This window comes from Cygnus atratus, chromosome 3 (genome assembly GCF_013377495.2).
Source record: "Cygnus atratus isolate AKBS03 ecotype Queensland, Australia chromosome 3, CAtr_DNAZoo_HiC_assembly, whole genome shotgun sequence".
In the NCBI taxonomy this organism is placed as follows: domain Eukaryota; kingdom Metazoa; phylum Chordata; class Aves; order Anseriformes; family Anatidae; genus Cygnus; species Cygnus atratus.
In genome coordinates this window covers 50971871-51043959 of record NC_066364.1, presented here as the reverse complement: position 1 = coordinate 51043959, position 72089 = coordinate 50971871, and the positions used below count along the sequence as shown (strand labels likewise).

At 38.9% G+C, this 72089-nt stretch overlaps 1 protein-coding gene across 2 annotated transcripts; it reads left to right on the top strand.

Moving 5' to 3' along the window:
- The first annotated feature begins 30906 nt into the window (after positions 1 to 30906).
- On the top strand, positions 30907 to 55186 carry HDAC2 (histone deacetylase 2). 2 transcript variants are annotated; one of them, XM_035538797.2, is made up of 14 exons: positions 30907 to 31169; positions 37903 to 38015; positions 38460 to 38577; positions 39561 to 39635; positions 39945 to 40083; positions 43105 to 43246; positions 46834 to 46926; positions 47024 to 47132; positions 48540 to 48680; positions 50480 to 50588; positions 52636 to 52766; positions 53654 to 53809; positions 54538 to 54595; positions 54809 to 55186. In XM_035538797.2, the coding sequence occupies exons 1-14, from the start codon at positions 31118 to 31120 to the stop codon at positions 54837 to 54839; spliced, it is 1467 nt and encodes a 488-aa protein (XP_035394690.1). In that variant the 5' UTR covers positions 30907 to 31117; the 3' UTR covers positions 54840 to 55186. The 2 variants fall into 2 exon arrangements, with proteins under 2 accessions (XP_035394690.1, XP_050565823.1); XM_050709866.1 differs by lacking the exon at positions 30907 to 31169 and adding an exon at positions 31389 to 31411.
- The last annotated feature ends 16903 nt before the right edge of the window (positions 55187 to 72089 follow it).

Sequence of the window (72089 nt, the reverse complement as noted above, 5' to 3'; positions counted from 1 at the left end):
TGAGCAACGACAAGCCTTTGAACAAATTAAGCAGGAAATAGTTCATGCAGTAGCCCTTGGGCCAGTCCGAACAGGACCAGACGTAAAGAATGTGCTCTACACCACAGCCGGGGAGAATGGTCCCACCTGGAGCCTCTGGCAGAAAGAACCTGGGGAAACTCGAGGTCGACCCCTGGGGTTTTGGAGTCGGGGATACAGAGGATCTGAGGCCCGCTATACTCCAACCGAAAAGGAGATATTGGCAGCATATGAGGGAGTTCGATCTGCTTCGGAAGTGATCGGTACTGAAGCGCAGCTCCTTCTGGCACCCCGACTGCCGGTACTGGGTTGGATGTTCAAAGGAAGGGTCCCCTCTACACATCATGCAACTGATGCTACATGGAGCAAGTGGGTTGCACTGATTACTCAGCGGGCTCGAATAGGAAACCCCAGTCGCCCAGGAATCCTGGAAGTGATTATGGACTGGCCAGAAGGCAAGTACTTTGGGATATCGGCAGAGGAGGAGGTGGTCCGTGCTGAAGAAGCCCCACTGTACAACAAGCTACCAGAAAATGAGAAGAAATACGCCCTGTTCACTGATGGGTCCTGTCGTATGGTGGGAAAGCATCGGAGATGGAAAGCTGCCGTATGGAGTCCTACACGACGAGTTGCAGAAGCTGCGGAGGGAGAAGGTGAATCGAGTCAGTTTGCAGAAGTGAAAGCTGTTCAGCTGGCCTTAGATATTGCTGAACGAGAAAAGTGGCCAGTTCTCTATCTCTACACTGATTCATGGATGGTAGCAAATGCCCTGTGGGGGTGGCTACAGCAATGGAAGCAGAACAACTGGGAACGCCGGGGCAAACCCATCTGGGCTGCTGCATTGTGGCAAGATATTGCTGCCCGGGTAGAGAACCTGGTTGTAAAGGTACGCCATGTAGATGCTCATGTGCCCAAGAATCGGGCTACTGAAGAACATCAAAACAACCAGCAGGTGGATCAGGCTGCTAAGATTGAAGTGGCTCAGGTGGACCTGGACTGGCAACATAAAGGTGAATTATTTATAGCCCGATGGGCCCATGACACCTCAGGCCATCAAGGTAGAGATGCAACATACAGATGGGCTCGTGACCGAGGGGTGGACCTGACCATGGACACTATAGCACAGGTTATTCATGATTGTGAAACATGTGCTGCAATTAAACAAGCCAAACGGTTAAAGCCTCTCTGGTATGGAGGACGATGGCTGAAATACAAATATGGAGAGGCCTGGCAGATTGATTACATCACACTCCCCCAAACCCGCAACGGCAAGCGCCACGTACTTACAATGGTGGAAGCAACCACCGGATGGCTGGAAACATATCCTGTGCCCCATGCCACCGCCCGGAACACTATCCTGGGCCTTGAAAAGCAAGTCCTATGGCGACATGGCACCCCAGAAAGAATTGAGTCAGACAATGGGACTCATTTCCGAAACAACCTTATAGACACTTGGGCCAAAGAACATGGTATTGAGTGGGTGTATCACATCCCTTATCATGCACCAGCCTCCGGGAAAGTTGAACGATACAATGGACTGTTAAAGACTACACTGAAAGCGATGGGTGCTGGGACATTCAAAAATTGGGAAACACATTTGGCAAAGGCCACCTGGTTAGTCAATACTAGAGGATCTGCCAACCGAGCTGGACCTGCCCAATCAAACCTGTTACGCACTGTAGAAGGGGATAAAGTTCCTGTAGTGCACGTAAGAAACATGCTGGGTAAGACAGTCTGGGCTACTCCTGCCTCAGGAAAAGGCAAGCCCATTCGTGGGATTGCTTTTGCCCAGGGACCTGGATGCACTTGGTGGGTAATGCAAAAGAATGGGGAGGTTCGGTGTGTACCTCAAGGGGACCTAATACTGGGTGAGAATAGCCCATGAGTTGAATTGTAGTATGTTAATTATCATATAACACTGTATGTCATCACTACCATGGTTGCTATATATCATAGATGAAAATGGTGACTAATTAGAAGGTATTGGAAAGAGTGTAACCTGAGCATGACATAAATGGTATGGAATAAGGGGTGGATATCTGTCCTGGTTTCAGGTAGGACAGAGTTAATTTTCCTCCTAGTAGCTGGCAGGGTGCTATGTTTTGGATTAGGATGAGAAGAGCGCTGATAACATGCTGATGTTTTAATTGTTGTAGAGCAATGCTTACACCAAGCCAAGGACTTTTCAGCTTCTCGCTCTGTCCTGCTAGCGAGCAGGCTGGGGGTGCAGCAGGAGCTGGGAGGGGACAGACCCAGGACAGCTGACCCAAACTGGCCAAAGGGGTATTCCATACCATCTGACGTCATGCTGAACAATATATAGGGGTAGCTAGCCGGGGTGGGGGGGCCGGCTGCTCGGGGATAGGCTGGGCATCGGTCAGCGGGTGGTGAGCAATTGCATTGTGCATCACTTTGTACACATTATTACTATTATTATTATTATTATTATTATTATTGTTATTATTTTCCCTGTCTTAATAAACTGTCCTTATCTCAACTCACAGGCTTCACTTTCCCGTTTCTCTCCCCCATCCCGGAGAGGGAGGGGGGAGGGTGAGCGAACGGCTGTGTGGTGTTTGGCTGCCAGCCGGGCTAAACCACAACAACAGCTCATGTTGTGAAGTAACCTACAGAAAATACATTCAGGACTTTGAGGTAGGAGAAGAATAATTTGCCGTTGTTTACAGCCTAATAATCAAATGAAAATTCTCAGAGAGTTTCATGGCTGAGCAACATTAGGAGTTTTAGGTTATTGATAATAAGACTTCAAGAGTTGGATCACACACCTACTTAAGATGATAGTTACAGAGCAAGCTAGACAAGCAATTTATCATTGCTGAGTTGTTCATCAAGGAAATAATTTATGCCAGGAAATGCTGACAAATCTATGTGCGGCAAGACTTATCCTTTACAGGCAACATCTCACCTTTGTGTGAAGTGAAAGACAGAAATCAAAAAAAAAAAAAGTCATAGGAAAAAGTGAAAAACAATAAATACAGACTATGTACCATTTAAATATAGTTTAAGGAAATAATAAATCATTACAAATTTATTCTTTATCCTTTAAACTTCTAGAAAATAAAACTGAGAAACTACAATGCCTCATTTAAATAAGGATGTTGATGCAATAAGAGGTGCACCAGGAATTTGTTAGAAGAAAAACAACCTATTGAGCACTGTGCCTACATTTCTATCAGTAATCTAAACTGCATCAAATCTTGTTCGAGACACACATGTTCTCAACATGGTCCATATTGCTAGCATTCCCCATGTCAAGGCAGTGACTTGTAGCCACAAACACTCTCCAAACCTCTTATTTATTGATATATATGCAAACTATAATACCAGGGTATGAAGCATATGGAAAAGCTAGAATATGCTTAAGTTAAGATGTATGTAACATTCACAATTAAGGACAATCTCTGTTGGCCTTTTTTCTCAGGTCAAAGCCAAATAGATTATCCCTTAGCCTTTGTTAACTGGAACTTTACCACTTTACATTCCCTAACAGATGAAGTTGAGAGGTCTCAACCCTCTCCCACTACAGTCACAGGAATGTGTTGGCCATGCTCAAAAAGAATACCCAAAGCCTCTTTGCAATTTAGAGTAGTTCAACACAAAATGGATGGCAAAGTTAATGGTAGGAGCTACTTCAGAGATGGGAGTACAAGAATCCCTTTGAGGAGTCATCCTGTGCTGGAAAACTGGGATAAGCAGCAGTAAGACTACCTGTGTTCAATGGGAGCCTCGCCCAGAGGGGAAATTCTTGCTGTAGTAGGGACATCTTGCACTGTGATGAACTTCATGAACCCAGCAGGAGCTGGAACTGCTGTTGCAGCTGCACATGATGATTGTGGAAGGCTGCCATGGAGCAGGTGATGAGCTTTTAATTTGTGCATAGGCAAATGAGCATTTTGCTTTTCTTTTGCTCCTTATTTTCAGAACATTTGCCTGAGAGGCAAGATTCATGATCCTAGGTAGTCCTGTAAGTCTGGTCTGTTTCAGCTTGGCAACTTTCCTCAACCATCTTGATAAAGCCTTCCTCATCATCGTGAACAAGGACTTGTGTTTGACTATATATTCTGCAAATGAGGAGTTTGTGTTAAAATAAGTAAATAAATAAAGTTTAAATGAAGACTAAAGTGCATCTGTAGACTAATGATTCCCTTATGACTGCACAACTCCCCTGTGTTTGTATATGGAAAGCAAGTGAAAATGGGTAAAAGAATAATACAGCATATTCAGGTTGACATAAGGGAAATTAATCTTGTTGCATTTATTCAGATAGGAATAGATATATCTTAAAGAAATAAAGGTTCCTTTCTTTCCAGCTTTACACAAGCTCTTCACTGCCCAAAGGCTGTCCAAAGCAGTATTACAGCAACCTTGTGACTGAAAAGGCCATAAAATTATTAAAGTACTTGCTACTTATGTATTATTGCACAAGATATGAAAGTAAATCAATGGCATAGTGTTTCATGGCTTTCCTATCCAAACACTTTTTTTTTTTTTTGGGGGGGGGGGGGGGAAGCAAAAAAAAATCATAATAAGGATGGGAATCGATAAAGTCTCAATTTTTAGCAAATTAATATTTATGGAACCCATTCCTCTACCTTTTATGTTTATAAAAGGTAAAACTAATGCTCAGGCACACCTGCGCTGATAATCTGTTTCCAGATGGCTAAAGCAATAAGTTTTTTGTTGTTATTATTGTAGTTGTTTAGTCTGTTTTTTTGTTTTTTATCTTGGATGTAGAGAATTCAGTAATAATTAACACCTGGAATGCAATTATAATAGCATTAAAACTAACCTTCAAGTAGAAAAAAAAAAAAAAAAGTGAGATACGAAAGGAAAATTTCTCAGTAAGAGAAAAAGTTTTAAGATTCTACCTTACTGTGAGAACCTCTGAACCTTCAGCTTAAAATGTAGTACTGTATTCAAAAGGAAATGGGTTAGTACTCCATGCAGAATCTGTAGCACTTTTGCATCTTTTTTCTTGAGGGCTGAGAAGAATAATATTCTTTAAAATAAGAAAAATTTCTTATCAGAAACAGATTTCTCTTTCTGTGTCATAAAATATATATTTTTTTTAATTTAAATTCACTGAAAATTTTATTGCCAGGAGGGTTGCTGGGAAAACACAGAAAAGTAATATATTCATTCCAAGTTGGAAGAGTCTTAGAAAGTCAGTATACGCAAATATCAAGAGCTGAGAAAACAGAAGCTGATTGCACCATTGTGCTCCCCTGAAGATGACATTGAAATCCTTGTTACAGAACTTTACAGTGTACTAATTGAGAGAGGACAGCTGGAAAAGCAGTGTATCAGCTAGAAAATTAAGCTTGTTACATATGAGTGAGAGATTTGTTCCATCAATTGGCTTATTAGCATCTTTAGAAAATATAGCTTTACTTTGTCAGTTTTTTTTCTTCAGTATATTTCACCCTCACTTCTTTTCATTAACTGGAGCTCCCCCTCAAGGAATACAATGGGAAACTAGTTTTGCAATAAGAGGCAGATTTCTCATTTTAACTAAAGCAATCTTGATATCCTAACCTACAAAATCTTAGAGATTTTCTTTAGGGCATTCATTCGCTTATGGCTGATATTCAGTTTGCTAAGCAATTTCATGTAGAAGTGAGGCTGTTCTTAAATAAAGAAACCTAGGCCAGAAAAGATTAGAACATTGATCTGAGTGACTTTGGGGACTTACATATGATTGTACTCAAACTAAAATTTTTGTACTATAAAATGGCTGATACTTTCCTCTAGTACAAAAGGCCATAATAGTACAAAAGGCCATATCTAATACAAAAAGGCTCACAATTCAGCAAAACCTAAATGACACCAGCATGAGGGAGAAGAGAAGACTGTCAGCATCATCAGGAATGGGACTTTGTTCCCTTTTCAGTGCCTCTAGCATTCCAAGCATGCCCTCACTTTGACTCATCATAGGTCACACACAGTGACCAGCCACACACCTATATAAATAAGTTACATGGGAGAAGATGTCCATGCCTCTTAGGATTTGAACAAGATATCCTCTGCAATAGTTTTGGTGGTATTAGAGATTTATCTGCTTGACTGCATTCATTGACATCTTAGGAAATACAATATTTCAGGTTATCCAAGTCCTACTCTCAGCATTCTGTGGTACATCTCAGCATGGCATGATCAGCTAGTCCAGAATGTGTTTAATTTTACTTCTTCCAGAAAATGAAGTCATGAAAATGACCTTGGCACAGTATTTATCACTTATTTTCCTTTTAATGCTGTACAGTAGATAGGGAGAAAAATACCACACTCTCTCAGCCCCAGCAACATCACTTCACCATTCATCTTGACTCCAGCAAACCCCTTAAACTCTTCAGCTCCCCGATATTTTTATTGCACAATATTTACACTGTGTATTTTGAAGACCTTCACGGTTTTGCTGTAGCCTACAGCAGGCGTTGGGCATACAGCCATGCTACTGAGAAAGGTAACCATCTGCACCTCTGCCCTGGCTGCTAAATACTGAACCTCTGCTGTGGGATATTGCCCCTTAAATCTTCTCAGCAGACAGAGTGAATGTTCAGTCATTGAGGACCCAGATTGGCAGAGATCTAATAGTCAATCTTCACAAATTATGCTTATTTCTTCAACTGAAACAGCTGGGAGGGCACAGCCAGCATAACCAGAGGGTTTCCCAGGACCTACCTGGAAATATGATGCAGCTGTAGATCTCTGCTGAGACAGAGAAATTGCTTTTGCTCAGTTCAAAAAAGTTGGAGTAGCCACTCTTCAAAAGTGAAATAAGCTGCATTTAAATGGGCAGAAGGGAACTAATTGAGTTAATTATGTCAAATTTAGTTAATTATTGTTCATTTGGTCCAGACAAAGCTATTGTTGTATCTTGCTACAACAAACTCTTTAGAATTTAAATTAAATACTTATATTTTTCAACTCTTCCAAAAAAATAATGCTTAATATGACTTTCCCCTGAAATCAAGTTCTCAGTTTATTTTCCAGCTCTAACATTACCCCTTTTCTGGCTCTACCTAGCACAAAAACCTCTTGCTCAGTCCTTCAGCAGTTCTTCTTCCTTGTGGCAGTATGGACAAACCCCTCAGGCTCCTGGCTGAAATTCAAGTGGCAAATATATTGGCCTTTGAGGAGACAGCAGAAGCTATACTTTTCCTGTGCTGACAGTCTTCTTCTGCCCACCCACACTTTTCTGAGAAAGAATCAGAGAGTTGCTCTCCTTTCCTCAATGCTACAACCTCTGGGATAAGACCTGAGCCTTAATGCTTCAACTTACGCAAGTATAGCTGGAGGGAATGTTCAGCAGCCAGGCATGTTTCCGTGCAGAGCCACATGAAGCCATATTATATGCTTTGCAAGCTGTGCAATTGCAGTAGGATGTTTGTCTGCTTCTTTGTTTGTTTAATGTAAATGAGTTCCCTCAAGTAAAGCAATCCATATCTGTCCTCAAAACAGTAGAAATAGCTTACATACAGCAACACTATGTAGATATGTTCTAGACAATATTTACTCTGATTTTTCTTACTATCTCCATGCTAGCTAACTGAAACTCCTCCTTCATCACCTATATCTTTATTCCAATGGATATGCAATATACAGCCTTTGCAAACAGTTCAGTTATGTTATCATTGTATTCATATATAATCATTCTCGTCATTACTGACTGCCTCCGTTTGATTTGTCACAAACAATATGCAGCTAAACAACTGCAAACCTTTAACATCCATTCTGCACCACAAATTTCTACTCATGCAAGAAGGAATAATTCTGTGCCCTGTGCACTAGTCAAATGGCTTTGTGGTTTGCAAAGGCTATAACATCACAGGCTGGTTAGAGAAGAAAGGAAGAATGCAGAAAGTGTAGTTGTTTTTGCAACTGCTATACCCACTGAGACGAGCACTTTCATTTGTCTCTGTAATCTGAAGGATCTTTCCTGAGCCCCAGGTAAATTGAGAAAGAATGTGTGCACGGGGAGTCCCTACTGTGTGGTTACCCTAATGTTTTCAGGACTCTTCAGATATATCCTGCTGAATTAGATGCATAAAGGAAGAACTAATCCTGCTGAATCAGGAAATGAGACAATGGGGATATTCCATATCATTCCCATTACCTTTATATTATAGTCTGCAAAGGCTACCGCTCTGAATGTATATGGCTTGTCTAATTCCCACTGCAGTCAATTGGAGTTTGGGGTACATGTTCAAACATGCATGGGGAATGTGGAAAACCCTGGTGACATGAAAAAAAACATTTTCTTTATTATTCAAGTATTTAGAGTCTATATCTCAATGTTTTGAGTCTTCTCTATAAACTGAGATTATCTAGGCTTCAGAATAAAACTGAGAAACAATTTACAGCCTTGTTCTTTAATATGCCTTAAGCTTCTGATGGTGTACCATTAAGATAAAGAAACATGGGGAAAAAGTTCCATTATAGAGCAACAAAGTTCATTTTAACTCCAGAACATATGCTCCAATATCACCTATGTTTCCATATTGTTAACTAAACTACTGGCATCAACTTGATTTGTTGAATAAATAGATTAATTAATCTAAGTGAGACATCCCTGCATCCCCATTATTCTCCATCCTGTGCACAAAAACGAGCAATCATGATGTGCACTTGTATTAAATTTTGTCAGTAAAATATGCTTGCTTGATATTGTAGGCATTTGCATTTTATATGCTTCAGTTACCATCTGCTAATGGCAATTTAATCATTCAATAAATAACACTAAAGAGAGCAACATTAATGAAGATTGGAGAATTTTTTAATATAATGAATAATTTTTGGTTTACTTCTGAGAACTGCAACTGCAGCCAGCAATAAAAAGGATAATCCATTTAAACTAGAGCACAATAATCAAAGCTGTTGTTATGGTTCTGGCATAGTGGATGACCAAAGGGGATTGTAAATTCCCAGAGTGATGACTTCCCCTACACTTTACTGAGGAATAATGTGTGAATCATTATGTTATAGACAGATGGGGCTGCTCTAGAGAGGCTGTGATTTCATGCTAGCCTAGCAGAAGTTCCGGGAGGCATTCGTAGCTCAGAAAACTGCAATATCTATTGCAGGGCGGGAGAAACCCGGGTATAGATGAACCCTTTTAGAGAGTGCAGGAGTCAGATCGCAGCTCAAGAAAGAACACCCCTTAGGGAGGGCACTTCAGGGCCTGCTTAATAGTTGTCGGCTTGACTCATACACAAGTTTAAATATAAACGTTTCTTTACAGGCTTTTCATAATAAATGTATGCTGAGATATAGGTATTTCTTTGATACCTAAGACTTTTATCCTATTTTAGCTCATTTCATTAATGCATGATAAACCTTTGGCTCAGTTTTAAATGTACACTGAATTTGATTCTGTTTGTGGGCTGGAGTAGAGGTAGAGCTCAAACTGCTTCTTTACTAAGACTCCAAACTGTTCTTTTAGTAAGATGGAAACAGTCTTAACCCTAAAATATAGAGCTCTGATGTCTGCCAGTAAGTTCTAGTCCACTAGAGCCTACACCTTCTTACTCACATCTGCACTGAACACCACCTGCAATGTTACATGTGACAGGTTCATATTGTAGCTCTTTGTTTCATAGGTCCTCTTCCATTTCTGTATTGAAACAGCATATGCACAGCTTTCTAGCAGCTCCATATCTGAGTACACCAATACCCAGGCAGAGGTCGATAGTGACATATCCCAGACAGATTGGTGTGATGTCAGATGAGTCCAAAATCATCCTCACGGTCACAACCAATACTATAATATTTCCAAGTCACTACAGGGGGCAGTAACTTGTAGTTATTCAATGCAAGGAGATGCTGTTTTAAAAAAATAAATGAATAAATGAAGCTTGAATATCATGAGACTAAAGACAGCACAGATTAATCCATCAGATCTCAATTTACTATGAGGAATTTCACTGAGTATTCCATGTAGTCAGACTTGACAGGCTTTTAAGGCACTTTGAGAAAACCAGAAGAGACTTAGAAAACAATGAGATCAAAGGAGTTGAGACAGGTCATATGAGCAGCAGAACTACAGTGGAGGATCCAGGAAAAGTGTTAGAGTTACAGCAGCAGTAGTTTTGCCACCAAAAAAAATGGGTTAAATAAGAAGAATTAGTGATAAAAAGAGATGTCCTATGGGATCAGACCAGCTATTCATTTGCCAAGTATTTTCCCTTTGGCTATGTCAATACTTAGGGAGATAGCATGAGCATTATTTTACCCATTATTCGCTTTGCCCATTCAGTATCGATGTTAGAAGGCACATCCCTGACTGTTTCTTCACCATCCGTCTATGGACATGTTATCAATTAATTTATCCAATCCTCTCTTGATTCTGCTGATATGATCTGCATCTCTCAAGCCCCTTTAGAAACAAATTCCAAAAGTATGTACAATCACAAATTAATTCAGCTTGGTAGGGATCTCTGGAGGTCACCTCGTGCAATGACCAGCTCATTCATTGCAGGGTTAACTTCAATGCTAGATCAGGTTGCTCAGGTCCTTGTCTCTGAGCTTTGTAAATCTCAAAGGACAGAGATTATGAAGCCTCTCTGAGCAACATATTCATGGATTTAACCATGCTCACTGTGATCGATATTTTCCTAACCGGAAATTCTCTTGCTTCTCTTCCCTCACTCTACTTTGTTAACTTTTGTCTAATATTTTCTAACCGCTGTGTAAAAGCTATTTTATTTGTTTTAAAACAACGTCCTAGCTTCAGAGATTGCCCTCTAGCGTGGTCTTGTGGTGAGAGCCGCCATTAGTCTTTTTTACATTGTGAGTGAATTTTCCACAAACGCAAGAGGATTTTGCTCCTTTGTGAATATTAAATGCAGTGAAGTGGTCTATGTTTCCGTTGAGACGGAAATGTTACTGTACCTGAGCCCTTTGATTATTTATAATCCAAGATGAACTATGACAGTACAATTAAATATGTAACCAACGATTTATTCTCAATTGCGTGTGACTGATTATTGCTAAATAATTTATTCAAAACCAAGTTTACAGATAGATCAATGTCTGCAGGTACAGGAATATGTAACTTTAGCAAAAACTTTGTCCTTCTTTTGTGTAATTCCTCCTGAACAACCTATGGTTGTAGTAAATACAGAATACATTAAAAAGCCTTTCGCCCTGCTCAGTGTGTGATTCAGTATTGCTGGTCTGTTTTCCCAGACCAGGGTGGCAATGTCCATGACAGGTGAGTCTAGCTCAGCATCCTTTGTATGCCAGCCCCATCTGCTTTATCTTGCCTGTAATGTTTTCATGCAGATAAGCTTTTAAGAGGAGGAAATTTCCCATTACCTTTTCTTACTCACACAGTTTTTGCCTTTTAGTCAGAGACCTGCTAAGTAATTGCTTTTCAATGAATTGTTTTTGTTTTTCCATTGATTGATGTTATTCTATTATAAAACCAGAAAATGATCCCTCATTCATTCTGGAATTTTCAGAGAGAAATATTTTCCTGCATCAACTACTGCACTAAATAATTAATGGTTTATGATCTTCCATTTCCTCTAGATCAAGGCACCATTTCTTCAGTATAATTTCAAAATAAAACACAGTAAAATATTTTATTATATTCTTGAGTAAATGATGACCTCTCAGGCAGGTGTTTTTGAGGCACAGCAGAGAAGAGATGAAATACAAGCAATAAATATAGACAATTGTAGGAGGTTTAAAGTGCAACAGTAATGCAAAATGTTGGCGAAGATAAACTTGCCATTCTTTTTAGTGACAAAGATCATTTTTTCACTGCCTTTGCAGCCTGAGTGAACCACTGTACTCCTGTCAGTCTACTAACGGAGACAGAAGCTCTAGGCAGTGTTGGGGGGGAGAGAAGGAGCAACATGTTGCAGGAAGTTTTCTCAGACTCCAGCTCATGTATCAGACCAGAGATGGGTGAGGATGGAAAGAGAGGAGAACAAGGCTGTAATGGCCAAAAACTTTTGTCTGGGTGTGTGTAACACAATGCAGGTCCCTGGAGGCCTGGAGCTAGTTGAGATCTCTGTGTTCCTGGTGGGTGGAAGCGGGGATCTAAGGGGGAGCAACTGGAGCAATTACAGCTCTCCAGTGGCTGCTAGTCTACTGGGGACTAGCACAGCTCCTCACTGCAGTCTGTGCAGGCAGCGAAGCCTGAGTCCATCCTGGACAGGGCTGGGCAGATGCATGATGGCCATGGTGAGACAGTGATTCCTCAGGGCTCATCGGCATGATGTTCAAGCTTTCACCCACTGTAGCTGCAGTGCTGGCACCTCACTCAGTCCTAGAGCAGTAGCTTGGCTTCCACTCAGCTTCAGGGGATGTCCAGCACCTGACACTTAAAGCCTCCTGACTACTGGTCAGTTCAGAGGGTCCCTCTGGACACATGGACCTACATCGTAGTGCTGCAGCCCACTCCTGTGCACGGCTCTGTTGTACATGAGGATTAGTCAAACCAGCACACATGGGATGGACAAATACATTTCCATTCAGTGTGTTTTGTGTGCTGTGCTAGCATCCAGGTAAACCAAGAGGACTGCGCTCAGGATATCCCTCATTTCCTTCTTCTCCTGAACTCAGGCTAAAGGCATTTTGAGGACAAAAAGGGCTCCACTAGACAATGCCTCCCTCTTATCATTTGTTACCCCATTTCTCACTCCATCCTTTAGCTCCCAAAGCACTGCTTTGACAGGGAATGGCTCTGCAGTTCTCACTGCTTCTTAACAAAAGTGATTTAAAGTTTTTCCCTGTAGCCTGAAGGGAAGATGACTGTTGCCCTCAACAGGTTAATATAGCCTGAACCTAGCTGAAGGGTGAAGCCAGCTGCTGTTCAGACACAAGCAAAACGGAACTGAGCCCCCTGCTATTTCTTACAATCCATTTTAGTGAATTTAGTTCCCATTGGAGGCATGGTGAAAGCAGCTATAGACTGCTTTGTTCTGATTATTTCTAGCTTGCTCTAAAAGTAATTTACTGTAGAATAACCTATGTTACAGGCTGTGGCTCTGCAATTTTACACAATGCATGTATAACTTAAGAATCCTTCCCACACTGTCCTAACAAAGAGGAGTCATTTCCCACGTTGAGAGAGTGGTTTGCTCTTCATGCTCCTCCAGCACCTGGCCTGTCTGCTAGAGCAGCCAATAAGGTTGCCACTGGTAACAGTATTTTATTTGGGATACAGAATATTATTTTTTCTAAGTCTAACATCTGACATTCTTATTAGTTGTGCCTGTTGCAGCAAGAAGTTGCAGAGATGAAATTGTAACGATTTAAACTGAAATATTCACTAAAAAATCATTCAGTAGAAATAAAAAAATAAATAAATAAAATAAATAAATTAATTTTTTTAAAAAAAAAAAAAAGCTTGACATTTTAGTTTTATGTCTAGCACTAAAAATGTGCCTAGTTCTTTCATATCTACTAGACTGAAAAATTAATGGACTGAGAAAACGCAGCTCAAGATAGAAGGTAAGTATTGGAGAGTTTGTTACTTTGCTATCATTTTACTAAAATCAAAGGGGCTTTACCAGCTAAGGGTGAGTTAAGAATTTGTCTCATTGCAATACTAGAATGTCAAACCATAAACCAAGCAGGAAAATATTGGTGCTGCTTGAGCTAACCAAATGGCCATATATGAAGGCTGAAGTGACCAGAAATGGTACAACAGGCTCGCTTAGCCCTGCATAGATGCACTGAGCCATCTCAAGCAGAATCCCAATGGTGCCAGAGGGCAAATCTATGCATAAGCTCTCCAAACCATGCGTCAGGCAGAAAGAAGTACATATTATGTTATACCTTCCTCAGAAGTTCATTTGGATGGTGAACAATCCTCAGAGAGTCAAAACCAAACAGGAAGCAAAAATAAATGCATAACCTGAACAACCTAAGGGACTATGTATTTTAAATTCTGAGGATAAGGTGCATACTGTCAGACAGATCACTTCACTCTTTGAATTAAACTCTGAGACATTTAACATTGGCAGATGCATTCCTAACAATCCCTAGGGAGGCAGAGAACATTTATTCCTTATGCCCTCTTCATTGCAAACTGTTCAAACAATTGTAGCAGGCCTCCACCGTAGAGCCAACTGAACCAAAAGATCATAAAAAGCAATTTTTCTAGACAGCCATTCAGAGACCCAGCAGTTCTCCTGCTGGCAAAAATAGCAGTGTGTGGCATTTGGACTCTGCCAAGCTCGTGCCCCATGAAAGATGACAGGTGACAAACTCAGAGCTTGTGAACAATGAGGAAAAAAAGGCAAGAAAATAGCACATACTGCCCTCCCCTAAAGCCAGGAAGTGCTGCCTTTATGATTTTTTGCTGTCTGCACTTTATGCTGAGGTTTTGTTATTTTGGTAATATAAATGCAGGGTTATCCTATATGGGGAAAAATGTTAGGCTAGCATTGCTGGCTCAGCCGTTGTAAATCGAATACTTGTTTTATGTTCAGAGAATAAAGGAAAGTGTATAGTAAGAAAGAAAAAAAAAATGCTGTTTTTCTTAGTGCTACAGAAAAATCACCAGCTCAGTTTGAGCCCTTTACAAACATCTTTTACAAAGTGAAAGAATTCATATATGATCAAATTAGGCTTATTACAAACCAGTGACATATTTCTGCTATGGAATTGACCAGTTACGCATGTTCAGTAATTTATCCTGATGGCTCAAGTCTTGCCTTTAACGAAACTCAGTTCTCATGAGAGCCAATGACATTTCATGTGAGATTATGCTAGCCATTGTATTTATATTTTCCTGACTTTATTAAATGAACAGATATGTATTCTGGCATATTCATTCTCAGGATCCATTCCAACCATATCTAAAAACCAAACGGGGGTGTCGAAATACCTCAGCCCTCCTTCTCCCCTCCCTACAGTTTTCATGGGGAAGAAACTCAAGCACACAGACGTTCAGTATCCAGGATCACGCTGCTGACTGCAATGAGGGGAGGTGTGCTAGCAGTCTGTGTCATGCACCCACTGCTCAGGTGAAACACAGTCACAGCGACCTCTCAGCTCCTAGTATCCCCTTACTAAATGCCTTAGCTGTCTCTATTTCTCACTGAAATAACTTCACTGAGGCAAGCCTTTTGTAAAAAATTGTGTATGGGAATAAAGAATCCAATCTTGACGTTAGGTCAGAGAAATTGCTGCAAACATAGTTCAGTGTAAGTGGGAACAGAAATTGGGGTTTAATAATGTGACAACATTTTGAAGGTATCATCTTCCCCAGGATTCCTTTGCCAGTGTCTCTTCATGTGTTATTTATACATTATACACATTATATATTATATTTATACATTACACACATTATAGAGAGTTTCCTGGCTGGACTGTGACATTTTCCAACATTCTTTCCACATTATTGTCAAAATTGTCTAAACTAAAAGCTAAAACTTTAAAATGATCAATTCTGCCAGTTTTAGTCTTGTCTTTGCCTCTGGAATCTTTTCAAAATCCGTAACAGACTGAGATCACTCCAAATTGCCTTCTCTGAATTCCAAAAGAAAGGAAGAAGAAAATATAGGAAGCTTTTGGAAGAAAGTTTAGCAAGTCAGTTAAAAAGATGTACAGTTTAAAGAATTGGTTGCTTGGTGTGGGGGAAAAATTATCAGAGAAGTCTTATGGAACACACTGGCTTTAAAGATGGAATTGACATTAAGGACAACAAAGAGAAAAAAAATAATGAAATAATGTTTGCTTCTCCTAATGAACTGGAAAGAAAGAGAGCATTTAACATTTAGCATTTTCTGTTTTGAATGTTTGGTGTTTTTTTTAATGGCATTTTTTTTTCTCTATGACGTGAAAAATTTTGTTAAATTGTGTTGTCTAGTCATTAAAAATGTCCCTTATAATGCATGAGGCAGTGAAATAATATATGCACAATGTGACTCTTCTGAAACAAAACCAGCAAGGAGAGACTTTACACCTGCAGGACCTTTATTTAGGCTTGGTTCTGTCTGTATTAAACAAAACACCCTGTATTAACACAGGAAGTCCAAAATGCAATCAATTCTTTACCTGTGTCTCTGCTCGTAAGTTAAGCCCAGGACAGCTCTGTGACATTAAAGCCAACTGGAAGAGTACAGACCACTTCCATAACATAAAAGTACCTTACCCTTCAAAACAGCCTGGCTTCATCCAAACTGCCTACTGGAAATGGTCCATAACCATACTAAACTCTGCCCCATACCCAAGGCCTGTGTTTGGAAGACTGATGATCAGTCTGAGCCAAAATCAGCAACCACTGGGAGTTGTACAGCACAGACACTTCAACTGCAGTGTTTGGGCACACCTCCTGGAGGTGTTTGGCTTATTGCTGAAGACACATTGCAGATATTGATCCTCCACAACTATTGTGAGTTAACCCCAACAGGCAGCTCAGCACCACACAGCCACTCGCTCACACCCCCCAAGAAGGACAGGGGAGAGAACTGGAAATGTAAAAGTGCCAGAACCCATGGGTTGAAACCAAGACATTTCTCTAGACAAAGCAAAAGCCACGCACAAGCACAGCAGAACAAGGAATCCATTTGCTGCTTCCCATCGGCAGGCAGGGTTTCAGCCACCTCCAGGAGAGCAGGGCTCACCCCATGGCACGGCTCCGTGGGAAGACAAATGCCATCACCCCAACGTCTCCCCTGCCTCCTCCTTTCCCCCAGCTGCTATCGCTGAGCATGGTGCCACATGGTGTGGGACATCCCTTTGGGGAGCCTGGGCCAGCTGTCCTGGCCGTGTCCCCTCCCAGCTCCTGGGGCACCCCCAGCCTCCTCGCTGGCCGGGCAGCACCAGGAGCAGGAGAGGCCTTGGCTCTGTGCGAGCACTGCTCTGCAGCAACTGAAACATCCCTGTGTATCAGCATTATTTTCCTCCTAAACATAAAACACAGCACCATATAGCCTACTAGGAAGAGAATTAACTCTATCCCAACCCAAACCAGGACAACAAGAAACACAAAAGACTTTCCATGATTGGTGACCCAGCATAGATTTTTGTTTGTTCGTTTGTTGGTTGGTTGGTTTTTGTTGTTGTTTTTGTTGTTTGTTTGTTTTTGTAGTAATGGAAATTTAAGCAGTTCTTCTCCCTTATTATTTGTCCATCAATGCTTTCTGTCAGAGCTAAGCTTTGTGATTTTCTCCAGGTCCTAGAAGAAGTGAAATTGAAAACAGATTTTGCAGCAGTCAGTCATAGTTGGTGCTGAGATGTGTCATGAGGTGCTAATCTCCTCACTGGGAAGCTGTAATTCATTGTATGGGGACAGGCAGAGAAATCTCTAAAGCCACCAAAAATCACTGGAAAGAGTGTCTGGCTCAAATCCCAAGATATAAAACTTTTACCATGCAAAACACTTATACTGTTGTGTGACTAGTCCTGACGTTAGTGAGGGTGAGGGAGCTCTTGTGATACTAGAGGCTCCAATAAGAGAAGGAAGTAAAGTCCCATTCCTCATGATCCTGATGGTCTTCTCACCCACAGTGACCTGCTTAGCAGTCAGCACGCAACAGCTGCTTGTTCCTCATGGACTTTTCTCCTCTCCCTTCCTCTTCACTCCTTCTCTGTCCCCTGTTTTCTTCCATAAGACTCTTCTCACACTACCTAGAGTATCCTGAGTTGGAAGGGACTGACAAGGATCATCAAGTACCTGACCCTGCTCCTCTCCCCATTCTCAGACATGTGGTGTGACACCCATCTTGTGTGTCAGTGCTGGTGCACAACACAGGATTTTCCCACGAGTGGACTCAATTCACAGGTCCAGCACAGAATTATCCACTGCCTTTGCAAGCTGGCATTTCTGTCAAGCAATTTGAACCAGCTTGTGGAGTTCAGTGACAGCTCAAGACAATCAGCACATCTTGGGGCTGCGAGGAGGTGGTGGCAGCTGTGGGGCTTGGTAGCAGTGACCTGCTACGCCAGCTCAAGCTGTCTGTAAAACTGCACCTTCAGGAAGCAGAGGCTTCGTTCCTCTTCCTCAGATATTCTCTCCCACATCTTCCCCAGCAACCAGAAGCCTACCTAAATTACAGATGCAGGAAGAGTCTGGAGGAGAGAAAAGCTACATTGTTCGAGTCCTTTGTTGCAGCTCTGCAGAAATGAACTCAGGATTTCCTGAACGTGACAGAGCAAGTGCAAGGAGGAGCCCTATGCTTTGGCTGTTCTTGGCTCTGCGGTCCAATCTCCCTTTTTTAGATCTAATTGCTTGTTATTTTGGTGTGCATACCTTGCTTTAACTGAATTAACCAGGGAGCTATTGCTCAATGTGTCACTATGAAATAAGTGTTCCTTCCCCAGGCTCTCCTTTATCATGTGCCTATCCTCCTGACTCCTAACAGAGCTTCCTGGGGACTTTTATAACAGATTCCCTGATATTTGGCACTTAAATAACCGTCTGTGAACCCTGTGCTGGTTTAATTCCATTGGCTGCAACACAGAATTTATTCCACTGGGATTTACTATAGTATCAATGCTACAAAGGGGGAAAAAAAAAAAAAGAGAACTTGTGTAGCTATTGAAAATCATTGCCTTGATAAATCAACATCAGTGACAGTACTTAAATACTACTTTAAATTAAGATTCACAGATCTTAAACCCTGATTCTGTATGTTCTAATCATGTGATTATGAGAAGAACAATGCTACTAATAGAAACGTAGAAACATTTCTATGCCAGGAAAAGTAATTTAACATGCTACACACAGACACACATATAAAATGGTCAAATTGCTTCTACAAATTAAATATCAAAGCACACATAACATTTTTTTTGTTGTTATGAATGACCTATAACTATTCAGTAATTGCAAACAATATTATGAACAAATGTTGTTTCATACTTATTTACTATTTTTTTCCTTTGCTATTCTCTTTGTGAAATTGCCCATACATACCGTGTAAAGCATTTTATCTCTTACATTTCTCATGTAGAACAGCTATCTATTTCCTTAGGCATTTTATCCCTTACATTTCTCATGTAGAATAGCTATCTATTTCCTTAGATTTTTAGGCCTCTCAGCCACAATGTTGTTAGCACATATATTTTTAGCCATTTTCCCAAAGTGTATTAAAATACATTTTATCTTTCCTACATCACATGCATTAATATTAAGAGTTGATACATGCACAGTATGGATTTAGCTAGGAAGCTGTAAGATATGTTGGTGCCTTTTAAATGCTATTTCTTTGTTCTCCAGATCCTAAAGTCTTGGGAGCTGAGGGGAAGTATCTGTGTTTGTTGCTGTTTCCCTCAGAATGAAATCTCCAGCTAATATGGTCGGGGAGATGCGCTCAAACACAGGAAGAGGATGTAACAGATGTAGTGGCATCTGCTTGCGCTTTTAGAACCTTAACTAAAAATGTTCTGAGGAACGATTTCCTGCATCTTTCTCTGTGAGAATCAACTTAGCTACCCATTGATAATACTTTAAATGTCAACACTCTTCTATCACTGCTTATCAAAGACAGAAAAGGAGTGACTGCAGTACACCATCAAATTTCCCCAAGCCCTAGCCACAAAAGAGCCTTAAAATACTACCAATGATATCACACTTTTGCAAGCTGAAGTTCAGCCAAGGACACACAAAGCCCAGACAGCAAGACTGAGCTCAGGAGCCCCAGCATTCATTTGGGGCGTATATGCTCAAGACCATGCATGCATCATTCACCTGCCTGATCATCTGATCATCTGACAAGGTAGTCAGGGGAAAATTTGTTTTTTTCTCTCTCTTTTTTTTTTTTCTGATCTGGCCACTGAATAAGAAACTATTCATTACTATTTTCTTCTTTATGTTATAAATAACAACTTCTACCAATTATTAACACAGCTACTTCTCATGGTAGACATGAGAAATGTCTTCAGACAAATTCTTCAACCTGCTCTCCAGTAGAGCTGTGGAGGCAAATATTTAGCACCTATTGTTAATGGGGGAAAAATCCTCAGGTTTTTTGTGTTTATTTTGTTGGTTTCTTGTTTTGGTTGGTTTTTATTTTATTTTTACTTTTTTTTTTTTTTAATTTGGGATATTGTCTACTTCCCCTCCTTTTTTCTTTCTTCTTTCCCTCTTTCTCAGAAGAAATAGTAATACAAAAAACTTTCCAACATCACGATTTGTAGAAGACACAAAGAGCAGTCCTTCATTTCTGCTCTGCACATCTGTGAACAGCAAGACTACTGCCAAAAGTGTACTTTAGAGACTCTTTTGCAATAGCTTCTTTCAGAGCTTTTCCTTCCTACTCCAAGGACATTATGTAAATCAAGAAGATATATTAGACTGCAGTCTTGGAGAATTGTGGTCGTTAATCTAATGATGAATACAGCTCTGTAAAAGCTCCCATACTAATGCTTCAAGACTTATTATCTAACTTTTGGAAAACTATTTCAGAACATCACAGAGTGGTTCCTCTTTGTTATTTGCAAGGGAATCTTGATGGTCACCTAATCCTCAGAGTGTTTCCAGAAACCCCTAGAAATTTTCTGAAAGTGTAGTTTCCCTCTCCAAAAAGAGCCTGAATCCACCACTACACATCTCACAAGGCACTGTAATGCAGTCACTGCACCCTCACACTTGGCTCCACTGCAAGCATGACGCATTGTACTTGGGGAAAAAAAAATAAAAAAAAAATAAAAGCTCACTTTGTATTGAGACACATGTGCTGGAAGTTTTTGCCTGCTGCTCAAACTAAGATGCTCCAACAAAAACCTCTTTCTAGAGAACTTGTGCAGGACACTAGCTTTGCCAAGATAGAGCTGAGTTGGTTCATTCCTGAGTACATTGATGTGCACATGTCCCACATCTACACAAATGTTGAGGCAGTGCTCATGGAAGGAGAAAAAGGCTGTAATGAAACTAAAGACAAAAACAACTGCTCAGATTAAGGGGGCTTTCCTACTTCATATGAAGTTTTTTAGGAGATCTGCAGCAGGAGGCAGTTTGTGCAGCATCTGAGTGAGTGTGGGAGCAGGGAAAGACAAGGAAAGACTCAGTGATAAACTTTGAGCTGGGTAGCAGAGAAAATCATTTAGCATATCCCTAGCCACAGCTTCAACCACAGAAACCCTAAGTATGGCAACAGGAAGCAAGTAGTGAGATACTTTTCCTCAAAGAATCTGATCCTCCAAGCTCTTGTCTGTGCGAGTCATCAGGCAACAGTGTGCCTCCTGTCATCAGCTGTCTTCCTCCATCTCCCCACACCCACTTGTCAGTCTGGCTTCTTCACTTAGTAGTAAATCCAGGCCGTCTGGAAATCAACCCTTGCTGGCCATCACACAATATGTATTTCCATAAATGTCAAATATGGTGAATAAGGTTTTGTCAGCAAAGACTTGATTATACTCTTATTATGCCTGAACAATTGACATGAGATTATGACTGGCACCTGGCAGGCTGACATGGTCCCTGAAGTGAGCTTAAGCAGTTCAGATGTGAGCACGCTGCTTTCTCCTTTTAGGTTTTTGAAGCCTCTTTTCCCATTCTCATCTTTCCCAAAACCATGTGCTACTACATATATTGTATCAGTGTGCTTGCTAGAGGACATTGATGCACTGAGATTGGAGAAGGTGCTGAGGAGCTGCAGAAGGGAGTGGTGCTGAATAAAGGGGTCACAGTGTGTGCATGGTATAAGAACAACTGAGAGAATTCATGCCAGACACACTGATAGACTTCCTATCCTGGGATAACCTGCATATTCTCTCAGGATACCCTGACTGCCTAGTCATAAATGAATTGGTTTGTGTACTTCCTTGCGGCTAGAGCATGGACACAAACAAGGTTTTATGGCCTGTAAGCCATAACAAGGCCTCTAATTTGGACACACACTAGGAGCAATCTAGCAAAGTAGTCCAAATGTGCAGCATTTTATCTGCTTATGATGCTATCTTATTAAACACAAAGTAAACATAATTTGTAGAGCCTATTTCACAACCACTACTTTTTACTCATTAGAGCAGTAGCGTAAGGATTTGATAAATGAATGATGTAGTTCACACAACTCCTTGGACAAATTCTAACACAAAATAAAATTTTCCAGATTTCCCTAAATAGAAAGAAGAAGGCTACTAGAGTGGATTATCTTCAGCAAACCTATTGGGGTTTCATCCTATCTTCCAACTCCAAGAAACTATAATAATCTCTGCAAGTGGTTTCCTTCTCTCTGCTTTTTCATTTGCAAGCTTAGCTAGGAACATCAGGCTTGGAGGATGGACTGAACTATTGAACTTGGTTAGTAGCATCCAACTGATGACTGCATTTTTTTTTTTCCAGAAAATGACTCAGCTAGTTCTCTGCACTGCTTCAAGAGTCATCAGGGACAGAAGTACAGCAAGATCTTCCTGTACTCCAGAATGCACAATGAACACTGAAACAGACTTAGCCATGGCTAAAACCAGCATGATAATTAAAAACAAACAACAAAAACTCTTTCCACTGATAAAATTTCAGTTGTTTATATCCACTTGATGTGGAATATATCCCTCTGATAATGTCACTTCAAAGCTTAGACCAACAGCTTCAGATGAGTCAAAGCTTGTCTCCAGATGCAGAGGAAGTCATTATTTTGCTTCTAAAGAAGCACCAAGAAATGTGACTTGGTTTGTTCTTGGTTTGTTCTTGGTTTGTTCTTCTCTTGAAAAATGTCATTGGAAACTACTTGACTACTTGACGTCTAACTACATTAGACAATGAAGAAAATCTGCCTGTTGTCCAAAAGGCAGCAATCACATTGGATGGATTCTCTTAACCAGTAAATTCATTATCACCTCTTTTATTTAAGTTACAAGTTTGAAAACATTTGTTTCCACATCTCTTTGCTAAACAAATCTGTAGGTACTTCTTTCCCACCCCTGGAATAGATGGTAGGCTGATGCAGCTTTATATGTTTATCCTATCATTCAAAAATAAGGCTCACAACATTGTGAAGGCTGCACATTGACACCTCAGGATGTTTAATTGTCACCAGCTGAAAATCTGAGTCAGGGGACACTATATGGACAGCATTAAATTATGTCTTAATTCAGGACTCCATAAAAAGTAAAGCAGAGGAGAATTAGGCCATCAGGTTATGTATGTGCAACCTCAAGTTTTCACACTGTCCATGACAGAATATTAAATGTCTGAGTTGAGAAAGATATGAGACTTAGTTCTGTTATTTGCTTTTCATGTCAGAACTAGAGCCTTTGCTATCTGCTATATTTTCCTTTCAAAACCCATGCCTCCTGTGAGACTAAAGATATCTTTAGAATTGTTAAAACTTTTAACATAAAAACAGTAGTGGAAATAAGTACTCAGTTTCTCAAAATAGGTTTGGCTATTTAAGTTAACTGAAATGAAAGTAGGTAGTCTGGGACTCACTTGGAATGTTACCTGTCCAGATCCTCTTCCCCTGGTATAATTACCTTAGATGCTAAAGCAGCCCTTTGCATAGACATTTAGGCTGAAGTAAATCACGTTTGATGAATAGGAGAAAAAACATGCTTGATATAAGCTCACTAAAGCTTACATTTTAAATTCATTTTCATACCCAAACCAGTTTTCTCCCTCTGTGTCTCTCATCAGAGCAATGAACATTTCTGACTTGCTTCTTTCTCATCTCTTCTCTTCAGGCAGGAAGTATCATGGAAAACTGAAATTGCAAAAGTGAGGGACTACCAGAAGACTTGGAATTCATAATGCTGGGAAAAGAGACACTCTATTTGGGGTTGGAAATATGAAAGAAGCATGCTAGATTTTGAGTCAGGGTGTATGTAACACGGCTAATCACTGCCTTTTTCTTGCTTATGATCTTGCTAAAGCAGACTGCTTCCTTGTCATTTTTTCTGGTCATTTTAGAGGGCAACACTGCTATTATGCCGTCTTATGCCATTACTTTTCAAATTTCTCTTTTTCTTAGCTTCCAGGCTAATGGACACTATGTATTACTGTAATACCATATGAGCACTCAGCAGATCTGACTCAATTTACCTTAATGCTCTTCCCTTTGGAGAGAGGTCCCCACAGTCTTCACACTGGCGAAACACTGCAGCACTTCCCACACCCCTGCCTGTCCGACTTTGCCCAGAATGGCATTCTGATGATACATCAAGGTACCAATTAACCTGGACAGAAACCAAGGAAGGGACAGAGGAGATTAGGATGGTACATGAATGAGACTCTCTTCTTGGTCAGTCTGCCTGCTGGTGTTGGGGTACGGAGCCAAATCCGGAAAGAGGAAAGTAGTGTCAGGGCCAGTAAGCCAGCTGTGTCCATGCCAGCCCTCAGACATGTCTGCTATTTAACACCTAAATCAAATATATTTGGGGCTAAAAAGTATTAAAAAGTAAATAAAATATCACAGGCAATTTAATGGGGAATAAAAAAGTAATAAGGAGTTCCACTTTTTTTTCTTTTTTCTTTTCTTTTCTTTTCTTTTCTTTTCTTTTCTTTTCTTTTCTTTTCTTTTCTTTTCTTTTCCTTTCCTTTCCTTTCCTTTCCTTTCCTTTCCTTTTCTTTTTCTTTTCTTTTCTTTTCTTTTTTTCTGCAGAACCTGTAAACTCTGTTTTAATTTGCTCTATTTGCTCCTCAACCATTTCATTGCCAAGAAACATGCTTCAGCCTGCCCCTCAAATGCTTTGATCTCCCAGCCACCACCTGCATGAATGTGATATTCTTGAAGAAATCTGCTTATCAAGTGGGGTGAGGTGAGGAAACAGGAATCTTGGCAGAGAAGTAAGTGTATAGCCAGTATGTCAGCATCAGTGGCTCCAAGCAAAATGATGGCAGAAAGGAGTAGAGAACTTGTTTCCTTTTCTAAAGTGTACATCTTGAGGGTGCTGCTAATAAACTGACAGTATATGCACTGTATATACAATACAATATATTTTCATCTGGGTACAATATGATACATTATTACAGCCAGCTACCAATAAATCACAGATTCTGAAATGTGAAAATAATATGGTTTCTAAAATGTGATATTAAGCTGGGTTAGCGGGGTAGAATGGGCATTTTGGTATTTGGGAGAACTATTTTTTTTTCCAGTGGGCTTCCAGAATAAAATCAGTTGCTTAAAAAAAAAAATCTAAATGACATTTTCAATTGGATTTATGAGAAGTAACAATAAAATCTGTCTTCAGGACACATTTTGCAAAAATGTTTTTGTTCACCTTTGCTTCTGTTCTTTGACACTCGGGTTTGCTGTGCTGCAAAGAAATGCTGTGGTACATCGCACCTGTGATATATTCACACTAAGAACAGATGAGGAGAAAAGGAACATTCGTGACTTTGCACTAATGAGGCTGCTGATCCACAGCTTGCTGATAATTCTGGCACAGTGGAAGTAAAGCCAAAAAAAAAAAAAAAAAAAAAAGCCAAGGATCTCATTTGCATGCTGACAACTGCACGTCTCCTCAGACACATCCATTTTCAGGTCGCTGCTACTGGTTTTTAACCTTGCTAACTGAGTGGCTAGTAGTCTTGTCGTCCTAGCACTGAGCTGTCCACAGGCTCCAGAATTCCATTTATTTTGTCTCTTCTTATTCATTGGCAATTTATTCAATGCCAAGACTCAATCAGATAGGAAATTCAAACTGATAGACTTCGGTTAAATGAGAAATTTGCCCGTTTACCTTAAATTGTTTTCTAATTGATACAAATGACTATATGGACTCTGCTTTATATCAGATCGGTTTCTGAAGATTAGAGTCAGTTTAAATTGAAGCCAACCTGTCACTGTTGAATTGAAATAGTGTTCATAAAGTGCCTCACTACTATTTAAGTTGGTCCAAAAATTGATTTTAAGTTAAATTGGTAATTTATTCTTGTACAGATACAACCTTATTTAATAACACTTTGCATGGTAGGTCAGATGTACCAAAAAAATAGCACTGGCAGGTTGTTTGCATAGATGGCCAGTGGCTACTTATTTTTTGTTTGTTTGAGATATCAAGGGGGAGGATATTGAGGATATCAAGGGGGATATTGAGGAAGCAGGAGGGAAAGTGACTCATGCAGGGATGAAAATGTTTTATCAGCTGTGACCTGTTCAGTCCCTGAAACAGAGAAGAAATAAGGAAGTGATTTATAGGTTGCAGCGGTTCAGGATTCACTCTTTAAGAGTTGCTGGAGAACAGTGGTACTCTGCACCTGCTCTCGTGTCCTGATATGCTCCCTATGTGGGGACTTCATACCAGCAGACTGCTTCCCACTACTGGGGAACAAGTTTCCCTCTCCTTACTGAAAAGAAAAACTTAACCTGTGTTTGTCCATACCAATTTATGCAAGTCAGACTGCTGCTAAGAACAGAAACATTTAACCCTAGCAATCAGTAAGCATAGAGATCTATGAAAACACCAATTACAATTTAAGTAGACGTCTGTTACTTTACGCAAGTTTATGTTCCACTCAACTTCAGTATTTAACTTATAGATAGGATAAAGCAAAGTAAAGCAGATACATGTCATGAGCACTGTGCTTGATGCAGACCTTCTACTAAAACAAAACAAACAAACAAAAAAGTAAATTTTAAAAAGACAATATTTGAATATTGGCAATGTGCTTTTAAATCATTACATTGCCATTTTTAAGTGAAAGACAGTCATTAGAACTATTACATTATATCATATCACGCCGCTTTGCATAAACATTGCATCTGTGTTTACGTGCTATACACTGAACACAGACTTTTCTTGGCTAGCACTTTGCCAGCAACAGAACTGAACAGGGAACCAGTTTCAGGCAATTATAGAAGAGATTCAATGGGTGGGTACAACTGCCCCAGGCAGAATATACTGCTGATGTATTATGTTTACACACATCACAGAGATGAAGACACTAGGCAGAGAAATGATAGGTATGTCAGGGAATATACAGGTTATACTCCCACCTAAACTGAAATCACTGCCATTTTTTTGCTATTGTCATGAGAATTCAGGAGCAGTGCAAGTTCCCAGACCTACAGTACTGCTATTGTATAGAGTTAATATAATGCCACTCAGAGAGCAACAATTAAGGAAAAATCAGCAGTCTATCCTCTTGAAATTCAAAAGCAATTAGTAGATGGTAACATTGATGGTGCTTATTGCACAAACAAGAGAGAAGACCTGAACCTCACAGTTAGTTTTCTATTTAATTCTCTATTTATTTGTTCTTTAATAACGTTGATTTTCTGCATAAAGTGATTTCATTAGCCAGCTACCTGCATGACAAAACTTGTGTTTACTTTTCAGGAAAGCAGCCCCAAAGCCCTATTTTTATAGTTTTATGCTTTCTAGAACTCCCCCAAGATCTATGGATGACTTGGGAAAATTATTTTTACATGATAACTGTCCTTTGTACTGCCAAGGGATTGTTACTACTGCTGAATAATGGGACAGATCAGTCATATTCTTTTATCTTTGACTTCTTGACATTAATGTATGTGTGATTACAAGTTTTTGGCTGTGAATGCTGGTATAAAGAAGCACCTGAAAATACTCACTTTTCACAGATAAAAAGGGGTAGGGTGGAGGATGAATATCAGCATGGCTGGGGTTAAATGAGGATACGGGTGTTGTAGTATAATGATATAAGAAGTAAATACTTTATGATGAGGCAAAGTAATGAAAAGATTTTATGTTGTATCTCTGGATTAAATTAGTTTGATATTTTTCAGAGGGTGTGGTTGGGAATACAGTAGTTTGAAGGGCTGTGTTTTGTTGTTGTTAATTTGGTTAGTTACTGAATTCTGCTGAAGTAAGTTGAGGTAGCTGTATGCATATGAGTATGCATGCGCTTGCACAGTTTAGGTAAGTAATGAGCTTGGTGACGGCAAATTTTGTAGCTATATCTTTCTATTTCTGGAGTATGCAAGGAGAGAGATGGAAGGTGATCTGGTTGTGATTTCTGTAGTATGAATGTTACTTCTCCAAGGCAAATGCTAAGAGGAAAAACAGTACGTGCTATAGATCCTTCACTTAAGCCCTACGTTAAAAAAAAAAATAAAAATCTTAGTCTCCTTTGCTTTTACTGTGGGGATCCTCTGGATTTGAGAACACCACCTTGACCACTTTTTGATAAGAAATAAAGGTTTAAACTCTTACGTACAGTGGATTTCTTCTTCAATGTTTGCATAAGTATTCACTGAGCTTTCACAGGGCATGTGCTTTGGGAGAGACGTAAGAAACAGTAACACTCTCTATTGCAAAGCTGGCTACAGATGGTAAAGCTGAAAGTTATTTTTCTGTTTAAAAGCTCCTAATTATTCCTTTTTTTTTATACCACTTACTAAATAAACACTGAGGTACAACACAAATACTGTGTGAAAGAACAAGCTAATCCTAGTACAATGACACAAACGAAGGGTGAAATAAAGTTATAAGTTGTCCAGTACAGCAATAAGAAATCATAGGCAAGTGTTAAAAAAATAAATAAATAAAATAAAACTATATTGTAAATTCATGTCTGTAGGTAGCTGCATATTAAGATAGAATAGTCACCTTTTCCTATACTTCCCTGTACTTTGTTATATACTCTCTTCTGTCTCAAAGCCTAAGACTCTAACAGATGGCATTCATGTGTGGAGAGTTTCTTCCATGTCATTAGCTCTTATGTGGCATCGTCACCATGCTGCTTCCTTAACAAGTACGTTTGAATTTATCTATGAACTTGCATTTCTGGAAGTGACAGTAGATGAGGAAATCATCATTGTATACATGCCATTGAAAATGGATAATTAAGCTTTTCTGACCCGTAGTGTCCTTACTATATTACTGTATTACTGCAAATTTAGTGAATGATCATCTCTTCGGCTAAAAGGTAACTTTGTATGCTTGTCTACACTTGATTGATTCAGATGTGAGTTGCTATCCCGGAAGCTTCTCTAAATGAAAACTATCTTACATAAATTCAGATTAGAAAAAACAAGTATAGTCACTTTTACCCTGAAAGCAAAGTAGCTTCTTGATTTAGATGTCACTTCTATTAAATTTAAACCAAAATAACCTATTTCTATATGAAGTCAAGCATTCATCCAAAACTAATTATATATTTAATGAAACTGAGAACTTTTTTCTTTACATGAAGTCTCTAAGAACAACTTTTACTTTCACCATGCAAATAGCGATTTATTGCCAAAGTATTCCTTGTGGAGCCAGCTGATTCCTGCTATTACACTGTTTGGATACAAATGTTTATCAGGCAACTACAAAATGCTGAGTTAACTTCACAAATGTATTGAATTTCAATGGTGGCAAGTGTATGCTAATAACATGGTACATCAAGAAGCACGTATCAGCTGTATGACAAGCTGTAGGAATCAATTTTGTATCTTATTTTTAAGAGAAAATGCCAAGTGGAATATGGTTAATGCTTCTTACATATGCTACACCACCTGGCTACACAAGAGTCTTCTTTTGTTACAATGTGAAGGGGGGCAAAAATCCATAACACATTTCAGTATGTCCTAGGTTTATCTTCAATGTGCTCTATATATACATGTATTTAATGGAAGTATTTTACAGTTGGTCCTGTATAACAGTATAAACACATATTAAATGAATTCTTTACCAGCTCTGAAGGCCTAAGATTTTGTTGGATACCTCTAGGACTGAAAGTAACCTGATTTTCAGAATACAGATCTAACCTCTGTTTGAGCATGCACTGGTTTTGATGGGTGACCATGATGTAGGCATTTATATAATCTGTTATAAAAGCACCCATGGTGAGAATCAGGGTTACTAAGTCTTCCTAGACTCAAATAAACCAAGGAACGTTTGTAACACTTACAATCAGTGCAAGTCCCTAAATATTGGGTTTTTATGTCAGCTGAAGAAATTGTTTTTTTTCTGACTGATACAAATCCCCAGATGTGGATGTATCAGACCAAGTTCTAACAGCTGTAAACCCTTCAGTCAGCTTAAATACACTAAAGCTGTAGTTACTGTAAGTATAAATGTGATTATTGTAACTTTTCATATTTCTTCCTCCTGTTTGTAGCTGAAGTAGAGAAAACTGCTGTTACATCTGAAACTGAAACTTGCTTCAGATGTCAAGCCCTACATATAAAACCACAGCCACTTTGATCTTGTGTAGCATGTTTTAATTTTGGAATAAGTAATTACTATGCATGCCGTAAAATATGCTTTGAACTTTTTCTAGAAGGGGGATACAGGGCTATAACAGCGTCAATTGAGCGTTCACACTGTCGGGGTGCTCTCAGCAGTGTATCTGCCCGTTAGCTCTCCGCAGCTACCTGTTGCCCCAGTTCCTAGGGGCCTAGCAGGCGTTCAGGTGAAGGAGAGTGAGTAAAATGGCCGTGCTTCAGTACCCCCTCGCCACTTTCGGTAGCTAACACAAGAACCACGTACGCAACCCCGGTGCTGGAGCGGAGCACGCTCCCACCACCCTCACGCCGCTGGGTGACTGCCCCAAGGGGTTACCAGCACCGGCAGCGCACCCCGCTCCCCTCAGGGCCGGGCCGGGGCTGTGCCCGTCCCCAGCAGGGGGGCTGACGGGCGGGGCCTTGGCCTTTCCCCTCCCTCAGGAGGGGAGGCGCCACGCCTGGCCCCAGCGCTGAGGAGGGGACGGGGCCGCCGGTGTGCGGGCGGGGGGAGCAGGACACCCCCTCAGGCCACAGCCGCCATGCGGCACACGGGCTGCCCGGGGCCGCCCCGCGCATGCGCCGAGGGGGCTCCGCTGAGGGGCGGGAGCAAGCCCCGCAGCCCGCTCCCTCCCGCCGGCGGGCCGTACCATTGCGCGGGGAGAGAACGGGGAAAGCTCTTCCTCCCAGAGCCCGCTGGCGAGGTCTCCGCGCTGTCTCTTCCCTTAATTACGCGTGAAAAGCAGTGACAAAGGCAGTGGGAAGCAGGCGAGTGCCGCCGCTCGCTCTTCCGCCCCCTCTCCGCCTTCTCCTCTCCGCCTCCTCCCCCGGCAGCAGCGGAGTGGGCACGGCCCGCTCACCCCCCCCCGCGCTGCCGATGGTGGGGTCCGCCCGCAGCCCGGCGTCGCGAGTTCCCGCTCTCCCGCCCCCTCCCTCCTCCTCCTCCTCCTCCCTCTCCCTCCTCCCTCCCTCGGTGCCGGCTCGGCGCTCGCCTCGGCCTCCCGCTCCCTCCCCCTGCCCCGGCTGGGCCCCGGCGCGGCGGCCCTATGGCGTACAGTCAGGGCGGCGGCAAGAAGAAAGTCTGCTACTACTACGACGGTGAGCGAGGGGGCCTGCGGGGAGGGAGCGGGGCAGCGCCGTTAACCGCCGTTAGCCGTCGTTAACCGCCGCGCCGGGCGCCGTCCCCCGCCATTACGGGCGCCCCCTGCCCCGCGTAGCCCTCCGAGGGGCCGGGGTCCCGTCCACCTGCAGCCGTCGGCCCGGCTGAGCCCCGGGGATCGCTGAGGGGAAGGGAAGGAGGGAAGCGGCGTGGGAGCCGGGAGGCCGCCGGGCTACCGGCGGTGAGCGCGGTGTTTATTGTTATACTCCGCCGCCCCCCCCTCCCAAAATGAGAAGGGGAAAAAAAAAGTGGGGGGGGGGGGAGAAAAGTTGGGACACTCCCCTTCATCCGCTAAACGTGAGGGCGGTGGAGTCGCTGCCGCGTCTGGCTCCTCCCCCGCAAAAAAAAAAAAAAAAAAAAAAAAGGAGAGGGGGGAGAGAGAGAAAAAAGAAAAGAGCCGAGGCCATGCGTAGGGTCGGCACCTGGTGGTTCCTGCGGCCCAGGCCTTCCCCTGGCTCGCACGGAGAGCTGGGGGCTCTGGGGGGGGCGAGGGGCTCCCTGCCGGCGGAGCGCAGCGCTGCGGCTGCGGGCTGGTAGCTGCGGGCCCCAGGTGCTCGCAGCCCCTCCCGGGGTGCTCGCTTCCTTCTGGGGGGGCCGCAGAGACTGGGGGGTTGCACTGTCAGTGGTAGGGGAGAAGTACGTAAAGCTTGTACTTGGCTTCGGATGTGTGCAGCAACTTGGTGGTGGTGCTGGCCGCGGCAGGGAGAACTTTTCGTTTTGTTCTGTTGACTTTGCGTTTCTTTTTCCTTCTTGGTTTTTTCCTACCCAGAAGGTAAACTCGGTGATCAGTTCGCTTACAGATCAAATCTTTAAAATTGCCTCCAGTTGTAACAATTCTTTAAGTTGGTGGATGAGGTTGGTGCCCTCGTACTGAGGGAACAGAGACTGAGGCTGTTTTGCCCCCACGTTTTGTTGGTTTCACCATTTTGGAAACGAAGAGGAATGAACTAAACCCGCTAAGCTATCAAAGGTGCCTGCTGCTGCAGCAAATCCGCCATTCTTTAGAAATGGCAGATCTTGTGGGGCCTGTCTTGGTCTTTCACCACAGTAAAGGAGGCAGAGTGGTGGTTGCCGCCCCCTTCTCTTTGTTGCTGGCTCTGGTTCTTTGTTCAGCCTAAAGGGGAAGGGAGGCCCCTGTTAGGGATGATTTTGGTGAGGCTGGGATCTTACTACCAGGCAAGAGTAATCAGTTCTTGCCTTGTAGAAAGGAAGACTGTAGCAATAGATGCAAACCTTTCTGTTTGCAAATGTTTGTATGGTTTTTTTAATTAAGCATTATTTTTTTTGTCAGGTGCTTATACTTTACTAGGCATAGATATCTTTAGTTTTGCTGTTATTCCTGGATTTTGGTTCTTGGTACTAGTGTCAGGATCCCTAAAACAGCTAGGAAAGAGGTAGGAGAAAGTAGGGAAGAGAAATTTTGAGGTGGCAGTGTAGTGGTGACTTACAAGCAGTTGTAGCTAATATCTGGCTTAAATATCTAGGCTACAACATGTGTAATTAAAAATAATGTAGAGAAAGGAGGAGTTTCTGTTGTAAAAGTCATAAAATGATTTTCTCTGTAACAAATGAACAGCATTGCAACATTTTTGGTGTCCTCTTAATATTTTTTTTTATTTCCAAAGCCAACAGTTGTTTTAAACTTCTTTTGGAAGTTCAGTTGTTAGCAGAGCTTCTAGAGTTAATATCTGCTGTAAATATTTCCAATGCTCATTTGTGGTTCATCTGGTAATTCTTAGTATTTTGTAACATGTTGAACCAGCAAAGCCTTGAATCAAAGTGGGGGGAGTGTTCAAAGTCTTAAATAACCCAAACCCAAAAAGTACAAATACTGCAAGTGCACAACTGAGGTAGCAAAATATCTCTAAGGATGTCCTCACAGAAGTAAACGACCTCTTTTTTTTTTTATCATAATTGTCCTTCCACACAGCCGTTCATTTTTTTTTCTTTAAAAATAAACAACAAAAAGTGTTGAAGAGTACTAGAAGCATATGTGCATATTTTTTTAAGATGCAATAAATTTCTACGTGCTTTTTGTGGTAACTCAGTATGTCATCTAGAGTTGCTTTTTCAAATTAGCCTGTCACTCAGCAAGTCTTGATGTGTGTTGCTGTTAACATTTGTTGTTAATTAACAGTTTTAACAGCCTTCAGTCTGTACCTGCAACCAGTAAGCTTGTGGAAGAAGGAGTTTGATTTCATTTTCTATAGTTTGTTTGTAACAGCTACATCCTGTTTGCAGAGTTTATGTTGTTCATGATCATGCTTCTCAGGAATTTTATTAAATTTGATGCAGTATGTCATGGGAAAATGTGCAAACTAAGGTATTTTAGTTCTCTTGTCTAAAATATTTTGAGTAAATGTTTCTAGGCACCTTAATATTTGTGATCGTAACTTAGTGAAGTCTGTTGCTCACATCACCAAGAACCGTCCTAGATACGGAAGGATATTGTAGTCCTTTCTTTACATGTGTCTTCAAGTCATTGCCATGGTTTTGAAGCATGTGGCTCAGATGGTTCAGTGGTCAGTTTCAAAACAGGTAGGTGGTGTACCATTGTCCACAGCAACAGGCAGGACCTGGGATGGTCTTTCCAACTCTGTGTCCTGTACAGCAGAGCACAATTCTGTGGAATTACAGCAGCTAGCTCAGTTACAGTTAATAAGTGAGTTCGCTCAGTGCTACTGCACTAGCAGTATTGTTTAGATTACTTGTCTTGCATAATTCAGTGTGGGTGTTCAAAAGGCTCAACCTTTGTGAAAAATTTCAGAGATCTGCATCAGAATGTGGCTGGTTCCACCCATAAAGATGAGACTAAACCTGTATTAATAGCACAGTAGGCTAGTATATTCAGACAGCGTTTAAGTACATTAGTACTTTGTGTTTAAGTTGTTTATCTGCAGATGTAAACCCTAACCGAAGAGTATTTCACTGAAATTTGCTGATGATTTGCACTGTGGTTTCTAAAACTGCGGTGGTACCCAACTTCTGCTCAGGGCTCAAAAGTCAGCACTTTACCTGCTTAATTTTAAAAAACAGAACAAAAAAACCTTCGAGTCCTTGTATGCTAATGTAGTAGTTCTAGGTCTATTTAAATAGCTTTTTGTTGGATTGATCAGGCACCAATGATTACTTTCTAGATTCATCTTTATCGTTTCACCCCTTCATACTGTAGAAGTCAACCCAAATATAACTACTACCTCTGTTAAGATTTTTTTCGTGTTATTTTCACTGTAGTAGTGGTTGGGTTTCTGTCCTTAAAACAGTTCTGAAATACCTTGTGATTTCATGGTAACTGTATTTAAAATGAGCAGAGTTACGATCGGTGTACATAACAAATTATCTTAGTAACCAAAGTTACAAAATAAAATGGTACGTAAATGTCATATCTCCCATCCTCCTTCAGGCTGTTAAGACTGTTTTGTAATCAGTTAATTTAAAGGTGTCACTTCTCTATAAATCTTACTAAGAGGAGACAGTCTCACGTGCGTTTCTGGGGACATAGCTGCTTTCCTTACTTTGTTGTTAGTCTGTCAAATGTAACTGAAGTTCCTTTAGGGCATGTAGCATCTTGTATTTTTCTGCTATAGAGTACTGAACATCTACAGACCTTGCTGAACTCTCTGGTAGAGATGTGAGGGTCCAACACTTACGTTCAACGAAAGAATCGTGGATTTGTTTTAATTGATAGCTCTACTCAGAATTTAGTGGTGTAGCTTCTCTGAATTGATGAGTTATTACTGTATTGTTAGCATATTTGAACCCAAGATGTGACCGCTTGCATAAAAAGTTAATTTTCAGGTAGGTCTTCTGGTCATCTGTTGGTATCACAGTTTGCATCACATAGTGAACAATAAGCTGGTGCTAGCATTGTATTGGCACTTGATTTTTCTCCTTCCAGAAGACTCAACATTTCAGAAATTATATCGTTACTTCTCAATAGCTGATGTTTTTACTGGTATACAACAGTCAATTAGAGTCTTTGAAACCTTGGTGTGGAGGATTAATAGATGTGTCGACTTTCTGCGTGTGCTACTTTGCATATTTTCCCCTCTGCTTCCTGTTTCACTCATGTTGTGTTTTTTTTTTTGCACTTAACTGTGTACATCCTCACTGGTGAGTGGTGTGTTATGAGTATGCTCATAACACTTCTGTATTTTTACCCTTGTATTGACAACTTTGGCATCAAGTACTCTTGTGCTATCCGCAATAGTAGTCTTGCATACTTGGCTCTGCTGTATTCACTTCTCTCTTTTATTTATTTATATATATGTGTGTGTGTGTGTGTGTGTGTATATATATATATATATATATATATATATGCATACTCTCACCAGAATTTGTCTGGTACAAAGTGCAGAGCTTTGTAGTTCCATCAGTGGGGAGGTATTGCCCTGCCCCATGCACAGTGGATCTTGGTACCCCTTGCTTTTCTTCCCAAAGCACTCCAGTAAGCCTGTGGTTGATGTTAAGCATATGAAGAAGAGATGCACAGGTTTCAGGATCAGTGGATGAAGAAGTTTCAGGAGGGGCACCTTCTCCTTCATGGATTGAAGGAGAAACTTCTGAGCAGACCTTTGCCTTCCACACGATGGTGTCTACAAGACTGTGGTGATACAGGCTGCAAATCAAGGCGGCAATGCAGAAAGAGGAGACCTATTCCTTACCCCAACCCACCCCTGAGAACATGCATGTCGTAACAGTCCCTTGAAACTCAATGGGCTTCTTGTCCATACATTTGATTTTTTTTTTTCAAGAGGCTAATGCCCAAACCCTCCTGTGCTGGTAATGCTAATAACTGAAAAGATGCAAATGGTATTGGTGGTTGCTGAAGTGTATTATATTAATATCTATTGTTAATCTTTATAGCTGACCTCTAATGTGAAAGGATTGATATGCTTCTTCCAGCTACTCACCAACAGATCTTCTCTTTTATCAGATAAGCTCCCATTAAATTTGCCAAATTGCCAATACTTTTAAAAGTTCTTCTTCCTTGTTTAAAAAAAGTTATGTTTAATTTATTGATGACTGATTGTTTTGTTGTTAGTTTTTAAGAATGCTTTTTGCAGCGTATGGTGTGTAGAAGATGATTAATTCGGAATGTATAATTGATGCTCTTATCAAAGGATGTGTCCCAAATATATTTGTGAAATGGGTAAGAGTGCCTCCTTTTATGCAAAGGAAAGTCTCACCTTTTCCAGAAGATAGGAAATCATTTCTAATTATCCATTAACATTTTGAGTAAAATGTCAATGATAATGACTATACATGGTGTTTAATTGAAACTGAAATGACCTGTTTAAAAAAAAAAAAAACGTACATTCTTTGCCACAAATGTGTTTTGGAATGAAGTTTCTTCAAAAATTTCATGTTATTTAAAGCCATTATTATGGAATTACTCATCTTAAATTTTTCAAAATTTTAAGCTTTTACTAGCTTAAAGCTTCGTGAACCTGGGACTTAACGGTAACTTCATAAAAAAAAAAAGGTAGGGCTGGTAAATGAATGGTCAGTTTCCATCTTACTGTCATTAGTTTCAAAGAGTTGTGGAAGTTCTTTACTGAACCCCAAATATGTTATGTATGCTATTATATGGAATTTTATAAAATGTTAGGTGATGTTTTTGCTATGTGGGAGGTCGGAGTATCCTCTGTTTTAACCTTCTGCTCTTGACCTGCATGTGATGAAAGTGCAGGGTTGCTGTATCAGCAGGTCTTGGTAACTGATAAGTGTTTTGTTTGTGGTTTTTTTTTTTTTTTTAATCAAGAAGGTAGAACCACTAATCTTACCAGGAAATTTCCTCAAAGTAGAAGATGTATTGCAAACAGCTATTATGGAATTGGCAAGCTGAAAGCCCTTGACAGCTAAGCATACCTTTCAGGCTCGTCCATGTTTCTAGAAACGTGTGGAGCACTGGTTCTGTTTAAAATTGTTTGTGTCTTGGGAATGTTAGTATTTAAAGGAGAGGCAGGTGTGTTCTTACTATACACAAGCTAGGGGAGAACTTATTAGCCAGTGAAAGTAGCCATTCTTCTTTTTCTTGGAAATGTGTTAAATTTATTATGATGATCATGTGTCTAGTCACTCTCCAATTTGACAGAGTTGGGTTCATTTGGATTACAAGACTCTGTAAAACTACTCTGGATCCCTAGCAGCAGGTGGCTCTGGAATGCTTACGTATGTGGTTACAGGAGTGGATTTGAAGCTAACTGCTGGAATGTAACTGTTAGGATTAGCAATTCAGGGCAGGCTGAGGATGGTATCTTCTTAAAATCAGTTCTTGCAAAACAGTAGGTTTTACCACAGCCTCTTGTTGCGGTATAATGTTACTGTCATCAGTAGTTTTTGCTCCCCTCTTCATTCCAGTTTTGTCTCCTATTCTTCAGCTCCATCCCAGTAGTTTCTTCGCTCTTGATTTTGAAACCTCTTGGATGCATCTTCACTCTCCCACTGCTGTTTGTTTTTAGTGAAGGTCTTAGTTTTGGCCTTTTTTTTGGCCATCTTATTCCCACATATAGCCTTTTATGGGCTGTTCATTTTCCTCATGGACTGTTTGAAATAGTGTTCCCTTTATCATCTCTTTCTGGAATCATCATTTATCTTCTGGGGATGATTCTTTTAGGTAGCAATGAAAAGTTGTTTTGTAATACAAATTCATTTGTGTGATATTGACAGGTGATATTGGAAACTATTACTATGGACAGGGGCATCCAATGAAGCCTCATAGGATCCGAATGACCCACAACTTGCTGCTAAATTATGGCTTGTACAGAAAAATGGAAATTTACGTGAGTATAAGCAAAGCATTATACTGAAACATTTTCATTTTTTTATAAAGGCTTTAAGTACTCTCACAAAAATAAATGGAGAGAAGTGGAAGTGGAAATAGAAAATAATAGTGTATATAGAGCTGTCTTACTTAAAAATGAAGCACTGTTTTATAACTGGTGTCGACTGCAGATTGCTGTCCATCTCTGGAAGAAGTGAGATACAGCTTCAGTAGAAACTTTTATGAAACTTTTTATTTTTATGATTGGGGGCTGGGGTTAGAGTAACCAAACAATTTAGCAGACTCTAGTAATCCTTGCATTATGCAAAACAGTACTACTGGCAGTTTCACTACTTCCCCCGTCAGAGTAGACTCGATTTCTTTTGGGTTGTCTGTTTTAGTCAATTGTTAATCAGGGTACTGCTGCAAAAACAGTTATTAAAATAACTTGTTCTGTTATCAGCGACCCCACAAAGCAACTGCTGAGGAAATGACCAAGTACCATAGTGATGAATACATCAAATTTCTCCGATCAATAAGGCCTGACAATATGTCTGAGTACAGCAAGCAGATGCAGAGATGTAAGTGTCATATTAGGCTAAATGTGCATTTGTGTATGTGCTTTGATGGTTAATGGTATTTAAAGCTAAATATTCACTGGTACAAAGGTAGAAACAGTAGCCTAATGATGTAGGTGGGTTAGAGAAATGCTGTAAGAGTAACATGCCTTTCTTTATCTACACTAGTTTGGGGGATTTTCTATTTAAAAGCAGCTATACTCACAAAAATGCTCTTTATTCTTATGAAAGAATTTACACATGCCCCTGTTCAGAGTGTATGCTGGATACAGAATAATACTTTCTGTAGGCTTAGCGCACCATGTTAAACTTTAGTCGTTAGCTGTTTGCAAAAATGCCTTAAGTACATTCTAACGTAAAATCTTTCTAAAGAAGAGTGGCTTATAGGGGAACAGGGAAGTAAAAATAAATGTGAAAATATTCTCAGGTAAAGAAATAAAGTTGACTCATTCCTGTTAGAGGTGGTAAAAATTGGATTTTATTCAATTCTCACCTTTTCCATTAATTTTTTGCTTGGATTTTAGAAATAAGCTCAAAGTACTATTAGAAATGCAGTTTGACACTATCAATTTAAAAATGAAATATTCTTACCTTTTTGCAGTGCCTCTTTCTCAGCATATTATTTTTCCAAGCAGTTGTATTTAATATGATGTTAATCAGCATGTCTTCCAAAACATAAAAAACGGTCTAATTTCTTGTTAATTCTTCATTAAAAAAAAAAAAAAAGCTTCCTGTGGAAACAAAATAACTAAATTTAAAACAGAACAGTGTGGAGTCATCTTAGATGATAAAGACCTTACCAACTGAGTTTGGTTATTAGAAGTGTGGGCAAGCTGTATGTGTGTTTCAATGTTTAAAATTTAACCTATCAAAAAAAGAAATGGTCATTGAAATGTGAAATGTGTTATGCATCTGTATACATCATCCATGCTTAGAGCAATACTGTCGGAATGATGTTTTTGAAAAGTAATGCATTTCTTACACAGTTAACGTTGGAGAAGATTGTCCTGTGTTTGATGGCCTGTTTGAGTTTTGTCAGCTATCAACTGGAGGCTCTGTTGGTAAGCATGGGTTGTTTGCCAGATGTTTCATAGCTTTACTACGTTTATGTCAGCAACTTAAAACTTTGATAGTATATTAGAACCTGAAGCAAATACGAATTTGTTTTATATAGAAACATGCAGATCAATGGTTGTTCTGTCTGATATTTGACAATCTGTATCTCAGTATTGGTAAATGATTAGATCTATGATTAACTGAGATTTAATCATATTAAAAAAAAAAAAAAGAAACCATTTCCTGTAACAGATTTAAAGGCTTTCAGATGTTTCTGACTGCATTTCCTTTCCATTTTGTGTGTCTTTTTACAGCTGGGGCGGTAAAATTGAACAGACAACAGACAGACATGGCTGTTAACTGGGCTGGAGGTCTTCACCATGCTAAGAAGTCAGAGGCATCTGGTTTCTGTTATGTTAATGATATCGTGCTTGCCATCCTTGAGTTACTGAAGTAAGTTTATGATGAGGAATAAAGATAAAATTATAGTGTCAAATTTGAGTATTTAAATGTTTGAAGATGTGGGTTGTAATATCATTATTTTTCATAGCCTATGGTGAACTTGTACAATGTCAATTGAGGAAACTCCAAACTCTGTCCATTTTGGCTCCAGTGAGAAGCCTAAACTAAAATACAGCAAGCTGAAAAGATAGCTATTTGGAGATAGTTTTGAAACATATACTTAGAAGTACTTTACATAGAAGATAGTGAACTTCTAGATCTTGCTAGTACAGGAATGAGACAGAACAACAACAGATTAAAAAGAAAAAGAAGACATAATTGTGTACAAGAGTTCTGTAAACGAAAGTTAAAGAACCAAGAAGCAGTACATTCTCTAAAACACCATATGCTGTAATTGTAGATGGCAAGGAAGTACTAGGGTAGCAGATTTCAGAAAATGGATAGGCTTGCTTAGTCTCTGTAAAAGTTACCTCCTGTTGCTACTCATGGGGACAGTGGGCTAGATGATTACTGGCCTGACCCTTTAGGGTAGTCATTATGCACTTAAATGTCACGTGTAGTGCTTGTAGTTGTATACCTATTTGATTTTTCAATGTCTGTTTGTTTCTTATGTTACAAGCCATTTTTACTAAACCAAACAAAAATATTCAAGGAAGATCATATGCTGAGTTTCCTTGGGTTGTTACATGAATTAGTGTGGCTATTAACGAAACAATGAAATAACAGCTGTGCTGCTGTGGCTGCAAAATAAAAAATGGTGAGAGGAGTAATGAAAAAGCTATCATAAAATTACCTTCAAGCAGTAGTGCATCACTAAAATTTCAACTCATTAATATTATTGTACTGTTTAATGGGACTATATCCCTTCTGATTACATAAATTTTATTTATTTTTTTAACAAAATATACTCTGGGCATCTGACTGCTTGGGAATGGAGCATCTGAGTCTGCTGGTGAGGGGGTGGGGGGAAATATCTGTAACCTGGAAGTGATTCCAAACACGGAAGAAATTGCTAAAGGCACACACAAAAAAATAAATATTAACTTATTAAAACATTCCTTTTAATCTGCATATATTCAGGATACGTCCCTACAGTCTAACAAAACCAGTATAATTTTGTGTTCCACTCTTGTCTTTTTTTTTTTTTTACCTTAACATGTACGTGAAGGAAGGAAACTTTCAAATAGATGTGGGTTATATGGCCATGGGAAACTTTTTTTTTTGAAATCTTTTCTGACATCTTATTAAGAGAAAAATCTTAGAATGCCTGAAATTATGGCTGCTCAGACTCAGTCTACAGCATTACGCAAAGTATAATGAAAATGTCTTCTGATGCTTACACTTTGTGCTTTACTGAACAGCATGGTATTTAAGGGATGTTTACTGTTGTTTCGAAAGCTCTGGGGCTTCAAACAACTGGTTTCTTTATCCCTCTCAAATAAAATGATCTGAAACTTGCTGTACATAAGGAAATGTTAAGGAGTAACATAATTTAGTGCTAATAGTAAATGCAGTACAATTTGAAATAAGAACATAGAATATCCCAAGTTGGAAGGGACCTACAAGGATCACCGAGTCCAACTCCTGGCTTCACGCAGGACCACCCAAAAATCAGACCATGTGTCTGAGAGCCTTGTCCAAACACTTCTTGAACTCCGTCAGGCACAGGGCTGTAACCACTGCCCAGGGGAGCCTCGTGGTGCAGAACCTTTCCCTAACCCCCAGCCTGACCCTCCCCTGTCCCAGCTCCATGCTGTTCCCTCGGGTCCTGTCGCTGTCCCCAGAGAGCAGAGCTCAGCGCCTGCCCTTCTGCTCCCTTCATGAGGAAGCTGCAGGCTGCCATGAGGCTTCCCCTCAGTCTCCTCTTCTCTGGGATGACCAAACCAAGGGGCCTCAGTTTTTCCTCAATCTTCTGTTCAAGACCCTTTACCATCTTTGTAGCCCTCCCTTGGACAGTCTCTTGTAGTTACGTCCTACTTATACTGTGATACCCAAAACTGTACACAGTACTTGAGTTGAAGTCACACCAGAGCAGAGCGGGACAGTCCCTTCCCTTAACTGGCTAGCAGTGCTCTGCTTGATGCACCCCAGGATATAGTTTGTCATTTTGGCTGCAAGGGAAGGGCACACTGTTGACTCATACTCAACTTGCCGTTGACCAGAATCCCCGGATACCCTTCTGTGGGGCTGCTGTCTAACTTCTTATCCACTGTACTGAACATATATCCAGGGGTTCTCATGTCCCTGGTGCAGAATCTGGTGCTTGCTCTTATTAAACTTCATAGTGTTGGTGATCGTCCAACCTTCTAATTTGTCAAGATCTCTCTGTGAGGCCTCTCTATCCTGAAAGGAGTCAGTGGCTCCTTCCAATGCAGTATTGTCAGCAAGCTTACTTAGTATACCTTTGAGTCCTGCATCTAAGTCGTTTATGAAACTAGTAGAGAGAACATAACTATCTTTACAAGTTGCAGAGATGAAGAAGGCAAGTTGATGGAAAATAGGTATTAAAATTTTTTGTGGGCTTATCGGATGTGGATTATGCCTGCTCATAGTACTACGCTTCTTGGAAAATTCTGGAGAAACATCTAACATAAGGTGTTTTAGTGCGGAATGTGTTTGCAGTCATTGAGAAAGCAGATGAATTTGCCCCTTTCACGTGGTGTTTAACATACCTGAACAACAGAAAGAGGTGTGAACAGGAATACAAGGTGTAACTAATACTGAGTAGGACAACTCAGATGAACATTGAATACATTACATACTTAATTGGTATGATTGATACTTAATTGGTACTTGGTTGTGATTAAGATAAATGTATTTTCACCATTATCCAAACGGTACTGATAATTCTGAGTGGTTATGGTAACTTCAACCAAAATCATCAAAATTAATAATCTGGGATGCGTTCTTTGGATTGTTTTTTCTTTTGGTTATGTTTTTCCTCGTTTAGGTATCAGTATATTACAAATGTAATGGATAATGGCGATTTCTCATGCATAATTTTCTTTCTAGGTATCACCAAAGAGTGTTGTATATTGATATTGATATCCATCATGGTGATGGTGTTGAAGAAGCATTTTATACCACAGATCGTGTCATGACAGTATCATTCCATAAGTATGGTGAATATTTTCCGGGCACAGGGGACCTTAGGGTAAGGTTGAACCTGAAATTTCATTAGGTGATAAATTCCCTCTTATTCACTTCCTTGTAGATACTGTTTTAGTACTAGATTACAGTAATGATGTTCAGTAATAATATATACCAGTATATTTTCAGAAAATACATTAGTCTGGAGCGATAGGTTTGTTGAAGAACCTTGGGGGAGGGGGGGAGGGAGTTACTGGGAAGTAAATTACTTGCTTCTATATTGGCTTAATCAACCCCTTGACTTTAGATAAATTGCCTGGACAGACAATGTGCTATATTTGTAATTACAGTCTCTGCATTTCAGTTCTTCACATACAGTGGAAAGGGGTGGTTTAGAGACCACAAGTTTTAAAATCTTATTTCAAATCCTAGAATACCTTCATTCTGGAGCTTTAATAGTCACAAAGCTTCACTCGTAATGTGGAATTCACTGTTTTATTTGCCTATTAATACAGTTGGTTGATTTTTTTTGAAATATTTCTTATGTTATAAAGTATGTTTTGAATTTTCACAATGCTTACTGCTGAAGAAGTGTAGCATGCTCCACAGATGATTATTTACTAAGCATTATGGCTAGCTTGATGTAGGGAACAGTGGCCCATGAAGCATTATAATTTAATCTGCTGGAGAGAACCTCTGATAAACTGAGTTAAAACAAATTTACCTAGCATTTAGGGTTGATTTTAAGTAAGTTAGTTTTTCCTCGCATTAAACTAGCCCATTAGAACAGGAAGTTGTGCCAGTTTGCCACTTGAGAAAGTATTTCAGGTGTTAGGATTAATATATTCCTAGCTTCATACTTTTACGTTCAACCTTTCCTTATTACAGCACTCCAAGGATAAGTCAATAAACAGGTACTAGCAACTTTCTTACATTAGTTTGTGCATACAGTTAGTAGTTTTTAGGAAAGTTATTAAAAACTTCTAAAAAGTGGATCTACAACAGAACTGTGAGAATGTGTTAACTGTTTTCCTACTATCTTCACATTGATTCAAGTGATGCAGGTGTGTGTTTATAGTAATATTCCCAGAATGTGTGCTCCACAGTGTGCTTATGATACCCAGAGGACACGGCAGTAAAAGAAAGTTGAGCTTTAAGTCAGTGGGGTGCTTTGTGTTCATTTCAGTTTGGTTGTTGGAGCTGAATGTTATTACGGTTGTTAGATTTCATTAAACTGCTTTCTAAATTGATTTAGGTAGTAATCAGATCAAGTGGTGTTCTTATGCATGTCATTTAACTTGACTGGCCACAAGGTGGTAGTGGTGCTTCAAACAAAAAGCAGATCAGACCAGGATGTTTATAATGACAAGCTGTTGTTGCTGAATTTGGCAAGATTATTTTTTAAGGGTTAGATATCTTGGATTCTTAGAAACAGCACTTCCCGTTGACAGAGGAGTTTATGGATTCTTCACCTCACCACACCCAGGACAAAGAATTAAAAGATACACATTTGAAATAAAAGAATATCATATGGGATAAAAATCCCAATGTTATTGGGATTTTTTTTAGCACAGTGTCAGTGACAAACAAGTACCTCAGGTGTGGTAACTTCGTGTTCTATGCTGCTAGCTAGTATTTTGAAATGAGCATTTTCTGTATACAGACTTCAGCAGGATTTATTGCAATGATGGCATCCTCACAGGAGAAGAAAAAAATTAGCTTTTTTTTTTTCCTCTCCAGAGCATGCAAAGCTAATTGAGCTAAAGGAGACTAATTTTGTGGAAGGAGTAAATGTTCATTCTGGAGACCAGTATTATACTACTTGTTTCTGCTCAGCTTGATCTGTCTTAGCTGGTTATTTGCATCAATTTTAACAACCAAATCTTATCTTTGTTGTCAGTGGGCTCCACTTAGACTTGTTTCTGTAATTCTGGTTTGTTGATAAGTTTATGCTTATTCAATGCAGAAACAAATCATGCATGAATTGATAATTCTCTGGTTGCAGATCCCTGTAAATCAGATACATTGATGGAGGTTGCATTCACGCGTTCTAGTTCAGCTGGGTTTATTTGTTTTTAGTGAAGGTGTTGTGCAGAACTTCCAGTGTCAGTTGTAAGTTATTTGACTTTCCACGTCTTAGATGTAGGTAAGACAAGATTTTTGTAGTACCTTTATGTCATAGGTCAGTAGTGCTAGATGGAGGCATGGATTCTGTGGTGCAATTTAATTCATTAATGAATGGGACAACTACCAATATGCTATATTGTTTCTTTAGTGTTTATAGCCGGTATAACTAATATCAGTTACAAAGAAACATCTATTGTGTAGCTCTAGCTGGAGAGCAGTTACTCTGTTTAATGGGAAATCATGTGAACATTTTTATTTCCTCTGTTTTAGATTAAGGTGGACTTAATGATTAATTTTGTATCTGGAAAGCAAGGTACTACTGTCACCTCAGAAGCATTGACATCTGAAGGCCTAGATGTAATTCTGGATTACTGTTATACACCAAAGCAGTCAGAGATGTGTTTATCAGGGGGTCTTCAGTGTCATTTGCAATACCATGAAATGCTGTTATTCTGCTGCATTGGGCCACCCACCCGCTAATGGTGGTTACTGGAAGTGGTTCATTACTGTTGAATTTGATGCTAAAGAGGCTTTGTTCAGGAAGAAAAAGTACATGACCATTTCAATACTTATTATTGAGAAAATTGTGGAGAAATTTAGGATTTGTACTGCTGGGCTATCCTATTAGGGAGTTGCAGGTTTTTCAAGGACATGGGGCCTCTTTCTACACGGTTGCTCTTTGATAATAGTTTACAGCCCAAATAAATATGTTGGATTTTGCTGTCTTCCCCATTGTACCTCGATTAGTGGCAGCGAACTGCAGTGTGTAAAATGGATCGGTTTCTGTCTTGTTTGGTGATGATTAAAGGGAGGAAATGGGAATGTGCGGCAAGCAAAGATATTCAGGGATTAAGCTGATTGTCAAAACAGAAGTGGAAAGATTTGGGGTTGATTCACTATCTATTTGTAAAGACTTTTCTTTTAATGCATTTGTTGTCCAGGAAAGCCAGTAAGATAAACTGCTGCAGTTTCTGCATTTACAACTAATGGAACTGAAAATAATCTACAAGCTTTCTTTTTGTTTGTTTGTTTTTCTTTTTGTTTAAAAAGGCTCCATTTCTTGAAGGGAACCTGTAATTGGCCTCTGATTTTTCTCTCTCATTTTTGCTCCAGCCAGTTCTTCATCCTATGTTTGGAGCAGAGAATAGTTTCAAACACCCTGCCAAACCTAAATCTGATGTGTAGCATCAAAAACGTGTATCTTACCTTGCTTATCTCAGTTTTCTTGTTTGCTTTTGCTGAACTATTTTGACTGGGTTAAATTGATTTGTTTCAACTTTTTGTCTTAAGTATTTGAATTAAAAATCAAGTGTACTTCCTGCAAACTTGGTGTACAATTCTTACATCCCAAAATGATTGTATGGGAGAATGGGAATCAAGTAAGGTACTTTGCTTCCTTTTCCCCCCCCCAGTGGACATGAATAATGGAACAAAATAGTTAAACATACTTGTATAGGCTTTTTTTCATGATGCCATTATGTGTTTCTATACTTGTAATAAAGCCTTTTTCATCTTTGCTTATAGGACATTGGTGCTGGAAAGGGCAAATACTATGCCGTCAACTTTCCAATGAGGGATGGTATAGATGATGAATCATATGGACAAATATTCAAACCAGTGAGTTTTTTTTAAGCTTTTTGGAAGGATACCTATTTCATTTTGTGGATTTATTTTAAGGATATGAATTAACGTCTGTGTTTTATACTGATTATAGATTATATCCAAAGTAATGGAGATGTATCAGCCCAGTGCTGTGGTATTACAGTGCGGAGCGGATTCATTGTCTGGTGACAGGCTGGGATGCTTTAATCTTACTGTTAAAGGTAAGCAGAAAATTGTGTGTTTGTAACTTCTTTGCTAAGAAAAACCTATGTTTTTCATACTATTTTTCAACAAATTTGCATGATGAAGACTAGAGTCAGAAATCATTACTGTGATTAATCACCTCTTTCTTTACTATACAGAGATGGCCAAAAGAAACACAGAAGTTGACTCTTTCTTTCTATCCATCTAAAAAAGTTAAGAATCGTGGTTTTCCATGTTCTTTCTAGCCACTCAACTGATTCTTTCTTCTATGCACAGGCTTTCTGTATCTTTTAAGCAATGTCCTGAAAAGACGGGATGATAACAGTAGTCCTACTGCAGTACTTACTGTGACAGGCAACTAACAAAACTAGTGGGTCATTTAGTAGGACTACTAAATGTAAAAAAATTTTGTTAGGCATAAAATAGGTGTTACTGAAATGAGAATACTGATTGCATTGTTAAACTGATACTGTTGTACATTTATATTGTTATATACCAAGCCGTATGGTAACATTTATTTTTATTAACTTTTGTAGAATTAATTGATTTTTAGTATTACTTACATTTCTATCCAAAGGCATGATTCTCAAAATTGGGATGAGGCATTAATTTAACAAACAAAATAAATATTAGTATTAATTATTTAAGTGATAAAATGCTAAATATGTGTTGAACTGTCACTAAGCTTTAAACCCACCCTGTTTGAATCATTGATTTTCTGGATTTTGTTTTTATTTTCTTAATGAGGCAATTAGAGTTTTGTAGGCAACAAATGCAGTACAGTATCTGTTGGGTCTTCAGTGTTTCAGGGTTCTTTTCTTGATTTGCACCAGGTGGCAAAGCTACTTCAGTTGCCCATACAGCTCAGATTTTTTTTCATCTTACATATCTTGGAAACCAAGAGAGCTGCTGCCTCCTACAGATGCCTTTCAGTATGCTGTATCTACCTGGACTGTGTACTGTCTTGGCACCAGTTCACTCTGTAAGCAAGACTTAGCAACCTCTAATACAGGTTCAAATTTAGAAGTAGAAAGGACCAAGTACTGATTTGCTTTTCTTCTTCCAACTTTGCTTTTAACTGGGAAATTGTCCCTAGATTTATCACTGTGTCTTTTCATAACCAATGTCAATTCAAAACGTTCAAAGAGCATTTCAGAACTGCAGCAATAGGAGACCATCATACAAAGTCTCTGAAGACTGGGGTGGGTAATGTTCAATATATTTTGTACAGTTCTTACATGTAGATCTTGACATTTTGTGAGGTTGTGCTTAAATGTAGGGGGAGACAGTTCTGTTTTACTTGAATCAATTCAATTCTCAATAAGTATGACTGCATATGTCTGATTAAATAACTACATAGAAATCACATTTTTTCTTTAATAGGTATTTTGCATATGTTATCAAATCTTTTTTCTTTGTGACAGGTCATGCTAAATGTGTGGAAGTCGTAAAGACTTTTAACTTGCCATTGCTGATGTTAGGAGGAGGTGGATATACTATTCGCAACGTTGCTCGATGCTGGACATATGAAACTGCTGTTGCCTTAGATTGTGAAATTCCTAATGGTAAGTATTAATCCCCCAAATAATGTTTTACTAAGAAGTAATCGTGGAAAGGTCTAAGTGAACAGATAGTAAATATTTCTATAACTAAGTGCAAAACATCAGTTTATTCTAAACTATGTAGAAAGTTATTGTTAGGGTTTAGTCAATAACTTGAGTAGCACGTGCGCTAAATAAACTTCAGGGTTTGGTGCTTTTTTTATGCTTTAAAAGCTTTAAATAATTGCATCACTTCATCATCTGTGTGATTGAATATATACTCTTGTTTTGATTGTGACAGCACAGACCTATGTAAGTTGGGTACCACACAGACATAAGAAATGTGTTCATAAGAAATGATTGAGTATGCAAGTGTCCATTTTACCTAGTAAAACATAGCAGCGTCTTTATTGTCTTTGACTTAAAAGTAACTACGAAAGTATATTGACTTCAGCTCTTCATTTGTCTTGATTTTGGCTATGCAAGCTCTCCTAAAAGTTTTAAAGCCGAAAGAGCAATAGTAGGCTTCTTATAAAGACTTTAATAGTGAAGTAATTTCTCTGAGGAAGATCCCCAAAGCTCCTGTGCTCCCTTCATTTCTGGCCAGATACGCTTCTGGACATGTTTTTGGAACTTGTTCTATAAAATCAATATTTGGTCTGGTTTGTTGCATCAGTCATTGGCAGTTTTCATGTTGGACTGAAGCTTTTGCTGATAACCTTTTGATATACATGTATCTCTTGCTGGATTCATATTGTTTCCGTCTGACTTCAGTGGAATGCTGCTGTCAGTGAGAAAATATGTAGATAACCCATTTCAAGATGTACATTTTACATCCTGTATTTCAATGTATATTCTGCATCAACAAAAGGATTTGAAGAGATGCTATTTCCTTATCTTTGAACTTTTGAAATTCACGTGTCCCCATCAACAGATAGATGCATAGGATTTTTTATTTTTTTTAACATACCTCTAAACTTTGTGGATCTTAGTCATCTTTAATCTGAGAACGAACAGTGAATTTCTAAACGTTGCAATAGCAAATCTTCCCATCTCCTTTTTAACAAGATCCCTTATCCTGGAGTAGTTATAAATGAAGAAGCAAGACAAAGGGTACATTAAGAAGTGGGTTTTGGTATCTTACTTCTTAAATGTTTTGGCTTTTTGCTGTTTTTGTCCTGTTACTTGGGAAAATACAGTCATATTTAATACAAAAATCTACTAATTTCCTAGTATGAAGTCTTCATCTAGTTCATTTTGGAAATTTAGATGTTCCAGTTAGGGGACAGGTTATCTGTGAAAATACCAAAAAGGTGTTGGGGCTGGAGAGGGACAGGACAGGCATCTCTGAACTGCTGTACAGAAGGTAACGTGGACATTGAACTAGCTGTGATGTTCAACCTATTATTGCATATCACATTTTACCAAAGGAATATTCTGACTTGTTCACATATACCTTTCAAACTGGACTAACTTGACAGCTATAAATAATTGTCAGTTATTTTCCTTATTCTCCAGAAGTAGCATTTTTAATTATACTATCAAATGTATTTAAACATTGTCCCAGCATGTTTTCTAACATAATTACAGTTGCACTTTCTTTTGTTCTTTTTTGTACGTATTTTGCCAAAAAATGTTAAGTTCATGTATTGAGTAATTTAGAGGAAAAACACTAAGCAGCTTGAGCAGTGCTTAGAAGTATAATTGGTCACCTGAATACTTCAGATTTGGTAGTTCTCTAACTAAAATCCTGATGTAACTACTGTTGTATTTAAAATGTTTAAAATATGTCACAAATTGATCTTTTGTGTTTTGGTTTATAGAGTTGCCGTACAATGATTACTTTGAGTATTTTGGACCAGACTTTAAGCTTCATATTAGTCCATCAAATATGACTAATCAGAATACACCAGAATATATGGAGAAGATCAAGTAAGTGGTGATTACCTTATCTACCAAGTAGGTTGTATGAATCACATTTCTCCAGAAGTTTTAATTTTTACACAGGTTTTAAAACTATGCACCTTTCTCCATTACACATTGAAAAAGTACTGAGCAGAAATGGCATTTTTCCCTTTTATCAGAAGAGGGACTTTAAATTAAAAGTCTGTGCCTATAACAGCATGTATGCTTATGAAATTCTATGAACATAAATATGAAAATGTGAGACCCGCTTTGGATTTTTTTTTTTTTTTTTTTTTTACTTCTTCCAGCAACTAAAGAGATGACTGTTTTACTTGGCTTACTGTTATAATTTTGTAGAAAGTTTATCCTGTCAGGAAAGAAACTGGTGTGCACTGATGATTGGGATTTCAAATTCTCAGCTCCCTTGTCTAAACATGAACTGATTGTCATTCTTTGTAGCTGTCAGCTGTAAAAATAAAAAAGTCACATGTGAGCTCAGACATCCAAAACCGTGGAAAGATAGTGATATGTGCAAGCAATTGAGGGACTGTGGTTGAACAAGTCTACAAGGTTTGAGAAATGCTTGCTGCCAAGCTATGGAGGGGGAGGTGTCTTTAGCCTTTGCCACTTCTGATATTTAGTTTATTTCTCACATAATGAAGGTTTGATTGTAAACTAATATTTTACTTAAGGGATGTAGTAATACAAACATACAATCAATTCGGTGCTCAACTGATAAGAGAGAATTTGTTAACCTGAAGTACTTAGTTTACCATGGTTTGCCCCTGCTCTGAGTTTAAGAGGAAGAGCACCTCCTGTGTTTAACACACTGTTAATAAGGCACAGTAATACTTTTGGTTAGTAAAAATAGATGAAGATGAAAAACTAGCAACTGTATAAGTTTGTCAAATTGCAGAATTCACCAAAGTGGTTCAAACACTGATTTTTGAAATGGTTGGTGTATAGACTGTTCATAATACAAATATATACATTACAAATTAAAAATTAAAACCCTTTTGATATGTACATTGGGGGAGGGGAGACATACCTCTATTTTATTGATTTGATTCTATAAAATTTCTCTACAGTAAGCGTGCTCCAGCTGTTCATCTGCCAGGATGCTTGCTGTATGCTGTGTATTGTTGAGGGTTCATGGTATGAGTAAGCTGCAAAAATGTGCTTGCTCTTTAACACATCCCAGGCCTCAGATTGTGCATTTTTTTCATGAAGAGATAACCTTACATCCTTGTGAGAGTACCCACAAAACGGCCAATGACCCATCATTTTAGAGGATCGTCTTTCAGTTAGTTATATTCTTTTCCAGAGATCTAGCTTTTTAAGGGGTTTCGGTTTTGTCGGGTCATATGGTTTGAACAGAAAGAGAGACTGTAAGATTCCATAAAGTCCCAGTTACCATTTCTCTCTTCTAATTGTGCAAAGGGATACTGAGATAGTTGTTGCAAATGCTGATACTTATAACCTGCCATTCTTTTCTCTCTATGTGAATTCTTTGGAATGGTAGTTTCAAGTCCCAAGAGAAGTTCATTGCCCTTTCTGTTCCTGCACATGGCTCTTTAGAGTGTGAGGTCCATTACATCAGGTGGCTTAGATGGGAAAAAACAACTTTCTGTTCTCTCTGGAATATTCAAAAAGTAATCTTATCCAGATGGATCACTTTTGACCCTGATGTCATTGCTGCACACAGTTTGGAAGTCCTCATACTTTAAGTCTAAGTCTCTAGCTTTCTTCAGAGGCTAGTTTATTATCCAACTTGATACTCTAGCCTATTAAACAGAGTAATACTGTCACTGGGGTCCTCCCAGGTCAGAAGAACATGTACTGATCTAGTGGAGACTGAAGATTGAAGTTGATTGCAACATATGTTTAAATAGTTCAAAGAAAACGATTAAAAGAAAACTGGATACTGATGATTTGTTAGGGATAGAAAGCTTTCTGAAAGAGTGAATTTAAAGCAAAGCAGGTTAACATTGGTGCAGATTTTCAGAATTAAATACAACATCCAAGGAAGTGGTACTTCTGCTTACTAATAACTTTCCTTGTCCCTTACTTGCAGGCAACGCTTGTTTGAAAACTTACGCATGTTACCTCATGCACCTGGTGTACAGATGCAGGCCATTCCTGAAGATGCTGTTCATGAAGATAGTGGAGATGAGGATGGAGAAGATCCAGACAAACGCATTTCTAGTAAGAAATGTCATTACTCATAATAGGTTAAGTCCAAATAGTCATAGATTTAATTGTTCAGAACCAGATTTAATTGTTCAAAACCTTAGTCCCAGTAGTGCAATACTGGAAGATTGGCAGTTGGAGAACTTTTTTCCCCAGAGTAAAAACATTTGCTGTTGGTCTGCCAGTTTTGTTTTTTGTTTTTTGTTTTTTTTTAAAACTGCATCTGTGCCCGAATGTGAACCTGTTACAGGAGTCTAAAGAAGTGATTAAAGCGTTCAGGGTTTTGTATCTTAAGAAACAAGCTATTGTAAATCTAAAATAGATACTCCAGAAGTCTTGGATGAATTATAACTGAAGGATTTAGCCTCTAACTTTTGCTATTCATGAAGAAAGGAAAGTGAGATAATGTGTTTTCAAAAGTAAATTTGTCTATTTGTTGTATTTATTGAGTGGGAGAAATTTTCTGTACTTGCAAAACTACCTTTTATTTTATTACTGTTATCTTTATGTAGAAAATAAGTTGTTCTTGAGCTATAGCTCTGAGCTTCCTGCTACATTTAACCTTTTAAGAAAGTGATTGGAGTAATTCTATAATCTTTTATTGACACATTATCAGTTTTCTGAACTGTTGAAACCATATTTTTTCTACTGTGATTTATTTTCCAGTATTTGAAATTCATTTGATGTGTTAAAATAATCCTCCCAATGTCTCTAAAGTTACTTTCAGAAGTCATAATCTCCCAGAGTATATGCAAAGATGGTATTTTTATCCCTAACTTAGTTCATCACTGTTAAATGGTTATAGTATATTTTGACTGGTACTTCTTTTAGGTCTAGTCTATTGTAATCGGACTTCATGCAATTTTTTTTGTTTAATTAACTTCATAACTCTTGAATCCTAGTTCGAGCATCTGATAAACGCATAGCCTGTGACGAAGAGTTTTCAGATTCTGAAGATGAAGGGGAAGGTGGACGACGAAATGTTGCAGATCATAAAAAAGGAGCAAAGAAAGCCAGGATAGAAGAAGACAAAAAAGAGACAGAGGACAAAAAAGCAGGTAGGATATCATTGTGATTTTATCCTGTATTTTAGAACTGCAAATGTCAGCTCTGCTAGTAGGAGAAAGATGCATTCTCAATTAACAGTTAAATAGATGTTGAAATTATTTTTTCCCAATCGTATTTAAAGCATCTCTTAAATTTCATCAGTTTAAGGGTGCAGCTATTCGCACAGAAATCGTACTTTCAGTCAAGAAGTATTGTTGCTTCCACACAAGCTTGAAGTTTTAGAGCCAGGGGATTGTGTAGCTTAATGAAAACAGGGATAAAAAAGGTTGTCTTGCTTTATGTTAGACAAATAGTTCGTTTCTGTTTGCTTCCGTAGAGTGAGCCAGCTAGTTTTCTGCAACAAAAGCTGGATAGGTTTCTGGGGACAGTGTATTCCAAGAGCTTTCTGACATTTCCAGGAAAAGGCTATATCTGAAGGCTACAAGACAACCAACCCTATGATGCTCAGGGGCAAATCCAGGCCTAATTACTGCATAATATTATTATGGCCAGTCGAGAGGGACTTACCCTGAAGTATTTTGGATGGCTTGTCACTATGCTCAGCTCATCCCCTTAGATGGATACGTTTAATACTGTAGGTCAATGTGTAACCAGTTGTTTTTTTCCCCAAAGTTACAGGCATATATAAAAAGCATAACTTTGTCATTCTTTTTTCTAAATCTTTAAAGTCTTCTTGCATCTTTTTGTATGTTTCAAATCATACAATTTTTATTTTTAGATGTTAAGGAGGAGGATAAATCCAAGGACAGCAGTGGTGAAAAGACGGACACCAAAGGGTAAACTAATGATGAATATCATCTTTTGAGAGCATTTAGTAATTTAAATTTTAAAATATTTTTAAAGTATTTGTTTACTTGTTTACTTTCATTCCCTCATAACACTAAAGATTTTAGACTTGTAACAGTAGTAACTCAAAATGGCATTTCTAAAATAGTTAAGCTTAGAAAAAAAATTGCACAACTTAACAGTTTGTTTTTGCTTTTATGCAGAGCAAAATCAGAACAGCTCAGCAATCCTTGAACAAAAGATAGCCTCACATCAGTTGCAGAACATAATACTAGAATTGGAGAATATCTAAAAGAAGAAAAGTTTTCGTATTGAGAGAGACTGCTGATTTCATTTTGTACTATTTGGCATGGACCGTATTTATTTTCAAACGGCTTTGTTCTGGTTTTTGGCAAGTTGTATTGTGAGTTTTCTAATTATGAGGCAGAAATTCCTTTCTTCACCATGCTTTATGTAATAGTATTTAAAAATGGATGTGAGTTATTATGTTAAATGTCTAAACTGATCTATTAAAGTAATTTGCCTTTCCTGAGCTGATTTTACCTTTTTTGTAATTTTATCTTTATTAAAAAAAAATTGTACTTTGTTGTCTTTTGTCCATCATTAAATCCACTAGCTACTCAAGGGTAAATGTAAATCTGCTTATTTTATATGGAGTTTCTCTTATTAGTTTAAGTAGACAGCTGGTGAACATTCAAGTTGAACTGCACTGCTTTCATTTACTCCATGCATTTCAATGGCTCCTGCCTTGGGTGCCAACAAATGTACTAGAATATGAATACATGAGGTTTGGACAAGATGAATAAATGAGTGAAGAGATGTTAGAATAATATGGTTATGTGAACTTGCATTTTAATATAGAAATTTAAAACTACAATCAGATGCTTTGTACTGTTCAAGAACCTTTCCCAACCATCAGAATCTACTCAGAAGACTGGTTCATTTGCTATTCATAAAACTTATAACTCATTCTGATTTTTTTTTTCAGTCATGAGCATCATAAAACGTTGTCCCTGTTAAAATGTTTATACTTTCTCCTTTTTTAGTTGATTGATTACTTGGTTCTGGTGCTTGAATTGAAATGGAGGCCTGAGTGCACGCATTCATTTTTTTTCATCTCTGTCCACTGTAAGGTTTGTTTTCTAGATTTCAGAACAGTGAGCTCAGAAGCTTGCAGAGTTGCTTTTAATTTCCAGTGGTTCTTGGATTAGTTGCTGGTCCTGTTGGGAGTGAAGGTTAAATGTGTGTGAATTAGTGGACTAAAGTGCAGTATTTAAGGAGAGAAAGTACTTTTTATGAATTAGATTATAGCTGTCAGTAGATTCTTTTTTGCAAGATTGAGAGCTTTACCCTGACAGCACTATTGTGGTAAAATGCTTTTTTGTTTTCTTTGAGGATAGTTAAGGTACAAATGCTCTAAGATCGTGCTCTTGATAAATGGTGTATTTGCCTTTCTAACCTTACAGTTTCTCTCTAATCCCTCCCAGCATTGGATTAGATCACTTTTTTCGTAGTAATATCAGGTGAAACAGCTTTTTTTTATCAACAGTAATTAAAGGCAGCCCCTCTGCACCTTTTGTGGTCTGTAAAAAAAAAAAAAAAAAAAAAAAAAAAAAACCAAACTTGGTCTGTGGTCTGCAGCTGACTTTTTATGTGAGGATGGAGAGTGTTTGGGTGGGGGATGCTGCTGTGAAACCTAGTCTACTTGAGTTTCCAGTAGGTTGTACATACTCTCTAGACACTTCTTAGAGCATCTGGAAATTTGGAGATGCTTTCTGAACCTGAAGAGGCTTATGGAGTACTTGCATTTTTCTCTTCTTGATCGAGCCCTGGATTTGTACACGTGGGAGCAGATCTTTCTTACGTGCATCTAACGCCTGCTAACTCTCTAGGTTAAAGAGGATAAAAGTTGGATTTTGGGGGACTGTAGAAAGGTCACAGGATTGTACCAAGAAGGTGGGAAGAGATCCAGGACACCATAAGCATGCCCTGAAGTGTTTACTGATGTTTGTAAGGAGCTTGATGCTCAATTTTGTTACAGACATTTTTACTTTATAGAATTGGAAGTGACATAGATATATCTGTATTATATGTATGTCTTAGTATTTTTTTGAGTTGATACAAGCTGCCTTCCTGTCTGTTACAGGATTCTTGTTCAAGTAACCTGTAGTCTTTGCTATTGTTATAAGTAGATCAAGAGCGATTTTTCATTAGCTGGATTTTCCATATTTTTATTGAAAAGGTCCAAGCTTTTGGCTTTGGCTCACTTCAGCACAAAGCAGCAAGATATAGTGACCTCAAGATATAAATGAAATCCAAGAATGCATGTGATAATAACCTTTAACTAACTCAAAAAAAAAAAAAAAAAAGAGGTTAACCTCTTTGCCTCATCCTCCATCATTTATGAAAAATGGTAGTGCTACTAGGATTGATGGATGCTACTATATCCAGCTGAGAACTGGTCAATCTCTATTATTAAAGGGAGATACAATACTCTAAAGTATAAATTTTTCTCTTTATGTAGCCTCACTATTTAGACAACATTCCTTGAATTAACTATGCAAATTCTCTGAACACAGGCATTTGATTTTATTTTCCCCTTAAAAAAAGCTGTTGCTGACACTTTTACAACTTGCACAGACTTACTCTGCAAGACTTGACTGCCTCTAGTACTCACTGTTTATGACTGGAGGAGGGAAGCTTTCTTCCCTTGTCCTTAAAGAACTGGTATATAATTCAAGTATAATTTGCTTTCAGCTTTACTTGTCTAAGAAATAATTTTGATTATTCTGAACAGTGACAGTCATCATCCAATTTTTTAAAAACCCAAAAGAGTAAAAATAGATTTTTTGATCATGGTGGCTCTCAGTGCTGAAGATTTTTTTTCTAGTATTTCATTTATTAGTGATATCTCTATTTTTCTACATAGGATCTTGTAAAGCATTTGATATTGTCACTTCATAAGGAGTTTGTGAATGGCTTATCATAACAAGAGTTCAAGATACTTTAGAGTATTTCTAAAATGTAGCATTCAGATATTTTACAGGCTCTTTTGTGTAAATAACTACTTTGTGCTTGGGCAAAGATGAGATTCTTTGTCATTCTTTGAAGTCATTCTTTGAAACATTTGTAGATCTTTGTACAGACTAGAAACAGATTTTTGTGTTGTTAATTTATTTGGTCAACAGCAATATAAATATAAACAAACGAACTGGGTTACTCTTGCTTCCAAGGCTTTTCTTTTTGTTGTTTTGCAGGACTTACAAATGAAAATACCACCTCTTTCACTTGTTGCATTTGTGAACTTATCTTAAGATAAAGTACAGCAAAGAAGTTGAAACCCACTTTGTAGGGTGAACAGCCAGTTTTAATAGTACATTATGGCTAATGCATTCTGAAAATAGCAAATATTTGAGGAACGCAGGAAATCAAAATTTAAGGAAGCTTCTCAAACTGATCTGTTTAAATGGAATAGGGCAAAAATTCTGACATAGTGGTAATGCAAAGGTACTATTTGAACTAGAAGCATTATGTAGTGTTGTAAACCCATTTTATTATTAAATACAATACTTAGATGATAATTTCATATAAGTGTTAAACTGGCACCAGTCCTCAGACAAGCATCTATCCCTCGGAGTCATTAAAAATACAGGAGGTTATGTGACAAACTAAATCAGAGACACAATATGAACTAAAACAAAAGCCATTTCTTGGTATGGATGGGGGAAAGGTTGGGATTTTTTTTTTTCATTTGGATTCCTTCTTCAGTTCTGTTCGCCAAGTGACTCTGCAGGTGTTTGGCTGGCCCTTCATGGAGGACCAGAGCAGAGTAGTCCTTTCCATTTAGCAGAAGTGTTATTCAAAATGGGCAGCTTGAAGTTGTGGCCAGAACATTGAATTTCTTTAACACTTTGCATTTATGTATTTGCAAGCCCCACTGAAAATACACTTCATGTATTTGCAGCTTCCCATTCTTTCAGTTACATTCTGAGAATCTGAGTTTGTGCATGGGCTTAAAACAAGTCTGTACGGGAGGGAGTTCAGAGTCCAGAATATCCTTTGCTCAGTGCCTAGAATTAGCTGTGAACGTGTACATAAAAGCTCGTGGTTTAAGATGCATATGGATGATGTTGCTCTTTTTAGACAAATTTGCAGTGGGAGTTAGAAATCTGTAAATTGAACTGTATTGCAAAGGATTGGTATATATAATGTAGATATTGCAAACATCAGATACTATTCAGAACATGGCAGCAGAAAAGGTACATATCAATTGTTACTAACGATATTTTATTCTAGTAATTTGTAATAATTACCTGTTTGTAAGGTTGAGACATCAAAATGGAAACTAATGGGTGGTCATATTTGGTCATATTATAATTCACTTTAGGTGATTGAAAGTTGACTTCAATAAATATAACTGTAAATGCAAACATACCCATCTGTTCTTGGGTATGGTAAGCACAACCTAGAACACCATATGTGCAGAGGGAGATCAGGTATGCTACAGCCATCACCATTGTTCCCCATCCCACAGCAAGAAAGTACAATCTCTCCCTCTCAGGTTGTATCTTGATTTGACCAGCTCTCCTTCACTCTCTTTAAGTGACTTGGTTTTACACCTGAAAGTGGTGCTTCAGTTTTGTAGGACTGTCAATGGATGCAGCCATTTGAAAACATTGTCTTCAAAGTGGCAGTTTTGCTATTTCTATAGTAAAAGAATTCCTGGAATTCTTTACCACTTTTTTTCCTGGTGGTTTGTGTCATTCTGTTTAGTCATCACTTCTGTGAGAGGATGTGACAATGGCACAGGTAAAATATGAGCTTATTTATAAAGAGTTTATCTACCACACACACCAGTTTAATTTAGTGAAGTGTTTAATGCTTTTCAATGTACCTCAGAGAATCCCATATCCTTTTGAAATGACACTTATTGTAAATAGATGACCTGGCAAAACTAGATATCAAAGCTGGATGACAGCAGGCAGAAATAAAGAACAACTTCCTAGGTTTAAAACTTGTATTAATAATAGTCTAGGCCTAATGTTTTCCAAGACTGTGCTGCCAGAAGAAAGGGGGGGTGGGGGGGAAGGCTGCGGGCAAGCTTTAAGTGATTCCATGTTGCAGTTTCCAAACCAACTCCACATGGGTAATGCATATGCCGAATTGCTCTTTGTCTTTTAAATCTATTTTAAAAACTTTCTTCATGTGATGCTGCTTGTAACAAGACTTGATTCTATAAAGTGCCCCAGAGATTTAACTATTGGAAGGAAAATTTCTATATCATTGCAGATTGTATCATGATGCTGAATTAAGCCTAGCACAAAATTGACTCAATATTTTAAAAGCAGTTACTTTTTTTCTTTTTCTCCAGGCTAGCAAGCAATTGAAGACAGACAAATCAGCATTCTGGCTTGAAGTGAAGAGAAGATCAGAGTAAGTGAGAAGGGTTATGAGTCAGAATACCATTCTGTCTGGTGGCTGACGGAGACCCTGTTCAGTCTGGAAGGTTTTTAAACACGATAGCAACATTCTTTTAAAGTTTCTGCCTTAATACCTTTCCGAGGAGACCAAAATTATGAGGGAAATTTCTGACAACTCAGATGGGAAGAAAGACTTAAATACTATGGATTTTTGAATGAAATCTTTCTGTGTTAACAGTCTTCTCTTTAACCTTTTCATTCCGCGAACGAATGGGGGCATGCTTCCCTAATTGCATGACTGTGCAGAGTTTTTTTGTTTGTTTCCTTTTCCTCCCTTTTATTTTACTCTTTGGCAGTGTTTTTTTCATTCCATGGTCAGTGACTGGTAGCAGTCTACAGGAATAGACAGTGCTGCTGTAACTGTGCTGTGGATATGCAAGTTAGCTGTCTAAAAGAATGTGCTGTGCACCTGAACATCAAGAACCTAGACACTCCAAAATAAATAACAAAAAATAATAAAGCAGGGTATAACTGCAGACTCTTACATGACTCTTCCACTTACGGGCAAACATTAAAATGAAACCAGAAGAGGTGTCACGAAGTAGACTTAGCCATGTTCTCATCAGACCAGGCATTGGTCTAAGCAGGGATAAAATGCAAATGCCTATTCTCAGTACTGACAAACATTAGGAGCCTGCTACCATGTGTATGCACGGAGCATGAGAAAAGCAGTGCCTTAGTAGCTTGTGCTAAGATTACAGCTTTGTGTTCTGCAGAAGTAAGGACCTGTGGTGCATGTTTGACTTATGGGACAAGGAAGAAGCTCCATTACAAGATTATGCTTCCTTGTACGGTAAAGATTTCTTGTACATGGTACTTTCCAAACAGCTTTTTCAGCTTCCAGTAGCAGTCTAAAGGGGACAGTAAGGAGTCTCTGTTTTAGCCTCATTTGAATTTTCTCTTGAAAACCCTTGCTTATCCCTCACAGGCTGATGTTTCTTAGCGTGGACTGCACACAGGGGGCAGTTCTAAGATGTCCATAAGCACCTGAACTGATTTTGTTTAGAATTCCCCTTCATTCTTCACATATGGGAACAGCCCATGCCTAAAGCTATGTGTATTAGAGAGAAGGGGAGAGGAAATGTAACTGTGGACTAGGTTTGGATGGGGGGAAAAAAAAATCCCTGATTCCTGTAAAGTTTGGCAAAGGCATTTTTCTGTTGTTTACCTTACCAGATGTTTCCTATTCCCAGTTGAATGGTGTCCTCAGCCTTAAAATGATAGGTCACGTTTAAGTGATGAACTATTTTCAGTGCCTAATCTGAAAGACCCATTTGGGATTTGATGTTCAGAGGCAGATAAACAGCAGTTCTGCAAATCAGCACCTCCAAAGGAAAACTGCTGTGGAGAGCATGAACATCTTGTGGTTTTAAAAGCGATGAACTGAAATTTTGGAGCATGAGTTAAGCCCTTATGTGACAGCAACAGTGATTAATTACTGCGTATATGCCTCTTTTGGGTTCTCCATGCTGCAGAAAGGCATGTAAAGTTTTTTTACAAGCTTCTATTTTAATATTAAAAATATTTCCAATACTTTTACAAATCCACTTCAGCATGGGGGTTTGGGTTTGGTTTGTTTTCTCAGTTTGCTAAACTGTCTTCTGAGCGTGAACTGGGAGACCCGTAATGCAGGTCTTGGCACGTCCCTGTGGTGTTTGTTGAACTGTGTGTGTGCCTGGGCACGCTACCGAGGAGCAGCAGAGCATGATACCATGACTGGTAAGGCTTTTTTATCCCAAGCGATACAACCCTGAGCAAATGGTTAGGGTAGCTCCTGCAGGGAGAAGTGTTGAGAGAGACCCCAACAAAAGATGCGTCTCTTGTAACGAGCTAGATTGAAATGACCTTGCTTAACTTCCAGTAGCAGTCTTGTCAGGACAGAGTTCAGCTCAGGTTCATTTAAAATTAGGTCTCGGGTAGGCTGTTTGTGTGACTAAAACAATGCTTTTCAGGTGCTGGCTGAATGCATCCCAGCAGCTAGGAGCTGAACTCAAGCTTTAAGACTGAAACTAAGGTAGGTGAAGGACAGGAGTTGGATACTAGGGAAATGTGTTGCTGCTGTTCGTATCAGAGGGTGCACCAATGGGACTCTCATTGTTAGTCCTGGAGATCTTGCTTTACCAGAGCTGCCTCCTCCCCCACACTACTCATCTGTGTTTGTTTGAAAACAAGCAGGTCCTGCATGTACAGTCCCAACCGTGGTGTTTCCTACTTGAGACCTCCATCAAGAGGATATGGGAGTTACCAGGAGTATTGAATCCTGCAAGAAGGGGCTTTAAGCATGGTATTTACAGTTTCAGATGTTGCAAGATTTGCTGGGGTATGCTCTTCTATTCCCTTTCTTTCGGTTTACCACTTCTGTTTGTGGCGAGCACCCAGCTTAGCTCTGTGTGCGCCCTTTCCTGTGCCAACCATTGGGCACTACCAGCTTTCTGTGCCCAAGCAGAGCTTGGAAGCGGTGCTGGGAAACAGACATCCTTGCTTCTGAGGGGGTGAGAGCCAGCGAAAGGGAAATCGGGGGCTCCACCTCTTCCCTTATTCCTGTGCCAAAAGTAATGTGGGAGTTTGTTACACTGTCACCCTTGCAGGGACGTGGCCTCCAGGACAAACAGAAGATGTATGACCTCACTCAGCTGTACTCCCTAGCAATGAAATACCGTAAACAAGGACTGCCTGTACATGATACTTCACATTAATCTAAACATAGCTAATAAAAAAGATGTGCAAGGCCCTCTAGAAACTGTTTGGCAAAACATCAGAGCTAAAAGCCTCATTAGCAAGCTCTTAACTAACATGTTTCTGATTTTGAAAAGAAGCTTGGAAAATAGTGAAGAAGTCATGCAGCCTTTATCCTTAACTCCCGAATGGTCGTTAAAATCATAGTTGCCCTGTTTAAAGAATTGGAAGTGTATTTCTCAAGGTGACTAAGCTAAAATGCGTTCACAGCATCCCTATGCCACTCCTGTCAAGTAACACCAGCTGCAGAGAGCGAGCACTGGATGAGTTTTGCTGTCAATAGTGTCAGCTCAAGCATTGCTTTCTTTGCTTGTTTTTCTCTTGACCTCACACCTATTCACTTGTGCCGGTAACCCAGTCAAAAGTTGACATAATAGGCTTGATTGCTTTGGGACTTGGAATAACTCAGCAAAAAGGTTTGCAATCTCATTCACTTGTGAGGTGGCACAACATCAGTGGGAAGAAACAGAGATCACTCAGTGCTGAGAGAAGGGCTTTTCAAACAGTTTTTCTTTAGTGTTATTTCACCTTGTTTCTTATAGGGCTTATTTTTCAGTGTACAAATTAGATCAATTTAAAAGCAGTATTACGAAAGTATTCCATATTGAACATGCCTGGTCTATTCAGTGTTAATGTTCAAGCAGTGAATAAACTAGTCCTTGCTTGATGAGACAACTGCACAGTATTATCTAAATCTTAAAAGGAGAAGAGTTGACAATTAATAGAAGCCTCAAGACTTTGATGCTTAACTCCTGCTGAGATCCTAGGCTGCCGCTCTAGCAAGGACATCTTGTTAAGAGAGTGATAAAAATTTAACTGCATTTCATGGTAAAATCTTACAACATTTAATAAAAATATATGCATATCTGCAAAATACTTTGTCTTGTTTGATTTCTTCCCTATTTTACCTCTTTTTCTTTCTGTCCACATTCTCCAAACCTAGGAAGTGAGGCTAGTGAATGCTGGTGTGTATTACCCATGCTCATTGATGAACTTGGCATGGGAACAGCTGTTACAAACTGCTGTTGTGGTCCTGCTACTATGCCTAGTCCTGTTTATTGTTTCAATTTTGTCTGAAGTTTTGTTACAGACAGAGGGTTTGTTTGTGAATTCCTTCTTGAGATCTGTAGGGGGTGGGGGCTCAGCGTGTTATTTATCTGCCAGAAATACTTGGACACATCCTTCAAATGTTCTATTGTCTTAGGCTTCTTGCAGCTGCTTTATGATTTTTTTTCCTGCCCCTACTTTCACTATTTACTGTGTTGTTTTTCTTTTTTTCTGATTCATTATGGAATGTCAATTTAACACTCATGTAGACCACATGGAATTATTTACTAATGAATGTAAACTCCCTTCCTAGACAAGGTGCTGCTTTATAAAACTTGATGAGGTGACCTGGCAATCTGTGTACTTCTCACAGAGCTCTTGTGAGTTAGGTAAATTCAATTCCTTTCTTTTATTGATAGAAACAGGGAGACACTTGTTTTCAAGTCCTAATCCAGTACAAATTAAAAACAGTATTTTATTGATGTTATTTTCCACCTCCTATCTCTTTAATTTTTTATTTCAACCACTGGGTCTCCTTTTTATGATCTGAAGCAGACAATGGATAAATATCCTAATGAAGATATCTATCAACATGACAAATGCCAAATATTAAAAGTGCATGCATAGTACAGGGTAAAATATTAGCAACTCATATGTTCAAGTTGACCACTGTCCTTTAACGCCAGTATGCCCTGTGCTACTTGAAAGCAGCATATTGAGAAATAAATCACTTCTATTAACCCCGCCGTCGCCAAACAAATCTGGCAGTTATACTACAGTGTTACTGAGATGGAAGAAAAACACCTTGGTTTATACCTGGTTGGAAGTGCATTTTGGAAATTTTAAAAAGCCTGCTTTAAGCTATATGAACCCTTCCCCCTGCAAGCCCCTAAGATCACCAATCATCTGGAAAAGTCCTAATCAAATAACAAGACAAATAACTTTGTGGAATAATGATTTATATATGTGTTCTGGATCCATTAATTGGAATACTGGAGTGAAGATGTAATTACCTTAAAATCACACAGATGCAGCAAAAATGCATTAAAAAAAATGTGCTTTCAACTGTGTAAACTTCTATCAGGTAAACTTTTCCTTTTTGCTCAGCAGCCAAGCAATTGTGTTCTGCATAGGATAACTGAGGGTTGTGTGGGTAAAATTGGCCTAAATGTTGTGAATTTTAGCATCAGTGCACCTAAATTTTGATTGCCTGGAAGAATCCAGATCTTTAGTGTTGTTCCTAAATTGTCTGTGACACAAGTGAGGCAATTATACTGGAAACCTACTGAACAGATAGTTACTTAAAATAGGCCATAATGAAAGTTGATGTGTGTTTTAAACTATTTTTCATGTATCTTTTGGCAGATGCACGCTGCGAGGTGTTCCATTTCCCTCCAGTTTCTCTACTCTGAACCTGCCAAAAGTAGGTACCCGAGTCTTGATTTAAAAAAATAATAATAATAATTAAAAAAAGCAAAACTTTACTTTTCTTCCCTTTTTGCAGTCACAGCTGCATGACAGAAGCTATGGGTTTGAGTTTTCCCAGGAAGAAGATAAAGAAATAGTTTGATGTATTTTGGGTGAGTTACCTAATTGCTGATCCATAAAGGGAAAAATGCCCTGTGCGTGTCCACGTGGGATACCTAAGGATAAAGGCACTCATAAAATAAGAAGAGGAACACCTGGCAGGCTCTTGGGTGTTCACCGTCCCTGAATATGCTCCACAAACTTGAATTCTGAAACCCATTGTGCTTCTGCACAGTAGTGTTTGCAAGACTAGGTGGTATGTTATCATGGACTTTGATAGAATAGCAACAGTGTATGACAAAACATTTCATATATTTTGTGTCTGTATTATTGCTACTGCCTCTCTCCCCAGTGTCTTATATGCCATTTTATGTAATGGAGCTATCTCATCACAGAGGTTCATAGGTAGAGCTCCTGTGGTGGTGGTATATAGGCAATGCAGAACATGGATAGGTGCTGTTCTCCAGTATCTTCAAGCATCACCTGTGAAGCAAACATGCTGGACGTGCTCCATATCAGACTGTAAATCTGTCTAGAAGGGATAGGACTGGAAACATGGAAATTGTTGAAGGGCTCTAAGTATGTAAGCATCACATGCTGGAGTGAGGACAAGGACATTCCTGAGCTGTCTTTGGAAATAGATGCAGCATAATTGTGTTGGGTTGTTTTCCCCTGAGTGAAATTCTGCTGAAGGACAGGATTTGTTCAGTGAAGAACCATATAGATGTGGCTAATCTGTATTTAGCTGTAAAAGCACCATTTCCATGTATCTGCACATCTGTATTTGTTGGCACTCCATTGCACAGTTGATGTGATCTTTCAGTTCATTTTTTGTACCAGAAGGAGAGGGCTTAGCCATTTAACATGCTCAAACTGTCATTTAAAAAAAAAAATCTGTTTCTATACATTATTGTAGTAGTTCTGTCAATAAAATCCATAATCCCCCTTTTCTCATCCTAGGAATGACTGTGATGAAGGAAACATATTATTTCAAGACTTTTAACGTAGTGTTGGAGCAAGGCAGAGCAGACAGTTAATTAAATTATCTGTGCCATCTGACTCAGTAGGTTAAATCCACATGAAGGGCACATGTATAATTTTAGCATACAGGATGTTCTGCATTAACCCATCACAGTGTTTCCAGGTAATTATCCATTAAAAAAAGAAAAAGAATAAATCGTTCAAAATTAAGTAGCTGGGTAATACAGAAACTACAGCAAAACATCTTATAAAAGGTCGGGCAGAGATGCTGAGGAAGTGCCTGATTCAGGAAGCAGTGGTAAAAGCACGTTGAACAAAAGTCACTGGGGAAACTTCTTGGTTGATATATAAAAGCCCAGCTATATTGCTATCAGTCCTATTGAATCCTTGCTGTTACCATACAGCATTCTGTACAGTATTCACAAGAGAAGAAAGTATACTAACACATTTTCTCACTGTGTAATTGTTTACTTTTGTATATAGACCTTTATCACTTTGATAGCAGAGCTTGTATTCATTCTTCTCCAAAGAAGATAGCAAAGCTGTATCGGTCAAGATTTTCAATGGGCAGAGAATATTCTGCCACATGCATGCTCCACCGTTTGGTCAAACCCACCCTCCCTACACCCCTGGTGCATTATGCACTAATTCTGTGCCATCAGTCAGCAAGCACGTTTGATTCAGGTATCAGTTCTGTCTCCTGAACATACAATAGTCTTCTTTTTTTTTTTTTTTCCATAAGTGAGGTATTTTCAACAAACATGTACACCTTTGTAAGGCCACCAGCAGGCCATTTATTTCTTTATAATAAATGGTATTTCTTAGTATAAGACTGTATTTGGATGCAGATAAATTCTGAGATACTTTCAGAGTGTTTTAGCCCTCATGGAATTAATGTTTTGTCCAAGAAACACTCAGTACCTGAAATGGCTTGTATGTGTAGATAACATTTTCCTGTTGTACTAAAGTAAGGCCACGGATGTGTGTATATGTTGGTCATGCTGCATATCTCACAATTACCTTTAGTCTGTTTTACGCACGAGCTTGAGCTAGGTAGATTTTAAACAAATATTCACCTGTCTACATAAGGTGTATATCCTCTGTCTTATGGAAGAATGACCTGTATATGTTGTTAGGCTATGGGTTAGCAGTAAATTCACCGTATCTGTGAGCAGCATCATTCTTTCAATCAGTGGTGCCGCTAGTGGGCTCCTTTCTCTCTGTAGGAGTCTTTGCAAATAACTCAGAGTTCTGAAAATGTCAAACCTCTAGCTGTCCCCTGCACCTGCAATATGCGTTTCTCCCTCTTCAAAACCAATTTACGTTAGTAAATCTTCAAGTCTTGGCACAGTCCCTAAAAACATCGCTTTTACTTCTCTATATTTTTTTTCTTTGGCTGGTGGTTATAATTCTTTAAACCTTTGGCATTCAGGGCTTTGCCAATCTATCTGAGGCTCTCTCTTGTTCCCTGCCAAACAAAATACAATATCCTTCTTTATAGCCTGCTGACTTAGCACATGCTGTATATTACCTTCTGCAGCCTTGCACGGGAAATGAGGATTTTTGGAAGACCCAAGTTTTCTTTAACTTCATACATATATACACAGATCCTGATAATCATTCTGTAGTGTTACAGAAATAGCACATCCTCAATCAAGTTCATTCACTGAGCTTAAAAGCAGAGAGTCCGTGGAGAAGTTGCACGGTTCCATGTGTATTGTGCTATATTAGCAGGAAGAAACTTGGTTCTATGGAATTTTAAGGTGTGGTTCTTAAGATGATGACTTTGCTTTTTGGGCCAATTGAACATCTCCACAACTTTGTTTCTTTTTGTTGTTAGTGTTTGTTCTTGAAAGAAGAAACATTAGTGCTGTGAAACTGACGGGTTAAAACATGACCTATACTCAATGTTTTCTGTGTAATATTTGATTTATTTTCAGGGCACATCACACGCTGCAGTCACAGCATTCTGATGTCCATGCTTATAATCTCCTCTTAAGCAACAGAATACAGAATTCTGTTATGAAAACTTTTCTGTTCTCTTTCACTTTTCTTCACTTTTTTTTTTTTTCAGTTTGTTCTTGCTTTGGAGCCAAATATTTTCAGGCCTTTGGCAATCTCAGCAAACTTCTACTTGCCGTTTCAAAAGGATCAGTTAGACATATAAGAAGTTACAGATTTCAGACCTCTGTACAAAACAAAACTGTTTTGTTTTTTTTTCTCATTGCAGATACCATGACCTGCTAGACTTATCCAGTCTCCCAGTCCTTAATTAAACTCTTAAATTTGTCAACTGTTTCCAGATAATTTTATTTATCTATTTATTTAAACCTGTTTTAGCTGCAAAGTAGGCTACTCAGAGTTAGACTAGGATCAAGTTTTTCAGACCTTAATCCCAAAATATGTCATTAAGAATCAACTGAAACCATTTGGAGCACTTGCAAAATTAAAATTATGTAGAGTAGTAAATATTACCTTAAAATATTTCATAATTTTATTTTGATTTTTTTTCCCAGCAAGCTAACTACCATTAAATAAAGTTTGAACCCCAAAATAAACCTGATTTAGTAGTATGTATTGCGTTTATAATGTCCTAATGTCAAGAAAAAGCAATTCTATTTGTCTGTTTTTGATTGGCTTATAAACACACACACACATATGGATTTATATATTCACTTTGATTAGTGAAAGGAAAAAAAAAAAAGGTAATCTTCAACACAGCTCTGCTGCCAGTGCTGGTGTGGAAGGCTGTAGACTTGTCTCCCCTTTCCCTCCAGGTCTGGGGTTGCTCCTGGTTCTCTTCTCTTAATTAAGATTAGGACAGGTCTGTGTTCTAATCAGGCATATGGGGATCTCTATAAGGGTAAGTATAATGGAATATTTTATTCAAGATATGAATATATGGATAGTGAGTATATGGTATCCAAGAGGTTTAGGTATATGGGAATATCTATGTAGCCGCTCCTGGGTTTTGAGATGGTGTTGAGCTGGCCTGTTTCTCATATGAAGGGTGGATACATGAATAAATATTACATGGTTTTGACATAGTATGTAATCTGTTGATTTGACAACTGAAAATCTGTGTCTGTATTCCGCAGCAGGATCTTCCCTTGAAGAGAGAAAGGAATGTTTGTATGGCTACGTACATAATCTTACAGTTACATTAGCAATTAGCCACCTTTAAGAAAAATAAAAGAATCTCACAGGGGAGGGGCAAAAATCACTTAAAATAAGCTCTGTGAAAGAAACCTGAATAGTCCACTGAAATCTGTTTAAAGTGCATTTGTTTATCCTAAGGATAAGTCATTGGATGGATTTAATATTTCCAAGTGCAGTGAGACTTTGAGTTTTATAATGCTGAAGTAGATCATATTATTTTTTCTAGCAAAAGAAAGGGGAAAAGGCTGAATGTAAGTCTCAGCCTTGTTTTGAATATTAAAAAGCACATCTGGAAAATAGTGAATACAGAAAAAATATTTAGTTTATTATGCTCTTCAAGAGAGTGTAATTTGTAGATCTGTACTTCTGAAAGTATGCTGTCTTTGGGGGATGGGAAGATAAAAGATACTGAGAGTAAGGGATGCTTCAGTAATGCAAGTATAAAAAATAGTATGGGCAGCAATCTGAACATCTCTTCTTGATGAAAATACCAACAGAGCAGAGGCCTAAGAACTGGAAATAGTTTAACAGCTTAAAGAAAGGTACCAAGAAAGTTATACTTGAACAGATATCAGGAGATGTGTAAATAACCATAACTGCAGTAGCCTTCATGCATAACTAAGGGCAAATGAAAAATGTGTTATATCAATCTCTTCTGAGGATTTAACCCCTGAATGTGCAGTGATGCAGTCCTGCCCATGGTGGCCACAGTCATCTTCATAGCATGCTTGGTGAAATTCAGGATGCTGGAGATGACCTTAATCAGCACATCTCTTCACTGAGTTCTCAAAATGCTTCATGATGCTGCAGCAGGTCAAGAGGCAGATATGAGTCTTGATGATGCACTGTGGTGCCAACCAGTGTTGTGGTGCTGGATGACACCTGCTTTTTTGAGATCAGATGTGATGGAAGTAGTTCTAGACCTTTCAGTTCCAAGCTGACTCCTGTGGATGCCAGTTAGTGCAGTTGCTGGGTCTGTGACTTCCTACCTGATCAATGGTTTGTTGAGTCTTTCCTGGTGTAGATTCATCCTATGTATACTTGCTATATCACCATCTTCCCCTTGACATGCAGACAGATCAGTAACATTATTCTTGGAAAAGTCATGCAAACGCTATGTCCCTGTTGTTGCAAAATACATCCCAACTTTATGTGCCTGTTATTTGAAAAAGCAGTAACTTTCTGAACTTGATCTTTTTTCTGTCACTTGAAATAATAGTGAATTTGTAAACAAATTCTCTCTCACATCAGTGTGTGAGAGAACACATGGGAAAAGCACATGAACATGTTTCCCATTAATTAAAACATACCCCAAATTCCAGAAAACAATAAACTAATAAAAATCAAATGATAGTGTGATAGTCCTTTACAAACAAATCATGAGTCTGAAATATGAAGAGTAAAAAATGAAGTTCTTAGAAAAAAATAATATTTTCAACCTAATGTATCCCTTGGAAAGGAGAATTATACTAAATGTGCAGAATTTTTATAAAATACGTATTGCATTTACTTTCTCTGCCTGTTTCAATGGATCGAATCTACTACAGAGATACCTTTGTCCGCCTGATCATTGCTTGGGTTAGGACTTGTGAGACAAGCACTCCTAAGTTCAGGTATGAATCTGTGCCATAGTGTTAGAGTTGGAAAGGAGATGACACAAATGTGAATGTTTGCAAAAATTCCCATTGTGCTTCTTTGTATATAAGCAGATGGTTTAAGTCTCTTAATTACTACATTTCTTCTGGGAGAAATATTCCCTTTCTGCTGGAGGCAAAACTGCCTAGCATTCAGCAGTGCTGAGTAGCTTAATGCTAACCATACACCTATACTTTAGATGAGCCATTACCTTATCTGGCTTCTAATTTCTAGGAGTATTCAGAGTAAAGATATTCTCACAGAAAGTAGTGAGAACTGTGTGACATCCTGCATTCATCCTGCAAATAATTAGATGTTTCAGGCCTGTAAATTGGGCACGATGCAGACTGAAGTTAGCTCTCCTGCTGGAACTGGAGTATATTTATTTTCTCCTTTTGACGTTAGTCTACTTTATGCAGAGCACTTAAGTACTCTTTGGAACACGGCTGAAATCCAAGTTGCTCTGAGGTGTTCACTAACCAGCAGGCTCTCTCTGAGCTGCTGAAGTTCATCTATGTACCTGGGCACATGCATTGTGATTGCTTCACCTGCAAAATAGGGACCATAGTGGTTAGACATATACAGTGAGAATGCTGGTTATTTAATGTCTACATAAAAAGGCTTTCATACCTCATAATTACTAAAGCAGTGATAAAATTATTCATAAAGGTCTTTAAGCATAAAAGAAGAATATACATATGAGACTGAATGAGGAATTACAGATAAATCAGTATTAAAATTAATGAGCCCAATTAGTTTCTTATACTGATTAAAATCTAGAAAAACAACTTGAAAATCCAATGACACTATTATTTGGCATTATAATATGCCAGGCTACATAGCTGCAAGGAAACTGAATTGTTACCATTGACTGCCTGTCAAACTGTCTCAAAGGGGCGACAGAATTGATTCATTATTT

Bases quoted from the DNA above. Each gene is read 5' to 3' on its own strand.
- HDAC2 (XM_035538797.2), top strand. From the start codon at position 31,118: ATGGCGTACAGTCAGGGCGGCGGCAAGAAGAAAGTCTGCTACTACTAC. The intron at 31,170-37,902 runs GTGAGCGAGGGG...TGATATTGACAG, and splicing joins AGTCTGCTACTACTACGACG to GTGATATTGGAAACTATTAC. The intron at 50,589-52,635 runs GTAAGTGGTGAT...CCTTACTTGCAG, and splicing joins GAATATATGGAGAAGATCAA to GCAACGCTTGTTTGAAAACT.